Source organism: Lupinus angustifolius, chromosome LG07, assembly GCF_001865875.1.
Source record: "Lupinus angustifolius cultivar Tanjil chromosome LG07, LupAngTanjil_v1.0, whole genome shotgun sequence".
Lineage (NCBI taxonomy): Eukaryota > Viridiplantae > Streptophyta > Magnoliopsida > Fabales > Fabaceae > Lupinus > Lupinus angustifolius.
In genome coordinates this window covers 3,099,629-3,160,576 of record NC_032015.1, presented here as the reverse complement: position 1 = coordinate 3,160,576, position 60,948 = coordinate 3,099,629, and the positions used below count along the sequence as shown (strand labels likewise).

Here is a 60,948-nt window from a genome sequence, read left to right as displayed (position 1 = left end):
AATATAATTTATTAAAAAAATTACAAGCTTATTATTTTTGAACAAAGAGGAAAAAGTAATAAATTTTCTATATAGGATACTATGAAATAACCAACAAAATAATGATAGCTTAAATTAAGGACGAATAGGAGTATTTTTTAAAATTTCAAAAAAATAATTACGAAATAAAATATATTCTCTAGTAAAATGAAGAGAGCATGATCTTATTAAAATCTGCTATCTGTCAACGGCACTAGCCCATTCCAAGTAGAATATTTCAATTCATGTTTAGAATACTGCACATGTCCAGAAATTTTCGTATCGCAAAACATCTGCACAAATATGTGTATGACGTAAGCATAAAGTGTTAACAAAATGTTTAAAAACATTGTATATATAACTCAATGGTATTTCTTATAACTAATATTATATTTAATAAACTAATCTCTTTAATCAATGAGGAAAAATGTTTTCACTAACATTGTATGAACTTTGTATAATATTGAACTATTATTCATCATTTATTTTTAATAATTATTGACTATTTAAAAAATAATACAAATAAAATATGAAGTGCATAATTTTTTCACTAATGTCATATATAAAATATACCATTAATGAATAACTCATATCTCAATGGTTTAAATAAAGAAATAAGATGTGTATACACATAGTGAGTATAAAAATGAATATATCAGTTTTAAAGGAAGTGGTTCCGTGATGAATAAAGAAGTGCGTTTGTACAGTCCAGCTGGAAATACCGTCAGCAAAAGCAAAAAACGAGACATAACAGTACCCTACGCTTTCCTTGTTCTTCAATTCTAATCAATACTCAGACTGCATACAACTTAATGAATACTTATGGGCCGGTACTGTTGTTTGGAACGATCACATTTTTTTTAAGTGTGCTGCTTTGTACCAACATATAAAATTATTAATTTATATGTTTTATCAAATTATTATTGTTATTTTTACCAACGCAATTGGTAATACTTAATTCTTCGAGTTTAAGTCTTCTGGATGAAAAAAATGGCCGCTGTAAAAGTTAGTCTCATGATTGCATCCGGTGCGAGGATTAGAACAAAAAACAATTATGATTGTTTTTATACCATGCCATTGCCAGTTTTTATATTCACTTATTCGTTGCTAAATTTTATTCTTCCCAAAAAATGAGGATAATAATATAATTAATAAATGGGTAATTATATTATTAAATGGATAATAATATAAATTTATTTATTTTAAACTTTGAAAATGATAATTAAATAGAAATAAAAACTTTCTTAAAACAGCAATATAAAAAGTAAATGAAGTAGATATATACTGGATAGTGCATTTAAGAAATAAAAATTTATATTCAAATATAATGATTACTTCCTTGTGCAGTTGTACATTGATAGCAAAACTAGCAATGGCGTGTGCTGATGCGAGTGCGTTGGTGGTTGTTCTGCAGTTGTGTTGGGTAGAAATGTGGAATTGATATTGTCTACTAATTTGTGGTTTGATTTTTAGATAAGTTTTAAAAATATTAAATTTAGATTGTTTAAATAATATTACTCTCTCCAATCAATGTATTTGACTATTTGAGTGTTTCAAATTAGTGTTAGAGCATTGTTTTTCAACTTAATAATATGTCAGATTGTTTTCAGATTCTTTTGTAGTGTTTATTTCTCTTCCCAGGTGTAACTCTGTAAGTATGGAAGGCTAGTCCTTATCTCAAATAATTCCTTATGGGTTTTGTGGACATGAAAATTTCCTTAGAATAATAAATTTAAAAAATGTAAATTAGCATTTGAAAAAATAGGGCAAACATTTTTAATATATTAAATATCTATTTTCCAGTACAAAGTCAGTGTTTTCATTTTATTAATATATATGACTTTTTTGAGTTTTTGAAACAATATATTAAATGAAATTATCAAATATCTTTAATTACTCAAATAATTTGAGTATAATAAAAGTAAATAATTTAGTTTTTATATTTTAATTTTGATAGGAGTGGATAATAATATAATATTAATGTTGATAGGACAATAGTACTCTCGAGTAACATTTGTAATGAAAGTTATCCATTGCTATAGGCTACAACACTGACACGGTAGTGGGTGCCCACTGGAGCTACTCGATCAGAGAGATTGATTGAATAAACAGTTTTGTCCAGCTGTCACGGTAACGGCACGTTTTATATTGAAGAGAGTGAGTAACCTTATGTATAATCCATACTAGTAGCTTATGTGGCACTCTCTTAGTTCGGTGATGTGTACATAAGGGGCTTCCATTACAAGTCACAAGCCAGTTGTAATAATCCTAATTGAAATTCAATTTTTTTTGTCTATAAAATCCAACGATATTCCAACGAGGCTCTTCACACTACACTAGAGTGACTCATAATAGAAGCTTCACTCTGTTCTCTTTTTCTTTCTCAGTCTTCTTTCTCTGCACTATTGCAACTGATTAAAATGTCTAAGGTTTCTGGGTTTTTGAGGTTGTTTGTGTGTCTTGTTTTGTTGGGGGTGGCTATGGCTGTGTCTTCCAAGTTTGATCAACTTTTTCAATCTACCTGGGCTTCTGATCATTTAGTTCATCAAGGAGATTTCCTCAAACTCAAACTTGATAATCATTCCGGTAAAACAATCGTTTTCTTTTCTCTATAACTCTCAAATTAACCATGTTTTTCCACCATCATTTTCTTTTTAGCTAAAGCTTATTAGTCCAATCCTTCCACCATTTTTTAATTTCACTAACCCATTCAGTATGATATTATTAACTTATTTTTATCTTTAGTTTGATTCTCTGTAGTCGATAAAATAATAGAATGGTGTTTCTTCTATCAGCTGTTTATTTGTGCGGAGTACTCCATTTATCATATTTGACACCATACTTATATTCTTATTATTATATTTAGTATCTTCCTTTTTTGTGTACATGCTCTGAAATAAATTTAATTAAAAATCAACACAACATTATATTTATGATTAATCTTGGTTCTTTTTTATCAATCAATGATGACTTGGATGGACACTTCAGGGGCTGCTTTTGGATCGAAAAGCAAATATATGTTTGGAAAAGTGACCATACAGCTTAAGCTTGTGGAAGGTGACTCTGCTGGGACAGTTACTGCTTTCTATGTAAGTGAACAAAATGATTACTAGTCCTTATATTACAAGCATAGGTCACTAGCTAGTAAATTTAGAATTGCATCCTTTTGAATTTCTTAATCAGTGTCATATTAAAGTATTAAACCCATAAATAAAAAATCAACCATACTTTATAAAGCAATTAAGTTCAATGCATCTAACCTTGACCAAGTGTAAGATAGTATAGTACCCCGGAATGACGTCAAGTAATCAAGTCCAATTAATACATGCATTTATTACCTTTATCATTAATTTCCAGCCCACGAAACAACAGTATAGTACTTGATTAAATTTAATTGGGGGGACCTTCATTTTCACTATGATCAACCTTTGTCATTATTCTGCTGTTGAATTGACTATATACATATATATTTGTTTCAATTATTGAGGAATCTGGTAAATGAATCTAACGTTGGTGATTAAATTGTGTGATGTAATAGATGTCATCGGACGGTCCAACTCATAATGAGTTTGATTTTGAGTTCTTGGGCAACACCACTGGAGAACCTTACTCTGTACAAACCAACGTGTATGTAAATGGTGTGGGCAATAGAGAGCAGAGACTAGACCTATGGTTTGATCCCACCAGGGACTTTCACTCATACTCCATCTTTTGGAACCAACGTCAAGTCGTGTAAGCACCTCATTCTCCTTGTTAATTAACATATATTGCATATTTGCATTAAACTAAAGAAGCTAAAGTTACTTTTTTGTTTAACTTTTGAGTTCATATAAAAACTTAAACTAGTGAAGTTCAATAATAAAAGTTGAGGAAATTAAGAATGGGAATCTGCTACTGTGGCTCTGAAAAGTTGTGAACAAAACATGAAATTGACCTGCTTTTACCACTGGTGGTTGAGCTATCATAAGCTTGGATCATTGTGTCTCCGATGGGTCACGCAAAAATAAAACCATGAGAAAAAGCAGATGGAATCTTTGGATAATGAATGTCATTACCATAGACTGTGCATAATACATTACTACAGACAGGTCAATTTCCTCTTTCTAGCAATTGGTTTTGGACACGCAATCTAGCATAATCATAATTTCTAATATGAAAATTCTAAATAATTCTAGAAATCCTGAAGTACTAAATAAATAAATCAAATTTCTATTAGGAAATTTCTAAATAATACTATATATGTTATATTACTTTTTTTGTTGATGACTTTAAATTTAGGTTGTGATTTTAGTTGTACAATTTTTTATATGATCAGATTTCTAATAGATGAGACACCAATTCGAGTGCATACAAATATGGAACACAAGGGAATTCCTTATCCCAAGGACCAACCAATGGGGGTATATAGTTCTATATGGAATGCAGATGATTGGGCTACACAGGGAGGTCGTGTGAAAACAGATTGGAGCCATGCACCATTCTTTGCTACATATAAGTCCTTTGAAATCAAAGCCTGTGAGTGCCTTGTATCTGTGGCTGCAATTGAAAACTCCAAGAGGTGTAGCAGCAGTGTTGATAGGAAATATTGGTGGGATGAGCCTACATTGTCTGTGCTCAACTTGCACCAGATCCACCAACTTATGTGGGTTAGGGCCAAACATATGGTTTATGACTATTGCTCTGACACTGCTAGATTCCCAGTTACACCAGCTGAGTGTGTTCATCACCATCACCAGTGAAGGAAGGGTTATAGCTTCTGAGGGAAGTAGTGGAAATAAGGGAAGTAATGGAAATAGGGTGGGTGAGAAAACTATGAATGATGTGAACTATTGGAAAATTATGAGTGATGTGAACAAGTTATGGAACATGTTCTTCATGTTTCACCATTGTAATATATTGCCATAGCATAATGTGAAATATTTTTCTTCTTGTAAATTGTTGTTTAATTAGTTTATTTCCGAAGAACTGTGAAATCTTGGATAGAACAGAACAAGTGGGTCATGTTTAATGGTGAAATCTACAGAACTAGTCCCTAGAGTAGGCACTTTGATAGAGGTGAATTTAATAGTGATTGGATATGATACTAGTTTTCTTGAGACAGTGAGTGTGTCTCGCTTTCAACGAGGACTATTCCACATTCGCATCTACATGGCAGTGGGCACCACAAGCTCACGGGTTGGATAGTGATTTCCTCGTGGGATTTATAAATTAAATGGAAAATATAATTCCAATTACACGGCTTCATTCACATTATCGAATTTCATCACTGTTTACTAACAAATGTCACTACTTGGATCAGCTTCAGAACTTTAATTTGCATATTTAAGTTTACACCCATCATGGAACTTAATTTAATGGCAGCGGGTAATTCTCCCTTCATGTTTGGAGTGAGAAGTTTGTGTTCTATAATAATTCCATCTAATATAGCTTCTTTTGAGAATATACATTATTTCATGCTAAAAATAACACTTCTCCGTTGCTAGGGTTTTATAACATTGTTTGCATAATTTAAAACATTGCTTAGATCATCCTTAAGAGAGTAACTTTTTATAGCAACAGACAGCTCCTAGGCGTGTAATGAAATTCAATTTTGCCGATGTTCAATATCATTTTTATTTATTTTACCGGGTAAAATCCAAAACACTCCTTGAACTTTATTCTATTAAAAAACATCATTAACATTCTTAGACTGAGGTTTGGGTGCAAATTGCTCTAAACATTAAAAAAATAGAAAACATGCAAGTGATGGGTTTTTCATTTTTATTTTTTTAATAGACAAACTTTTTATGGGGAGGAGATAAATCGATGTTTGGACCTAGCTAGGTGCTTATCATTTTTGTTCCTTAGACTCTGGTAACTTAAATTATTTAACTACTAAGAATAGTTCTTTACTTTTGAATAAAAAATTAATCTATTTTGAGTGCGTAATTGTTTCTCCCAATAAATATTATTCCTAGAAATTGAATCTTTAACTTTTTGTTTATCCTATTAATCTAAAAGACTTACATCACTAGACTAATGTCATGTTATTACATGAGTTTTTTCTTTTGTTTTTTCATGTTTTGATGTTGAAGAAAATGATTGTCAAAATAGCAAAATAATAATAATACAAACTAAAAGGCTAGTTAGATCATGTGAGAAGCACTTGCACGTTTTCCGTTAATGCTGTTTGTAGATATAGAAAATTTGCACCCAAACTTGGGTTTAGGAGTTTTGTTACATATTTTAAAAGTTTACTGAGTAAATTACAGTAATTAAATTATAATGTGTTTTTGGATTTCTTCCCATTCTATATGCAAATAGTTTTTGTTTGAAACAAAGTAAACGTTTGATGATGAGGGGAGTGAGTGGAGCAGAATTGGACCCTGCTATGGAAGAAAAGCAAATAATTAAACAAATAGAAGCTAGCATTGTGGACCAAAAGAATTAAAGAATCAAGGGCATAGACTGAACTAGCTATGTGGGGTAATGTTTTCATATCATGTAACCATTTTTCTTTGGTGGGGACGATCTTTACTGAAATTTACTGAATTTTCAGTAGCAAGATACCTAACTGTGTGAGAAATTCCTGGATAGACTGTTTTATCGTTTCTGTGGTTATTTTTTGTCTGAGATAAGGTAAGTTTCACTTTTCAACAAAAGAAGAGAGGCCACACAGTTAGATGCATGAACAAATTGAAAGCAAACACGTATTAGATATTTATAACAGTGCCATTTATAAAAGGATTCTACAATTCTAATCTATAATCACGTGATCACCTATTTTTAGTGGTGTCCCTTTTCTATTACAATTAATCATGTGTTGACATATGAATAAAAGAATTTAAAAAAAAATAAAAAGTATTAAAGATAATATTATGATTGGTTTAGGACAGAAAACGAGACACCATTCGGGATATGTGATCTCCATCACACTTTGAGAGTATTCTTTTGTAAGGAATATATGATATTAATGAAAAAGGGGCACACTTATCATGTAAGTGATATCTTTTTTAATGCAGAACTTTATATATTTGTTAGAAAATTAAAAAATTTCCTGGTTAAACGTAACATTATCATGTTCAAATCCTTCCTTTCCAATTTAGGAACAAGGACATTATCATGGTCCTTGTGGGGTACCTTTAAATAACATGTATAGACAAAGATGTGAAACATGTGCTGCAATTAGTGTGGTTGACTCAACAATTTTAATAATTCATTTGATTAATACCTTGATGGGCCCTTGGAACGTTTGATTTTCAGAGGGTGGAGGCTTGAAAGGTGATGATGGATTCACCCGTTTTGAAAGGGGCGGTTATCGAATGGGGATCACCTGTCCAAAATCAGTGTGTCCCCATATCCTAAGTCAATAGGATTTTTCCAAGTAATGCACATATGTTACTTTAAGTTTTTAAATTTTTCTTTTTTAATAAAGTGTCAATTTTTTATTGGACCGAGACAGGAAAATGGACAGGAATAGGGACAGGAACGGGGACAGGAACGGGGACAGGTGATCTGTGTCCCTTATGGACCATCTTCCATGAGGGATGAGAGAAAATGATTAAGGGACAGGAGCCACACCCAATGAGTAGTAGGAGAGGATTCTATAATGTGCAAATTTAGATCAAATTTTGATATAAATTTATTAATTAAGTGTAATGACCTTTATAACCACTAATCATATCATCTAAATTAATGTACTTTAACCAAAATGTAGACACCCAATTGAGCCCATATATGGTTTTCAATGTCATGATAAGTTTTTTAAGTGGTTTTTTTTTTTTGTCTATTATCATCAATAACAAAATAGTTAAGTTAGGCTTGAAAGGTTATCTAAGATGAGTATGCAGTATATTTAATTGAACCAGGATTAGGTCGGGTTTAAAGGCTGATCCGATCGCTATTTAATGTCAGGTTAGCTTCTGATCTAGTGCCGAGTCCGGGATCAAAAAGGTGATCCAACTAATATTTAGAGTAGATAAGGATAAACTTTAACCCGTCCCAACCTGACCCATGCTCACCATAGTGTTTAATATGCATGAACTTTTTACTGTTACTATATCTTATGGCACAGCTGATGCTTAGCTAATAAAGCTCTTGGGTTTCCACCAAATACACTCAAAGCCTCTTAGTTAGTTCCTCAAGTATGTGAATCACTAAAACATAAGAGCTGCCAGAGTGTAAATTGGATTCATATTCTCATCCAAAAGAATATTGCTAGCTCTTAAATCCCAGTGGATAATACTAAGTTGAGAATCTTCATGCACATAAAGTAGCCTCCGAACTATTTCTACTAATATCATGTACCTCCTTGAGGGTACTTAAACTAAACAGATGAGAATCAACACCTTTCTTATCTTCTACGTGAAGATTATCTGCCAATATAACATATTGTTTTCTTCATATAAATGGCTTCAGATTTTCTTATAATTTTAAGTACTGATGAAGTATTTTATAGTGCTAGTGTTGCTTCACTGCAAACAAATAGAGGTAGTTATATAAAATAAAAATGTCAGATAATCACAACACAAAATCAAAACTCACTGACTATATATTACCAGATTTTCTTTTCTTTAATTTTTCCCATAATAAGCAACCACCAATAGTAAGGATGGAGATTACTTGTGTTCAATGGTGTTCAATTCTCTATCCCAAGTCAATTATATATTAATACGTGGATAAAAATAAAAATTTTAAAAACAAAAAATAATAAAATATAGAACTCTGGGTGACTTAAGATATGAAGTGAGACACCATTTGGGACAAGTGATCTTCATCTCCAATGGTAAAGATCCGTATTGAACCAACAGGTACAGGGGTCACCACAATAACAATTTTTTGCCAGTGCTTTCATTCCTGCACAAGCAAAAAGTGATAAGATGGGTTTTTCATGTCTTATTATATTTGTACAATAAAGGACTCAGCTTATTACAGCAATATCTAGTCATTAAAAGTGACACTACTTTCTTATGCACTGTGCCATAGCATAAATGTTCTGCATATTTGTTGTAGCCAGTGCTTCCTGTGGCTAAATTTGAAGAACTTGAAGCAGCCTTTGGGGTAAGGTTTTGCAACAAACTTCACAATTTTAAGAACTTGTATTTTGTGTATTGATTAGCATTATTTTTCGATTTTTTCTGCCACCAAAGATAAAGGCTGGTTGGAATACTTTAAAAAAAAATTAAATTAAAGGTAGCTTCCTTCTCGTTAGGACATAGTTGCTTGATTTTACTTGCAGCAGTTTTCGTAAGCTTCACAAAAGATTTGAAAACCAATTTAATGAAACTTTGAACACTAGGGAGGAAATTGTGACGTTTAAATTTGTTCATAAGTTGGCTATGAATGTAATTAGTAGCAGTATTACAGATTTACAGTTACACAAAGGATTTAAAGGAGGATCACCTTGTGCCTCTGTGGCTCGGTGTAAGGGTAAAACTTCAGTAGAGAGAAAAGAAATGTTAGATGCAGAGAATTTAAAGCAAAAGATACCATCATGTGACTTGGAAGCTAGTTATAACTCGAAGCAAAAATGTTAATTAATGTATTACAACTAAGAACACTTAAGTGTATGTAGTTCACGGTCAAATTTTAAGGCTGGACTTTCAGGTAGATGGGTAAGACAGTGCACTTTGTGCAACAAAAATTAAGACTCAATTCACACCCTGTATGTCTGGTTTATTTAGATTTGATCATCACACTCTATTTTTTATGCCTGGTTCATTTAGATTTGATCGTTACAGTCTATTTAGCCTGTCCATGATTTTTAACAGGATTGATATTTGGTATTCTATGATCCAAAGGACAAACATAAATGAATCCACGGATCTAAGATTAAGCAACAAAATTGCTCCCAAAGACTCAACCAACCACAGAAAATAAACTGATAGCAAAACCTTTAAAACGGATAAACATACAAACATTTAACCAAACACCCAGCCCAACTCTTTGACAGACAAGGATATAAAACTGAAAAAAATATCATGATTTACTAGTATAACCAAGGTTTTAAATTACGGTTATAGGACTATTGTAGGAAAATACAGCTACAATCATGAAGACTGCCAAAACCATCAAGTTGCGGCCTTAACTGCGACCGCTGATCCATCTTTAAGACCTCGAGTATAACAAATGGTGTGAGAAAATTAGAAATGATGAGATAATAACTGCGACAACAACCCCATGACGACGAGAACCGCTGCAGCATCCAAGCAATGTGAAGAGGCAACCGGTTGAGGCTGTGGAGAAATAGCATCATAACTAGTTGGAGGAAGAGGAATAGGTTTATCATTAACAAAGGGTTTCGACTCATATCTCAGTCTACAAATCTCACTATAAACTTTAACCCCAACTTGCCCTTTACCACAATCTGGATGTGCAAAAAAAGCCACTGATTGAGTAAGACATTCCTTGCAAGCCAAGCGAGATAGGTCTCTACTACACTGAGCCAAACCATATGCTGTGTGAAAATCATCAATCTCTGATTTTCCAGATGCATACATTCTTGGATTCAACACAGCTTCCTCAGTTACTTTGCTAAGAAAATCTTGGATCCTTTGACTAAGCAGAATGGAAATATTTGGTTCACCCATATTCACATTTTCAGAGGACTTCATACATAACATATCATTGTTCAATGTTTCACCGAAAAAGTCTTGGTTTGAGTACCTTAAAGTGCAATTTTCTTGCATAATCATGGCCCCTTTATTATATGGACAGAATGTGAGTATGTCACTGCTTGCATTAACAACACAGTTCTTACAATCTGTTGGTGAGAGGTCACCACGGCAAAGAGCTAGCCCTTGTGTTCTGTTTTCGCCTTCGCCTTTTGAAGCCATGGTGAAACCATTGGTTGGAGCTTCATTGATGAGGTAACTGAAAAGCTCTTTAAGGTTTGTTTCATAAGGGTCGTTGTTGGTGGTATAGTTTCCAGATTGTGAACACGTATGCAAAAGGTTCTCTCCTGAAACAGTATAGTGGAAGAGGCTCAATGCTAATAAAAGGAGTGAAAAGAACTTGAACATAGCCATTTGCTTTATATTTTAGCTATGGTTTTCAATTCAATTTCTGCAGAGTGGAGTGGTGCAGTTCAAATTTATAGGCAAAGTAGTACAATGAAAACATATTTTGATGCTATTTCATAGAATCAAAAGTAGCCACCAATCCTGAGTTTGAGTTTTCTTTATTAATGTGCAGTTACATGACATCTTAATTTCGCCTAACTTCCCTAGCTTTTGATGAGCAGCATAGCTTAAGAGGATTATTAATTTACTTAGCCAGTATTGGACCGTCCCACCGAAATTTTCTGTCATAAAATATGTTTTTTGTTATAAATAATCTAGTGGGTAGAAATCTTGGAATTCCAAGTAATCTGGATTCAAGTAAGCTCTTACTTTCCGGATGATTAATCCTTTTTACTAATCACATAACCGTAAGTATAAGGTCCTCAATAACATATTAATATGGCCCTTGGTAGACTACATTAGATGAAAAGAATCAGCCTTGGTCAAATACTCAAGCAACTATCACTTTTTAACACACAAGCTAGGAGAATATAATCAAACATTGCATTTTCTTGTATACGAATTGCCCATCACAGATTCTTGCATCTCATTGATTATGCAATGTGTAAGCCTTGCATACTGCAAGAGTAAGTACAGATGACTTTTAAGCCGACTTCCTCTCATATATTTATCTCTTCTAATGAAAAAGTGACAATGAATTAAAAAAAACATGAAATTATATTTTTATATTAGTTGTGATAAGATAATTGATCGTTAATATGAAAACATATTTGTTTTGTGACAAAGGATCCTCTTTCTACTAGTAATGTTTAGAGTGTAAGCTGCTGAAATTTTCACACTCCTGATTTCTTGTAAACATGCTTTAAAGGTTTATTCAAATAAATATTCAATATTTTAAATTCACAAATCACACATTCACACTGAGGCAGAATATAAAGCGTGATGTTAGCCCAACCCCTATGAAATTAAAATATAAAAAGATACATTGAAAAACCAAATCCAAACTTTTTGGAAGTATTAAACACGTCTTTTTTCCAATACAATGTTACTTTTTTGAGCTCTTTATATTCAGCCGTAAGCGTTTGAATTTAACATTAAAAAAAGTAAAATAATAAGATATAAATATGACTCCTTCAATTGTTGTATAATTTTTACGAAAATTTACGTTCCATATTTAACAAAATTTAAAAACAAATATGACTCATTCTATAAAAACAAATATATACTACAATATATTGGTAATTCAACTCAAACTCCTTACATCATCAAAAGAATGCATTTGAAACCAAATTAATGTGTACATATAAGCTGATAAATCCATCATAGTTTATAATGAATTACCTCAACAGTTAACTGATTTTTTTTGTTGGGAATAATCAAATGTATCTCTTTTACAGTTTATCAAAATTGATTTATAGAAGCACGGAATTTTCAACAAAAAATGTTTACTGGTAAACCTGTTTTCATATTCTAACAAAAGAGAAACAACTGAACCCAACATGGGGTATAGATATGGATATTTACAATATTTTTGGATTTAAAACATTCTTCACACCGGACATATGATTTCGATATACATTTGAGAGAGAGAAAACTCCCAGATAAATAAATATCAAATTTAAATGAAAGCAATATTTTTATTAATGATATTTCTTGAACAAATTAAATAACCATAACAAGTTTTAATATGTTAAGATATTAATATAAGTAGAGGTTTCAAAACGGATCCTCAAACTCAACTTTAATATTATATTTATCCTTTTCAATGACAAATTTATTCTTGTTATAAAAAAATTATATTTTTGCTATTAAAAAATAAAAGAAGAAACATGCATGTAATTTGTCTCTCTGTTAAATGAGCTATCAAAATAGTGGCTGTTCCTTTGCATTTTATATATAATAAGTCAATAAATATATTATCATATATGGTAGTCAAAACTTGAGACGTATGAGTATTCTTTTAAATGATCAACAACGTAGGAGCTAGTAGGCACCCAGAAAAGAAAACAACAGCATAGGAATTAGCAAAAAGCATAACCATGCACACTAGTATCCAAATTATTACACTCTTAAAGTAGAAGAAGCATATCCATGCATGAAACTGAACACTGCTACCTGCTAGTGCCCTTACTCACTGTATCATAGCATAATAATAGGTTAAAAAAAGAGTGATAGTAACCCAATAACAACGGGTACCCTATACTCCAAGCCATGTGCTGAACTTTCAGGAGCAGGATAGGGAGACATTGCATTAGGACCAGGGTAAGGAGCATAAGCAGGAGTAGTAGAAAAGTTTACATCATTAAGAAAAGGGTAAATCTCATATCTCACTCTGCAATTCCCACTATATACACTCACTCCATCTTTCTCATCACCACATTCTCTAAGATAAGAAAGTGATTTTGTAAGGCATTTATTGCAATTAGTAAGTGATAAGTCTTCACTGCACTGTGCATAACCATACACTGTGCCATACATATCAATATCCAATTTTCCAGCCTTGTAAAATTTTGGCTGTAGTAAAGCTTCTATAGAAATTTTGCTGAGAAACTCTTGTGTCTTTTGACCAAACTCAGGTATAACACCATTCACATTCTTTTCGGAAGTCGTGCATAACATGACATTGTTCAACGTTTGGCCAAGGAAGTTATTGTTTGAGTACCTTACAGTGCAAGCTTCATGCACAGTTATAGCACCTTTATTGTGAGGGCACTCATTGACTATGCCATTGCTTGCCAGGAAGACACAGTTCTCACAATCTGTTGAAGAGAGATCGCCTCGGCAAAGAGCAAGGCCATGTGTTTGGTTTAGGCCTTCACCCTGTGAACCCATGGCAAAGCCAGTAGATGGAGCTTCATTGTTTAGGTAACTCAGAAGAGCTGTTAGGCTTGTTTCATAAGGGTCATTGGTGGAATAATTTGCAGATACTGAACAAATATGCATGAGCTCATGTCCTGAAACAGTGTGGTGAAAGAGAGTGAAGATTAATAAAAGAAGTTGAAAGAACTTGGGGGAAGCCATGTGTTTGATTATGGTTTTCAATTGAAGGTTGAAGAAAGCGGTGCCACTATATATAGGAGTATAGGACTAGTTGTTAGGATTAAAACTGAGAATATTTGTTTTGTATATGGATGTATGGTTATAAGCTATAACTTATAACCTTATTTCCCTTAATTTTCTTACCGTATGAGAGCATCATGGTTTTAAGAGAAATAAATTGCATAGCCGGCAAGGGACAGAATATGATTGACTGATTTTGTTTAGCTTTTGTTTTTGTTCTCCACTTTATTTTTACATTCTCAAAGAAGCAAAAATCCATGGATAAAACCAAAAGCAATCATTTCTACTTCCCTTCTAATTTCACTTAATAACACCCTCGTCAACTAAGTGACCATTGGTGCATTATATTTGATAACTAAAACCAGCATTCAGTCACAGCCAACATTGACTTATGGACAATCACCAATAATAGAAGGCTGTTGGTCTAATTATATATATATTCAACTAGAAGATGAGCCTCGACACAATAGTAAGGTTGTCTATCTTGTGTGTTAGAGGTGATCAGTTCAAATCATAAAAACACTTTTGACAGTAAAATTGCATACATCTATTCCCTTCGGATCCCTCTAGGTAGAAGTCGTGGAAGCACTTTATAAGTAATCAACTAGCCATAGAAACTAACATGACTTGTTTCTTTGGGTAGTTTACATAAATCTAATGAATGGAGTGCAGTACTGCAGAGAGCTTTATGTGCTGCACTAATCAGCTACAAGTGCCTGTCTCTCTACAAATTAGATGTAACAGAACGTTATAGACACTGTACCCAAAAAACGACTAGAAACAAATTATGCTATACAAAGCAAACAAAAAAAATAATCATTTACAATCTTGTTAGTATTGACCTTTAGACCTTTTAACTCTTTGTCCCGACTCCTAAACATTCTGAGGGAGTAAGGATTTATAACATCACAAGTGGAACAAAATAAAAAGTTGGGAGATGGAGTAAACCAACCAGCAGAATGTAAAGGTAGTTAGAATTTCAGACTTAACAGTGATATATAGAAGTGTCAACTGTATCAGCATTATGAAAAAGTGGAGAAGCAGAACCATCAATGTCATAAGTCAGAATCTCCTTTTCCTACGTAATTACTTATTGGTGATTTGTTTGAGTCGTTATTGGAAAGTGTAGATTAAAGTCCAGTAGTAAATGAATTAAGACCACCTTTTGGTACAGTAGACATATAACACCTCATGTAATATTTATAGCATGCATCAGGTGTGTAATACTGAGTTCTGCAGGAAGGGAAGATAAACTAGGTAAGGAAGGAAAAAAAGAGTTTTAGCTTTTGGAATCATGCTTTGGGCAAAGGGCTAACTTAACTGTATGGAAAATTACTCCTTATTTGGTACAAGGATCATATTATCATTTTAAATTCGAAATTGTTTTTTTATAAGTAGTCTTATAGAGAATTTGTCTACCTAATAGACCAAATAATTTTTATCTAGTTTGTTTTAATAAAAAAAATACTATAATGTTTTAGTATCAGGAGATGATGTCACTTGTATAGCCTTCCTTCCTAGGTTTTCCTTACACAAATTCTGACCTTTTCCTCCTCCCTACTATTCCGTACATGGAAGAGCCCACAAAAATCTGTAATAATGTTTTCTCAAAGAAGAATACATTCTTCATTCAAGAACACTCCCAGAAGCAAACAAGACAAGAACATTCTTAAATCCATAAGAACAAAAAATTACACCACTATGAGTGCTCTAAGTAATGCACAAAAATAAGAATTCATCTCTCACTATTTATAAGTCACATTTTGAAAAGATTTCCCCCTAAATACAAGTTAGTTTATAATATCTAGATAGCATTAAATAAATTATCTTTCCCTATTTATAAGTTATTCACCAAAACAAATGCATTTATCCTCTGGACCATGGGAGAGAACAATGATAGCATGAAGGTGGTGGTGGTGAACGGCGGGGTGGGTCTTTGATAAGGCTAGATATGGTGAGGGAGGTGGGGATAGGGTACTGGTGATGGATGGGTTTGGGGTAGGGACTAGGGAGGGAGTTTCACAAAAAATAATCCATACATTAGAAAGAGTTTGGTGCATTGAATAACTTCTTTAATGCATAAAAATACTGAACTTTGCACTTAAAAATACTTGTAGCACACTGTTCAATGTTTATTGATGGAAAAAACTATTCAGCAAGCAAATTGTTATATATACTACAAATTTTACAGAACTTTCAGACCATTCCTTGGTTAGAATGTAGCATGCATTGACACATAGTCGCATCATTAGGATCAAATTCCATAGTAGCAAACAATTGGTCCTTGGCTGAGAGGTTACCTCACTCTTAAAACAACTTGACCTCCCAGTGATTTTGTTCATCAGGAGTAGACGCAAATAAAATGTAATGCTATGTACATCTGTAGGGAAATTCACCATTCGAAAAGCACATCTAAGTTGTGAGAGTTTGGTCACTTGCCACTAGAATGAAAACCTGCTCAAGAGTATGATCACCACCAAGATCATTTGGTCATCTTCAAGTACATGCTGTTCTACGAAGAGGACAAGGATCTTCCTCTACTGCAATAAAAAGGGAAAAGCAAGCTTAATTAAGAATATTTTCACTTCAGAAATGTAAATTGAGAAACATATAACTTGATTCCTATGACGATATTCCTTGTTGAATGATATAATAAAACTTATGAAACTCTGTTCCAGAAGTGATCATAATTAAGAATAGCAGGATGTTGAAAAATCTAAGATCAGCCTATAAAAAGAAGCATCTACCTCACGGAAGCTTCAACATGGGACCAAACTCCTCCAGCCATTCACACTCATGAAAAAATCAAAGCTTTTGAGGGAGGCAACTCCCTAAAAGAATGCTACAATCGCATGGCGATCAGTTCATTCATTCCACACTGTCTGATATGAATACTGATTGACTCATTAGAAGATGGCAAAACATTGCAGCACTGACGACGAGGAGCTTTCATCTGTAACAAAGCCCAAAAAGGCAACATAAAGTCGGATAACTAGAATTACAATGCAGACATGACAAAACAGAACACAATGATGAAATATTTCAAACCAACCGTTTCTAAAATTAGTTTAGTAATACCTGTTGAATATTAGGCTCTAGCTTCGTTGAAAAAACTATTATCCGCTTCAGCTGTTTTAGAGGATATGATTCAAGACAGTTTTCAACATCATGCCTAGCGTAACTGCTCCAAATACCCCTTTCATCAGATGTAACACTTTTGAAGAAAAAAACTGAAGGTCTTTTACAAGGATCTCTATGATAGTCTCTTGTGTTAAACATAAAATTGGCATCAACTTTACTACCCCTCTTCCATGGAACAAAAGTTTTCTGTAGTGAAAGGAGATCTGGCAGAAGTTCGTTGCCTTGATAAAGCTGGATAGCAAAACCCCAAGAAACTGAGAAAGTCAAAGAATTGGATTGATCGTAGCAGACAGTTTGCTGCAAGATCCTGGCAGGATCGACGTTTGCAGCAGCCATGAGATATTCCAAAGCTCGTGTTTTGTTCATGTTAGGGAAGAGAGGCTCCACCACATCCAAGTGATGAAGGGACAACAAAGGAGATAATGGATGTGCAGCCAGTAACCCAAACAAATTCCCCCGCATATCTAACTGGTGAAAAAATAGTTAAATGAGTTAGTATTTCCATAGAATATGTTGCTTAACTTTGATGAGATACAGGCTTGAATCGAAAAATAAAGAACGCTCCACATTCCAAAATTAAGGAAACCAAGTAATCAGAATTAAAATCACAACATCATACCCAGACAATGCCTGTGATATTTGTTTGAAAAGCTGAAGAATAAAATAAGTTAAAATATCAAGCCAAATCAATACCACCCCTTGCATACCTCAAATGTACTTGACACAAAAGTATTATTTACTGTTGTACTAATAGTGAGTACATATTACGCAGACAAGCACCGAATGCAACCAGCAGCAAAGTTGAACATGTAAGTTGTCATTTTTATAATTCAAAACAGCTCTTCTATCTACATATATTTTCCAACATCCTAGTATGAATAGTTATCAATGGCAATGAGTTATAATCTATGAGCAGTTCAGCACATTGCAACACCATAGCAGAAAGAATAACCACATCTCAAAGAAAGTGGCCGAACATCACCCAGATGTGTGAGAGAGCAAGAGCTTCATGAAGTCTTCTACGCAGTCCACCTAAGACTACCTTAAGGCCTGCTTATGGTGAAAAACTCCAAACTTGGTTGTGAGTGAAGTTTAACAGCAGGGAGTAGTGAAAGACATAAAAACTTTGGGGGGTTCGCTTCTTACTCAGATTTCAATACCCTCCTCATTTTCCATCTTCCCCTTCTTCACCTACTCAAACAAGCAGTGGAACAAAAGAGAGTGGAAAGCAACCCATATTGAGTATTTGACTACATAATCACTGAACCTATCAACTCAACATTTAAGCAGTGTTAACATAGTTTTTTGTTTTCTTCCCTTGGTTTTCACCTTTTTAGTGGAATCAAAATGTCCCACGATATAACTCTGATAAGTTCTATTGACTCGTACCTTCTGTCCCTTTCTAACATGTCTACCAAATACATCTCACCACCAGTTATGGGCACAAATATCGAGTTAATTGTTGGTCATTTCAACACCAGTAACAGGGACTAGTAATTGAACCCAACAACGCACATGGATAAGAATCAAAGTTAACATATTAAAATCACCACAAGTTACCATTATTGATTAAGGTAAAGTGGTAAACAGTAGAGGGGAACAATGACCATGGAAAGAAAGAATATATCATGAAAAAATACAATAAATCCCATACAAATCAACACAATTATTACATTTTAAGGAACTTGTTTTTAATGAGATGAATAGATGGAAAATAAACAAGAATTATTACCTGATGAAACCCAGGTTCATGTGTTAATCCAACACCAAGTTCAGCAACACAAGAATAAATCCTAGAATCACTACCATACAAATGGCCATATCGTTTCAAACATGAATCCAAAACCCTACTCAAAACCCTACCAAGCGAGTGACTGATAGCAAATCCTCCACCCCCAAACGCCATCTCAAAACTGTACTTCACATTCTGATCGTAGCTCTCCGAATTTCTCCCTACGTATAACCATTGATCGTGATCGTATTTCGATAGAACCTTCACTACGTTTTCCACGAAAAACACAGTGTCATCGTCACCGAACACGAACCACCGCACGTCCGATTCGTTGCGATCCACCGCTTCCTTGACGACACGCGCGACGCGGATCGCGGAGCGGAGACCGCCGCGGAAGGTGTATGGGAAGCCGGAGGTGTCACCGGATATGATCACCGGCGGGAGGGAAGAGAAAGAAGTGTTGTTTAGAGGGGGAGAGTCGAGGAAGGCAACGGCGCGTGTGTTATTGGGAGAGTACCAGAGACGGAGATATGGGTGGCGGCGGGGCCAGGAGAGAGAGGAGGAGGCGATAGCGAAGAGAATATGACGGCGCGTGGTGGGGGTGAAGGAGGACAAGCGCGTGGTTGTTGGGGTGGTGATGGGGTTTAAAGGGACAAAGGATGGGGCCCACAGGAGTAGAAGAAGATAGAGGTTGAGGAGAAGGGAAAGGATGAAAACGAATGATTTGAATGAAAGAGTGAAAGAGAAAAATGATGTTGTTGAGTTTCTGAGAGAGCTTGAACTGTGAGAAGGAGGCATTGGCATCTCTAAATCTGAGTTTGAGTCTGAGAGAGGTAACAAGCTACTAGGTTCTTTTTTTCTTCGGTGAAACATGTTCTTAATTGTTGGGTTTTATATAGAAAAACGGATCAGTTTGATTTTAGTTAACGTAAGAGGAACATAGAGTTAATGATGTAAGCAGCCATAATGAACTGGCACGGTTACTCAGGTATTTTCTGTTGGTGGTCCTTCGTAGGAATCCTTTTTTGTTGAGTTATGAACATGGAACTCCACTTCTTCATGTTCCTAGAAAGAAGCGTGTGTTGCTCTTTCAACCTTGGACTGTTTCTTACAAGTTACTGCTTTACATGTTGGGATTGTGCCTTAGAGAATATGTTGTCCCACATTTTTTGTGCCCTATATAAGTTTTATTCAAAGGTGTAATACCTATTTTTATAATCAATCAAAACAGTAATAATAGTTAGAGTGTAATTTTAAGAGAAAAAGATTTATACACTATCACTTTTTCATTTTAATTCAATATTAAATTTTCATAAAAAATAATTCAAATGAATGGTAGATGATAATCTGGTTATATATAAATATTTATATTATCAATACATATATTACTCTCTAATTACAGTTATTTTAATTTAATTTTAGACAATGATTAGTTGTATACTTGTATAGAATATACATGTGACTATGTATAAGTTTTATTGTATGACAAAATATAATAGAACATTTATGTATCTAATATTTCTTTCACTTAACTTCCATCATGTTATTTTCCATATTTTGGTCAATTCACTCAATTTAGAGGTGACAAATAAATTTGTTCCCCATTACATCAATCAATGTTGGGTTTATTCAAGTGTGAAGTCTCACATTGGATATGCATAGAGGAGTGAAAAAGTTTATAAGAAGGAAAGTACATTTTAAGGAACTTGTTTTTAATGAGATGAATAGATGGAAAATAAACAAGAATTATTACCTGATGAAACCCAGGTTCATGTGTTAATCCAACACCAAGTTCAGCAACACAAGAATAAATCCTAGAATCACTACCATACAAATGGCCATATCGTTTCAAACATGAATCCAAAACCCTACTCAAAACCCTACCAAGCGAGTGACTGATAGCAAATCCTCCACCCCCAAACGCCATCTCAAAACTGTACTTCACATTCTGATCGTAGCTCTCCGAATTTCTCCCTACGTATAACCATTGATCGTGATCGTATTTCGATAGAACCTTCACTACGTTTTCCACGAAAAACACAGTGTCATCGTCACCGAACACGAACCACCGCACGTCCGATTCGTTGCGATCCACCGCTTCCTTGACGACACGCGCGACGCGGATCGCGGAGCGGAGACCGCCGCGGAAGGTGTATGGGAAGCCGGAGGTGTCACCGGATATGATCACCGGCGGGAGGGAAGAGAAAGAAGTGTTGTTTAGAGGGGGAGAGTCGAGGAAGGCAACGGCGCGTGTGTTATTGGGAGAGTACCAGAGACGGAGATATGGGTGGCGGCGGGGCCAGGAGAGAGAGGAGGAGGCGATAGCGAAGAGAATATGACGGCGCGTGGTGGGGGTGAAGGAGGACAAGCGCGTGGTTGTTGGGGTGGTGATGGGGTTTAAAGGGACAAAGGATGGGGCCCACAGGAGTAGAAGAAGATAGAGGTTGAGGAGAAGGGAAAGGATGAAAACGAATGATTTGAATGAAAGAGTGAAAGAGAAAAATGATGTTGTTGAGTTTCTGAGAGAGCTTGAACTGTGAGAAGGAGGCATTGGCATCTCTAAATCTGAGTTTGAGTCTGAGAGAGGTAACAAGCTACTAGGTTCTTTTTTTCTTCGGTGAAACATGTTCTTAATTGTTGGGTTTTATATAGAAAAACGGATCAGTTTGATTTTAGTTAACGTAAGAGGAACATAGAGTTAATGATGTAAGCAGCCATAATGAACTGGCACGGTTACTCAGGTATTTTCTGTTGGTGGTCCTTCGTAGGAATCCTTTTTTGTTGAGTTATGAACATGGAACTCCACTTCTTCATGTTCCTAGAAAGAAGCGTGTGTTGCTCTTTCAACCTTGGACTGTTTCTTACAAGTTACTGCTTTACATGTTGGGATTGTGCCTTAGAGAATATGTTGTCCCACATTTTTTGTGCCCTATATAAGTTTTATTCAAAGGTGTAATACCTATTTTTATAATCAATCAAAACAGTAATAATAGTTAGAGTGTAATTTTAAGAGAAAAAGATTTATACACTATCACTTTTTCATTTTAATTCAATATTAAATTTTCATAAAAAATAATTCAAATGAATGGTAGATGATAATCTGGTTATATATAAATATTTATATTATCAATACATATATTACTCTCTAATTACAGTTATTTTAATTTAATTTTAGACAATGATTAGTTGTATACTTGTATAGAATATACATGTGACTATGTATAAGTTTTATTGTATGACAAAATATAATAGAACATTTATGTATCTAATATTTCTTTCACTTAACTTCCATCATGTTATTTTCCATATTTTGGTCAATTCACTCAATTTAGAGGTGACAAATAAATTTGTTCCCCATTACATCAATCAATGTTGGGTTTATTCAAGTGTGAAGTCTCACATTGGATATGCATAGAGGAGTGAAAAAGTTTATAAGAAGGAAAGGTCCATGAAACTAATGTCTTAAGGTTTTGGTTCAAGACGTGGTGTCTCACTTGTGACTTTTCATTCTTCCCATACCCATGTAGCAATGGAACTCCCCGGTTGTTGGAGGCTCCCCGGTCGCAGTATGGTCCAACAAGTGGTATTAGAGCCGATGGTTCAGCTGAGCATGGTGCTGGGCATGGTGGACTTAAGAGGGAACGGACCGGAAAGTGTGTGGTACCCACACTTGTGGGAAGATTGTTGGGTTTATTTAAGTGTAAAGTCTCACATTGGATATACGAGGATGATTTAAAGATGTATGTAGTTGTTTAATTTAGATGTATGTAGTTGTTTAATTTATTGAGTAAACTAACATTCACCAATTTTCACCACACCTACCAAACATCATCAAACTCTACATTATTATTAGTTCTAGCTCCCATACCATTGATCTTAAACTATTGGCAATAGGCTCTCCACCATTAACTTTGAGAGTATGAATCATTTCTAGTGCTAGAGAAATAAATATTATAAAAATAAAGGAAATAATAATATGGTAATATATTTTTATTATCACCTCTAACATTTTTAGCCATCTCATAATCATCATCCTCAACCTAGCTAACAACCAAGTTGTTAAGATAAGACAAAAACCTACTATAAATTTTAAAAATACTTTTTTTTGAGTAGATGGGGCCATACAAAAAAATTGTGGATGGTTTGGATGGATCATGTTTTGTTTTTAACCTATCTATTCTTATTGAGCTCAAAATGTATGGAAACTCCAAAGTTAACCTATTAAATTATATTCAAAGTAGATAATCAATATCTATGGTATCATAATATGGGTATATTCAAAGTATATATATTTCTTTGTAATTATGATTCCTTTAATTATGTATATTAGAGCATCCATAATGGTACAACAATTTAAATCAAAATCATCTTCAATAATGTAACTATATTTTTATTCTTAAATTGACTCCACAAATCTACCCTATATTTATCTTCTTCTTCATTTTTATTTTATATTGATTTCTTCTCTCTCTTCTATCATTTTTTCATTTATTAATGCTATTTCAACTATAAGAATGATGCCTATTTTATTCATTGTTGCAAAATAAGCATAAGAACGGTTCTTCTCCAATGGTGAAATTGGAAGAAGAACATTTTTATTTGATTATGAACTTAGTTTTTTTTACCACTAATTATTTTTTCATAACATTCATGTCATCCCTTTGGGCTTTGTTTGGGAGTTAGGAGGGAAAGGAAAGGAGAGGGATGAGAGGGTAAAGAGGAGGGAGGAAAGGAAGGAGAAGGGATGACAAATCCAACTAAACCCCTCTCTTGTTTGGGAGTGTGGAATTTAGATTGAAGGGGATGGAGGGTTAATAAAATACAAAAATACTATTTTATTCCTCTTCCTCCTTTAAAAAATCAATAGTATGTTATGTATTATATGTTATAGAATAATATTAATAAGGATAGTTAGGTAATTTGGCTTATTTTTCTCCCAAAACACCCCAATTTGGGGGAACTAGGTATTTTGGCATTTGGAGGGTTTGAGGGGGTTTGAAAAATCCTTCAAAACCCTCCCCTCTCCTCCACTAAACTCCCAAACAAGAGAATCCCTCTCCTAAACTCTCCCCTTCCTTCCTTCCCCCTCCAAAATGGTACTTCCAAACACACCCCTAGAGTCATGCCAATGTGGTCCATCCTTTCATTTTATCTTTTCAGCTTAATTAGGCTTTTCAAACTTCAATCGATTCGGTCACGAGTCTTCAATCTCCCGAACATGAATTCTCCTCCTCTCGTAACTTTACCAAATCAAAAACAAATATTAATATTCTATCTGTTCAATAAATTTGATTACATCATTTCCAATATGAATGACATATCATATTGAAATTGAAGTCTCAGAGTTCACAACATTATTCTTCCAAAGCCACACAAAAAAGAAGAAAAAGAAACCAAACAAATCATTTTCCTTAACTCCCCTTCATTTTCTCTTAACAAGTGATACTCGTGAGTACATGCTTGAAGGATATTAATCTCACACATGTTTTAAATCACAACGCTTCTTACCATAAGAAAAATGTTGACTTTACCATAAAAAAATTCATTTTTAACGCAAATACAATGTTTCTATCATAACAAATGTGTAAAAAACGTGGTGAGAAAATCAGGGCTGTATAGTTTCACATCTTCATTTTTCAACCGTACACATGGACTAATTTATCATCCTCAATAGTAATTTGTGGAGAAGGACATATTTTGTTTTCACCATAAGTTTTCTACCATACAACACAAAAATGGAATAAAAAACAACATAGGTTTTCCACCAGACACTATCACTATTTTTCTCTTATATAAAACAACCCAAGTTATCTACCTATACCAAATCAATCAAATCGAAAAAGTTTCAATTTCTCGTGGTCATATGCAACAACACATTTGAAGATTGGTCATTGGTGGATCACAATCCTTGAATCATTGGTAGAGCTTAAATCTTAACAATAGTTTTAGCCTTCTTTTCAACTAGTGGAGTCACAAATTTCCCCTTCTTCTCCTATTACAAAAATTGGCATTTATTGGCATTATTGAAAAAGGACAAATGGGGTACAGTTAGAAACACTAGTGATCATTACTTGATATACAGTAGCACTATTGTACTTGTCCAAAAGAATATGACCACAGAAACTATGTGGTGATTCAACAATAGAATTGCTATAAAGGCCTTTTATTCAGCTACCAAGCTGCACTTTTTTATCTACAAAGCTTAATTAGTTACCAAATTATAGAAATTCTCAAAATGTGCAAAGGGGCAGAAAAGGTGGCTCCAACAAATGGTTCAGGTTCAGCATTTTGTGAGTTGTGTGGGTTGAAAGCTTCATTGTATTGCCAAGCTGATAATGCATATTTGTGTAGAAAATGTGACAAATTGGTTCACAAAGCCAATTTTTTGGCCCTTAGACACATACGGTGCTTTTTGTGCAACACATGTCAGAACCTTACAAGAAGATATCTCATTAGAGCATCATTGGAGGTTGTTCTTCCAGCAACCATAAACTTGGCTGCATTGAACCTTCCTAACAACAATACCCACATAAATTGTCAAAGAATGCAAAAGAGTTATTTCAAGTTTCTCTAGTTTCAATCTTTCTCCTTTCACGATCTTCTTTTCTGGTTTTGTTCCTGGTTGGTAGATATAGAGCTTAGTGAACATCATCTTAGATAAGGAAGTAGTAAAAAATTTCTCAGTATCAAAATTCAAAGAAAAAAGTTGCCAATACAGCAGCTGAGCCATGTTTTAGATTTCTTTAAACTTGAAGAACATGTTGTTAATTATAAATTAAATGAAATATACAATATACAATATCTATTGTTATTGATGATAATATATGGTAGCTAGCAGATATAATTAAATATTACGTATGCCAAGTGTAGTTCATGACATATCATACTGCAAGATTACATGTGCTCACAAAACAACTTAAGTATAAGGCAAATTAACTTGATGTGAACTAATTAAGCATTCGATTAACTTCCATGGTTCCAAATATTGTCTCACAAACATAAAGTGATTCTAAAATACAAGGCAACATTAAACATCAACTTAGACTTCTAACCTTTCCTTTTCTCTATTTTGATTTTATTTTATATGTTCATGATAAAAATTCAAAAATTCAGCTCATTTTAATTAATTGGAAAGTGAAATCATTAATGACTTATTTATATATGAAAAAAAGAAAACTTATAAACTAAGCAATTAATACAAATCTAACTAACTAGTTATTAATTTTCTAACCACCAATCATCTTCTAAAATAATCTCTAAAATTGATTTTTTAGAGGTTATTTTAGAAGATGATTGGTGGTTAGGAAGTTAGTAATTAGTTACTTAGATTTGTATTAATTGCTTGAAAATTATCTATATTGAAATCATCATTATTCATTCCTAGATGCTAAGACTCCTAAGTTTATGTATATATCAATTTGATTTTTGAAAAAAAATTAAAGATAAAAATTCAAGTTAGCATTAAAAAATTGTGAATGTAAGGGAAAAGTAAAAAAAGATAGGTTATAAATTTTTTAAGATAAACTAATTTGACTCACATATTATATTTTTGATCTATTTTGAGTTTTAAATTTTTTTGAAGAATTAATATATATATTGATTCTAAATTTTGGCCAAAGATGTAGGTAAAACTTCTTATAAGATTTTCTACCAACTTAAAGTGATGATAATTAATTTCTTTGGAATTACGAATATATTTTACAATGGGGTAAGAAATTTATGAATGATTTGATTTGTGAGATGGAAGGTAAAAAATAACCAACTCTTATTATACATCTTTAACCAACTCTTGCATTAAAATAACTTAAAAATATATTTTAAAGTGATTTGATTCAATCACATCAAATGAAAAGGATACTGGAAAAGATATTTATTATCCACGGTTCATATTTTTTCCGATTTAAATTGATTGATTTTAAGATCGGAAATGGAGTGGGAATCTTTTTAAACACGCTTGAAGTGACAAATTGCAATAACACTTATATCTTTCCAAATCACGTTTGATTGCGATACTCGAACACTTTCTTCATATTCCTCAATTTCACCATTTCCACAATTTAATTTTTGCACCTTAGGCTCAGATCCTCTCATTCTTCTCTTCTCAATTCGATCAGGTTCGCTTTCTACTTTCTTTCCTTTCCTTTGAACCTTATTTCTTTTCTCTTATGCATTTTATTCCAGGTATTTCGAGGTGATTATTTTGTGTTTGTTCTATGAATCAGTCGTTCTGGTTCTACAACGGTGATTCTGCTAGCTTCGTTTGAATTCCCGTATTGTGTTCTTAGAACAAGTTTTCCGATTCAGTAAATGCTAGTATGTTGCTATTCTTGGTTTTGCTGAAGCTGTTGAAATTTGCGTTTTGTGAGTTGTGGCTTACTACTATATATGATTTGATTTGTTAGAACTAAGCGAATGCGAATTGAGACCAGAGTCTCATGCATGAAAGTTTTGTTGCAATTCTTATCCACTCCTAAAGTACTAGAGTTAGCAGCAGAGATTTAATCTAGATTTTATAGTTATCCACTTATACCATTCATGTATTAATATTATGATTTTACTGGACTGGTTGCATAAGGATTTTCCCTTAATTTGTCTGTTTTGCTAGCTCATTATCAAGACGAGAGGGAAATCTGAACATTTGATAAACACTCAGGTATTTCAAAATTTGTTTGGGAGTGGATATTTTACCCTTTTTGGAAAATTTACGTGGTGTGAGGTCATGTATAATAAACTTAACTAGACAAGGCCTATTCTTCAGTTGATTCATTTTGTTTTATCCTTTTAGGTGATTTATTCATTCTCCTTTAGTAAATTTGTGATGAAATTACCAGCCAAAGAAACTCAAAAAGTTAACACGATAAAATTGATCTCCTTACTTAATTGAAATGGGGTTGTATTCAATATAGATATTTTTTGTCCTTTAAACTTTTTCAGCTTGATAGATTCTTATGCATTTGATTAGGTGCAACTACAACAGTATATTTGTTTGCCTTCCCATCCATGTTTGGAGGTCTTGCGAGTCCTAATAGCAGCCTGCACTTGAGGAAGTCTGGAAGCAGACCTGTTATCTATGATCTCAGTAACTTCCTTTATAAGCATACGTCCTATTTTAACTTTTGCATATATGCATCTTCTATCAACAGATCTTATAATAGTGCAATTTCCAGGTGCAAAAGAGGTAGAAAATGGTATTGATGTTGGTTTTTTGCATCTGGGTGCGGCAAATAATTTGAAGGGTTCCACATTACCAATAATGTCACTGCAATAATGCCATCACCTATGCTGTTATGGAGTTTCAAGGTCTTATTTATTTTTTGGGAAGCATTAGGAACTGTTGAAATTACCGGCTTTAGTTACGCAATGAGAAAAATGAATGATCAAAAATAGTAAATTGTATTTGATGATGTGATGATATTTGATTATATGATACAAAAGACATATTACTAGTCCCTATTTATACTAATATTGGACTCCTAATTAAATAAGGAGACAAATCATAAAAGATAAAATAAAGTAACTTCAATCCTTAGATATCTTCTAAGACACTCTAAACAAATCTAAGATATAATCATCATAATATGAGGTATTCTCTCTAATTTATGTATCATCTATAATATAATTTAATATATTTAAGATACTTTCATATGTTCTAATAGTTTCTTGAAAATTTCCTTCTCGAATTTATTGACAGTGTTACTTAAGCAAGCACAAAAGTTTTGGACTTGTCATGGAATAGTTTCATTTCACTCTTGTGGAGTTGCCATTGTATTGGTTATTTTGTAGAGAAAAATATGCAGTTGGTTGATTATTTGTTTACCTTCATTCAAATCCTTCTTTTGGATTGCCTTACATTATTTTAATTATGAATGCAATTTAACTTTAGACCTATTGTGTGGCTTGTACTGCTTTCCCTCCTTTTTTCTTCTGTTCCGGTTCTTCTACCTTTCCAAAATTAATCGAGAGGAATGAACAGGTACTATTGTTCCTTGTCTGGGGCTTCATCTGTTGCAAGGTCAGCCACATTTTCTCCATGCAACATTTTGTTGAACTCTGAGATGCTTATAGTTAATGAATTCAAGGAAGTATTCCCTTAAAATAAGGATTATCATATTTCTGCAATCTTATTGGTTGAATATCAAAATTGCAGATTGGATGGGGTTCTGTCATGAGAATGAGTGCAGACAAGAGGGATTTATTTCTCTACGAGGCATTTTTGTATTATAATCCTCTTCTTCTTGCGGTTAGTTCTTCTTCTCTTTCTCCGGTACAGGGTCTCTCTGTGCACATGTGAGTGTACCTGTTTGCATCTGGAGTCAAGGAGGTTAACATACTTGTCAAAAAAAGTTTCTTTTGAATTCTTCATTAAATCAATGCATTTCATGGCATTTTTATATTTCAGACCTTGATGGTTTGGCTTTGGGGACTCAACCTATGGTTTTTTGCTCATGGTAGTGTCAATTATGCAAAGATATTTGATCTCGATCAAAATCATCTGACTCACCGAGAAATCTGGAAGGTAACAACTATTGCCCTGGTTGCATAAGGATTTTCCCTTAATTTGTCTGTTTTGCTAGCTCATTATCAAGACGAGAGGGAAATCTGAACATTTGATAAACACTCAGGTATTTCAAAATTTGTTTGGGAGTGGATATTTTACCCTTTTTGGAAAATTTACGTGGTGTGAGGTCATGTATAATAAACTTAACTAGACAAGGCCTATTCTTCAGTTGATTCATTTTGTTTTATCCTTTTAGGTGATTTATTCATTCTCCTTTAGTAAATTTGTGATGAAATTACCAGCCAAAGAAACTCAAAAAGTTAACACGATAAAATTGATCTCCTTACTTAATTGAAATGGGGTTGTATTCAATATAGATATTTTTTGTCCTTTAAACTTTTTCAGCTTGATAGATTCTTATGCATTTGATTAGGTGCAACTACAACAGTATATTTGTTTGCCTTCCCATCCATGTTTGGAGGTCTTGCGAGTCCTAATAGCAGCCTGCACTTGAGGAAGTCTGGAAGCAGACCTGTTATCTATGATCTCAGTAACTTCCTTTATAAGCATACGTCCTATTTTAACTTTTGCATATATGCATCTTCTATCAACAGATCTTATAATAGTGCAATTTCCAGGTGCAAAAGAGGTAGAAAATGGTATTGATGTTGGTTTTTTGCATCTGGGTGCGGCAAATAATTTGAAGGGTTCCACATTACCAATAATGTCACTGCAATAATGCCATCACCTATGCTGTTATGGAGTTTCAAGGTCTTATTTATTTTTTGGGAAGCATTAGGAACTGTTGAAATTACCGGCTTTAGTTACGCAATGAGAAAAATGAATGATCAAAAATAGTAAATTGTATTTGATGATGTGATGATATTTGATTATATGATACAAAAGACATATTACTAGTCCCTATTTATACTAATATTGGACTCCTAATTAAATAAGGAGACAAATCATAAAAGATAAAATAAAGTAACTTCAATCCTTAGATATCTTCTAAGACACTCTAAACAAATCTAAGATATAATCATCATAATATGAGGTATTCTCTCTAATTTATGTATCATCTATAATATAATTTAATATATTTAAGATACTTTCATATGTTCTAATAGTTTCTTGAAAATTTCCTTCTCGAATTTATTGACAGTGTTACTTAAGCAAGCACAAAAGTTTTGGACTTGTCATGGAATAGTTTCATTTCACTCTTGTGGAGTTGCCATTGTATTGGTTATTTTGTAGAGAAAAATATGCAGTTGGTTGATTATTTGTTTACCTTCATTCAAATCCTTCTTTTGGATTGCCTTACATTATTTTAATTATGAATGCAATTTAACTTTAGACCTATTGTGTGGCTTGTACTGCTTTCCCTCCTTTTTTCTTCTGTTCCGGTTCTTCTACCTTTCCAAAATTAATCGAGAGGAATGAACAGGTACTATTGTTCCTTGTCTGGGGCTTCATCTGTTGCAAGGTCAGCCACATTTTCTCCATGCAACATTTTGTTGAACTCTGAGATGCTTATAGTTAATGAATTCAAGGAAGTATTCCCTTAAAATAAGGATTATCATATTTCTGCAATCTTATTGGTTGAATATCAAAATTGCAGATTGGATGGGGTTCTGTCATGAGAATGAGTGCAGACAAGAGGGATTTATTTCTCTACGAGGCATTTTTGTATTATAATCCTCTTCTTCTTGCGGTTAGTTCTTCTTCTCTTTCTCCGGTACAGGGTCTCTCTGTGCACATGTGAGTGTACCTGTTTGCATCTGGAGTCAAGGAGGTTAACATACTTGTCAAAAAAAGTTTCTTTTGAATTCTTCATTAAATCAATGCATTTCATGGCATTTTTATATTTCAGACCTTGATGGTTTGGCTTTGGGGACTCAACCTATGGTTTTTTGCTCATGGTAGTGTCAATTATGCAAAGATATTTGATCTCGATCAAAATCATCTGACTCACCGAGAAATCTGGAAGGTAACAACTATTGCCACTCTGCTCAAGGGTTAGGTTTGCTTAAGAATGAAGTTGCACTTGTATTCTTGTCACTCTGTTTTTTGTTTGGCCTTAGGGTTAGGTCTGCTTAAGAATGAAGTTGCACTTGTATTCTTGTCACTCTGTTTTTTGTTTGGCCTTAGGGTTAGGTCTGCTTAAGAATGAAGTTGCACTTGTATTCTTGTCACTCTGTTTTTTGTTTGGCCTTAGGGTTAGGTCTGCTTAAGAATGAAGTTGCACTTGTATTCTTGTCACTCTGTTTTTTGTTTGGCCTTAAATAAACATTGAGCAGAATCTTAATTTTATAGATAAATAAGAAAGCAAAACAAAATCTTGCAGGGTAACTGACCTGGAATGGAACCATTATTCCTTGTCTTTTTACAAAACAAAGGAATCCTAATTCATGTGGACAATAGATAGGAACAGAATGATTATTCCACATATTAAATCTGCTCACAGTGATTTTGTTTTTAGAAGCTTGTTATTTCTACTTTGGTTGTCTGTGATTTCGTCATTAATTACTGTTATTATATTATTAAAGTAGAACATAAAAAATTCATGGATTTCTTCCCACCCTTTTCCCTTTTCTTCAATTTTTTTGACACTTCTGTTTCCTCCACTTTCTAAACATTTCTTGACCTATTTTTTGTTTCATTTTTATGTTCATTGCAGTGGGCCACATGGATGACAATTATTGTTCCAACCAGTATGACAGTGTATCTTTATCTTTATTCTCATGGAGAAGTCCCTTATGCTGCATCACAACCAGTGTAATAGATGCATCTGATCTTCTTAGCTATTGTATACCCTTTTGTTTGCTTGGTTATCCCTTTTTCATTTTAGTACTCCATTATTGTCTTTCCTATCAGTATGCAATTTGATTGTATGTTTGTTTATTGATGATGATTAATGTTCAGCGAAAGACAATAACAATTAGTTTTGATGGATTGGGAATGATTACTTAGGTAGCAGGCTGCTTTTTTCTCACCAATGTGTGATTTTATTGATAATCATGTAGTGTATATAAAGTACACTTCTGTCATTTCCATAGTATCTCTACTTAGAGTGTCCTGAAGAAGGTATCTCAATAGTTTAGCTTTCAGTATTTCTATGGTGGCCAAAGTTCAAATCACATTGGTGTGGGTCTAAGAGGGGAATGGATTACCCTCCTGCCCTTCCTGAAATTCTGTAGCCTGAAATATGATGCACCAAAAAAATATACTTAAGGTGTGATAGGGTCAATTGCTGAATGTGATACCATTAATATTTGGCATCTCCTTTTGTTTTTCTTGTGGTAGGACTTGTAGGGAGAACAATTATTGTTTTTTCTTATTAAGCTTCAAAGTGAATAATTTTAATTCAAATTCCTACCGATTTTTACTGCACAAATTTCTTAATTTGGGATCATTATTGGTTGAAAGGCAGTGCATGCTTGTCTGAATCACCTAAGTTGTTTGGTGTCAAAGCATAAACAAGATATTCAACGTACATTTGCCTATGTTCTTTATGGTTCACCAGTGAAAAATGAAACATTTTCATACAGAGGAAAACTACTGCATCTTATTTTGTTACTTTACCCATATATTTTTGCTGGTTATTTATTTTTGTTTTGTGCTTCTTTTTGGTTTGTTATAATTATGTTGAATTTGACTTGTATTCTTCTGCAGGTTGTCTTGTATGCTGCTGTTGTAATGGTTTTGATATTCCCATTTGACATCTTTCACTTGTCCTCTCGGTTTTACTTCTTAAGGACACTTTGGCGTATTGTCTTCCCATTACAGGCAAGTTTGCTCTTAGTTTTATATATTATGTTATTTATGTTTGTAAATTCCTCCTGTGTCACTTTTGAAATGGAAGACATGGTTCATCAATTTCAGGGCTTTATATTTATGCCATGAGCAAGCAGATGATATAAGCATGAAGATAAAATACTAGATTCATATTTCATGTATGACTTATGTTTATTGTCTGGGTTGATTGGTTGAGTGTCCAGCAAAGTTTCGCAAGCATGCATACAACATCCTCTCCCCTGGGAAGCCATTACAAAAGCATGTGACTGGTGTCACCGAGACATCGACTCACTGCAGTAAATGGGATGCTGCAATGCATATGCTCGTATACATTCTGCTCTAATTGTAATGAAGAGAGGAGAGAAGTGGACAATTTTCTGAATCATAAGTGATTAATTGATAATAACGAACGACCTTTGTTGCCTTTTTCAGGATGGTACCATCAATTGATGAAACCGTTTGAGTACACAACACACTATTACTTGCAGAAATAAATCCCTTGACGAGGCACTGTGTTAACCTTTTCGAATATCTTTCCTTGAAAATAGCTGGGAGTTATTGCATATGTACAATGCTAAACTTATGATACTTAGATGAGAATTATTCATATTCTTTATTTACGAATGTTCTTAAGGCTTTATATTTGGGGTTGAGCCTTACCCTTGATTCATTATTTCCCTTACCAACATATACTTTGAGTAATTTGTTGGAACTGTGTTTCAATTGAACCTGACTTTTTTATCTTCATGAAACAGGTAATATCATTCTCTGATTTTTTCTTGGCAGATATTTTAACTTCCATGGCAAAGGTTTGCTTCCTCACCTGTAATGTTATCTTTGTCTAGAAAAACTGTGTCCTCTTTGATGTTAATCTTTATGATAAAAGATAAATAAACTTAATTAATTATTTTTGTAGATATGTAAGTATTTACTTGTACATATTGCATTATTGAAGATACAGAGGTCTAACACCAACAGTCTGATACACATAACCTGAGAGTTTACAGTTGACATAATATGTTTATCTAAAATTTGTCTATTAATAATGCGCTATCAATGTATTTTGATTAAGATTATCCATTTTATGCAGGTCTTTTCTGATTTGGAGCGTTCAGTATGTAGAATGGTCCACCAACAGGTTTGATTCTGAAAATTGAAGTTCATGTATTCTATTGTGCTGAATCTGAATAGAATTATCAACATTGATGATATTGCTGCCCTGTTACATCCTTCCTGGCTCCTACTGAGTGCAAATCTTTTGTTTACTATTTGTTGCCCATGATTTTCATGTTACTTCCTCATCTTGTATTATCATTAGACATCATGCTATCTTACTGTGAAGACCCAAAACCAACTTATGGTCAAATATTTTAGTGTTTGTCGTTACCTAATCAAGAAAAGAGGGCGGAATCTTGTTAGTGATAAAATCTATTCCTTGGCCTACATCAAACGTCTAACTTTTAGGATGATTGGTTTTAGACATAGTATTAGGGCCTTTTTGATTAAATGGCTAGGGATCCTCATTGCCCCCTCTCTTGTAATCAATTTAAGCTTCAACACAAGGTTCCTCTGCTGTCCCCAACCTTCAGCCATAAAGAGATTTCATGTGATACGAAATGTTATAGATAAAGCCTACTCTTTGGTTTGTACCTATGAACTTAAGTTGCTATAATGACTGGATCCTTTGCAATACAATTATGTAGATGGCAGGCTTGATGTAGCAGAAGGTTAAGCTTTGGAGTAGGATAAAAATTTCAAGATCACCTATTCTTAAACTCCCTTTTTGACTAAAGTCCTGAAGGAACAAAAATCAGAGTCTATAGAGAAACATAACTGTGATGATTTTTTTAAAGCAAGTGATTTTTTAAAAGCAAGTGTTCTCTATTACCCGGATGTAATTAAATGTTCCGACCTTTAAAGATCAGAAATAAGACGGCCAAATACTGGTATGTCTTGTGGAGGTGAAGAAGTCTAATTTGCCGTTGCAATCATCTTTCTTTAACCTGTTTAGTCAATTTAAAAACTTTCTAGATGCATTAAATTTGCAATTATTGGTGTGCTGTTTATGGAAACTCCCTTGACTGTTTGGTTTCCTTTATTCTTAAGGAGAGTAGCCTAATGCCTTCTATTCTCTATTGCGATTTATCTTATTTATTGACAATTAGACTTGTGGACTTCTGTGTATCTGGTTCTTTGTTACAACAAATGCTTTTATAAATATATGTAGGTTGCCACAATTGCTTGGTTGGAAGCTGATTCTGTTTGTGGCAGTCACTCTATTGCAATCCCCTTAGCTCTAGTTTTGCCTTACCTTTTCCGTTTAAATCAATGTTTTCGACAGTACAAAGATACGGGGGAGAAAACTGCTCTTTTGAATGGTTAGAGCTCTTGGTTACTCAAAATATCATTTTCCTTTTCAAAGCTTTTATTGTGTTAGTTATCAAGTAAAAAATCCATGTTTATGGAACATATTTCATTCACTAGCCTATAAACTATCATTGTCAATAGGGCATACATAATTTGAGAATCTAGTGCATGCTTCCATTTATTGTTTTTGGAGATTGCTCTGCTAGCTTATTTTGAAGCAAATATGATATCTGGACTAGCCTTATTGGTTCAATGCAAGTACTACATATTGCTGATCGTAGTTCATAGTATAAAACAAAAAAATTGTGTAGTTTTCGTGATATGCGGCTAGATGTAGAATTCTTATGATATTAGGCAGTTGTTCTGTGTTTTGAAAATTAAAGTATTACAAATTACGAAATGAGATAAGAATATAAGATAAAAATCAATGTTAATGCCTAACTACTCTCGCAATACTTTTTTAACCTTGAGCTGTTTGTGAGAGGGATATTTCAAGAATTTTCATCAATTCATTATTAGATTGTATAAGAGTAATTTTCATTTAATGGTATCGGAACTATTTGAATTGCACACTTCCTTTTGATGTTGGCGTTGTGATTTTGTTTATAATTTGAATTGTTAATACTTTTGATGTGTTTTAACTGATTGCTTTTATATCATAATCATATTTTTAAAACAGATGTAAGTTCTTTTTTACTGCTTTGTAATCACTAATCAGTACACTTTTTTGCTTATGGTTTCAGCATTAAAATACTCCACAGCCGTGCCGGTGATTTTTCTTTCTGCTCTCAAGTATCATGTCGTCCCTGAAAGGTGGACAAACTTATATAGGCCTCTCTGGCTTATGTCAGCTGTTGTGAACTCATTATACTCTTTCTACTGGGATGTGGCCCGAGATTGGGACTTGAGGTATCTAAAATGCTTTATCCTTAATATCTCTGGAACTTGTCTTCTTTCTGACTGCAGAAATATGGATCCCATTGGTCAAAGAGAAGTTATTTTATATCATGGCCAAATACCTTTAAAAATGAAAGAAGTTGCTTTTTATGTTCTCAAAGCACTTTTAGTTTGTGCCACATCAGGACCAATCAAGCCTAAACTAGTGGATTAGGTCCAAGTTCCTTTTGGTTTAGGTTTACATGCTTGGGGTTTGAATTCATGTAGCAACTACATTTTTAATTTTTCTGTAGACAAGTAAGGTTTTTATTGCAACTTCCTTCTTTTACATTTAATCAGACTCCTGACCCCTGATCATGTGATTTGGTGGTCCCAGTTGTTTGCATGAAGTAGGAATGGCAATGGGGCAGATCTAGGTTAGGTTAGTGCTTACCCAAATCCGAATTAAGTGGGTTGAAAACAATGCTCATCCCCGAACCTGACGGGAATCCGTCCGAAACTTATATTTCTATATATAGGTCCTATATATATCTCAAATTTCTATATATATATATGTCTAATTTTGTAATTTTATATACTCAATCGGGTTCCAGGCGAGTTTGGGATAGGGTATCAGTTGTACCGAATCCAAAAGTTGAACTCGGGTAAAACCCAAACCCAATCACATTGGGTTTTCCCATATAATTCGGGGTTGGGTTAGGATGGGTACCTATGAATTCGGTTTTCATTGTCATCCCTAGCATTAAGTAATGTAGAAGCTGTGGGGTTAAATGTTTACAACTCATCTAAATGCAAGCCTAATGACATTTTTCAAGCCATTTTAGATGGTGCTGCAATTCTAGCTATACAGGGCATAAAAGGATATGCTCCGTTTGTTAGATTTGTATTAAAAAAAGTTATTTAGATCCAAATATTGTGTAAATATTTCTTTCTCTTTTGCCAGTGGCTTCACTCGAATATTCATGTTCAGCAAGCCGCATGTGCTTTCACATCTGTTACATGGGAGGAGCTGGGTAAGAATTCATACATGCTAATAGGTTAAATTTCTCAGCCCCCTCCAACAACTAAGATATCAAGTGTCCCTAGCTTAGCTCTTTGCCTGTAAATGAGTTATAAAAATCTGTAGAATGCATCAAAATTTAGCTTAGCCTATATCTAGACAAACCTCTCATGTTTTTTTTGTGCATAATCTTATTTGTGATTTTAACAGCTTTGATGAATATGTAAAATCCCACTTTTAAAAACATAATGGAAATAATGGTATAGAACCAAAATAGCAGACCATATTAACAGTGAGTGTGTCCTAAAGCAGTTTATGTATACAACTGAGATTGCAGGTTTACTTTTGGGTGATTGGGAGCAATCTGGTTTTGCGTTGCACATGGACATACAAGTTGTCTGCACATCTTCGCCATAATCACCTCACTGTGTTCACAATTGCTTCCTTGGAGATCTTCCGCCGCTTCCAGTGGATCTTTTTCCGTATAGAAAATGAGTGGAACAAGATGAATCCCGAAACACACATACAACTCTCTGCAGGTGACATACCAAACGAGGAAGTCCAATTGCTTCAATCCAATAACCACAATGTATAGGCTACAGAACAGCATGATTGATGCCTTGACAGCATCATTTGAGGTATATTTTGGAAAACTTTGATGGAAGAGGTTCTCCATTCCACTTTGTCATTTCAATGGCTTTTTTCATTGAATATAAAATGTCATTCTTTATTCACAGAAATGATAGTTTATTCCATGTAAGCCGCTGGGATGCACCAAGTGGTGAGATATTTGTATATTTTATGAGTTTGTAAGTTCAAATTTCATAGCTTTAAATGTACCAGAGTAGTTTATTCATTGATTACACTGTTCATTTAGTGTACCTCTATGAGAAATATTATCAACACATTCAGTGAATTGTAGGTGGAATCTATTAAGGTTGACTGTAACGCATTCTTCTGTCTGTTAAACAAGACTAGCAGATACCTAATGAGAGGTAAAAACAATTCTGGATAAAATTAAAAGAAAAAGGAGAGCAATGGGAGGAGAAAAGACAAAAGTTAAAATTATTAAGAGATGTTGTACCCACAAAAATAAGTCAATTATTTTTACACTAATGAGCTGCCTAATTTTTATAAAACACTAAATAAATTATTATTTTTCAACAAGTGGTTAATACTTAATAGTTCTAACTGTCTAATTATTCACTCTCTAACCTGGATTTGAAAGCTTATTACAAGTAATCAACAATTTTTTTCCTCCAAACAGTTCAAATAATTGAGTAATCTTGTACGAAAGAGGAAACAATATTACGGAAAGGTTCACAGAAATTACAGACAACAAATGTGAGGACTTTAATTCCCTTAAACATAAACATTGTTTTAAATTTACATGTGAACATATGTCCATGAAATTTCAAACATGTTTTAATTTGTAATTTCAAAATAACTTATCTTTATTAGTATTTAAAATTAAAGGACAAGGATCAGTTTATCCATAAATAGTGATAAAATACAGAACTGACAAATTGCAAAATAACTTATTTCTTTAATAGAAAATAGTGATAAAATATATAACTAATGTGACAATGTCTGGATAGGTTTGAGTTTTTTTTGTTTTTGTTTTTAAATGTAGGCTTGAGCTTTATAAAACCAAAAGGAATGATGTGTTTTTATCTTTTAATGGCCAATCTCAGGCTGATGTGAAAATTTACTTCCATAAAAAAGAAAAGCAAAATTATATATTTACTGAGAACAGGTAGATTAATTTATAAAGAGATAATTTTTTTGTTACCCCAATATAGGTCACTTCGTACCTCATAGAATTAAAGTCTGTTCGTGTTTTGCAATTGGGAACTACATTTGATTTTAGGTGATGAAAGAAAGAAGGTGCTAGAATTTGAGTTGGTCTCAGATCTTTTCTCTCTGCTCTTCTCCGATCCCAATTTCAATTTAAATTTCAATTCCATGGCGGATATCTCGAAAGAAGAACTGTTCCAGGTCATCAAACGCCTCACTCTAAAGATTTCAAATCTCTTCTCCATTTCTCCACACAACCTTGTTCGTATCTTTCTCCCTCGACCTCATTCATAACCACTTTCATTTTTTTTTTCTCTTTTTCTCAATTCCCCTTTCTAAAGTTTGTTTTTTACCCTTAATTTCCATGCTAATGCAATTATTTTTCAAATTTTAGTTGGTTGGGGGATAGTAATTCTCAATTCAAACCCTGAATTAAAAAAAAAACATTAATTAATTAATTTTGAGTTTGTTTGTTAAATAAATTAAAATTCAACTGAATGTTCAGTGGAAAATACCAAAGATGTTACTCTTTTTGTTATAACAAAATATATTACTTTGATACAGTTGAGAGGTTACGTTTTTTTCTTCTCAAGTTTTGTTGTGCAAATAGAGAATGGGACTTTTTGTATTGCACAAAACATGTTATTCTATTCCAAATCTTTTGTATCATGAGATGTTAGAAGCAATAGCAATGTAGAGGTTTTATATATGTTTTTGTGTGCCTACTGCCTAATAATTCATCGTTTTTTAGTTGGAGCATGTATCTCATTTTTTGTCTAACATGTGTGTAATATGAAGCAATTACTGCCATCTTAGGATGGTTAAACTTTTGTGATCCTCATTCTGTTCAACTTGGTATTAGAATTCACAATCTATTGGGGCAGTTGTGGGTCTTGCCGTTGCGATTTTTTTCATCTGGAGGCTGTTGAGGTCACCTGGTGGAACTCAACACATGCAACGGAAACAGCAAGCTACTACTTCGGCTAGTCATGGGGTCAGTGCACAGACAAATGCCTCAGTAGCTCCTTCTGGAGTTCGTTCACCATTAGATGATTCAAGGGCGCAAAATGTAGTTGATGAGCTCTTTCAACCAGTCAAGGTAAATATCCTTGTCTTGGTTTGTTTGATTGCTTTTTGTATGATTGATTTACAATGCGTAGCTTACTTCTTCCGCTTATTTTACAGCCAACATTGGGCCAGATTGTTAGGCAGAGGTTGAGTGAAGGAAGAAAGGTAATTAAATATATCCTCCAGGCTCCAACTTCAGATATGCAGAGCAATATGCCCAGTTTTTCGTTGTCATACTCATTGTTAATGATGATTTTTTTATCTTTCCTTTTATTTGTTTCCTGCCTTTCATGTTAGACAAAGGCCTGGATTCAGGAAAGTGTTGGTGAGGAGAGACAAGTAAGGGCAGACCCAATTATTAGATAGAAGTAGCAGAATATGATTGAATTGTATGGGACAGTTAGCACTTAGCATCAGTGGATCAATTAGAGGTGATGTTAGCTGATTGTTATAGAAGAAAGGAGAAGGAAATAGACATTTTGTTTGCTTAGGTGGAAATTGGTAGGCTGTACATTGTATTCTTGTTCATTCCTAAGTTGATAGAGACTATGAGGTAATTAAGTTGATTACATGAGGAACATCTATTGTACAATTCAGAGTTGCTAGGTGTGATGCATTGGTATGGTCAATTTTTCCTGCCTTGCATTGCTGAATTTTACGCTGTTATGTGTCTAATGTAGGTAACTTGTCGTCTTCTTGGAGTTATCCTTGAGGAAAGTAGACCGGAGGAGCTTCAGGTGGTGAGATTGACTATTTTTTGTATTTTTGTTGAAGACATTAATGTGGACAAAGATATCAGCGTGGTTCATTCTGTTCTTGGCAGAAACGAGCAACTGTGAAGTCCTCTGTGCTGGAAGTACTGTTGGAAATAACAAAATTTTGTGATTTATATCTCATGGAACGAGTTCTGGATGATGAAAGTGAGGTGTGTCATTTGTCATGATATATCATATATCAATCATGTGTTAACTGTCTATGTGTACATGATGTTATACATAGCCGATCTTAAACCCAAATAAAAGGTGAAACTTGTGTTAGGTAGTCGATAGCCTTTGCCGAATATCTATGATATGGATCAACATTTCACATTATACACAGCTTGTTTTTATCATCTTCTGACTTAGTTGACTTTAATATCTTTTTATAATCAAGGATTCTGTTAAAATGAACTAAGATTGCTGCTTGAGGCGAAAACTCCTATTCTACGATTTTATGTATGTGGAACTGGTATGGTATCCCTTGTTGATGTCACATTAGGTATATGCAACACCAATCTAAGTTTATTATCTCTTCTCTTTGACCAGCTTATCCATCCCACTGTGCAGCATAGATGGCTAGCTTATTACTGTCCTGAAATTACTCATTTGAACTTGTTAATATTGTACATTTCTTACTGCTATTATTATTAGGTTTGAACTAAATTGCTTGCCAGCCTCCCTATTTTGCACTATTTTTATATATTGCATTTTTAAAGCTTATTATGTCTTCACCTTCTATATTATTATGCCTGCAGAAAAGAGTTCTTGTAGCATTAGAAGATGCCGGGGTATTCGCTTCAGGTGGTTTGGTTAAGGACAAGGTATGTGCAACATTACACACTTCTATTGTTTATAGAACTTAACTATCTTCTTGCTGTAGTGTTGCTGGGCATTTTGAGCTTTTGACTATTTTTTGTGCTTTATGAGGGCATTCTTTTATGTGTGTGATACAGTATTGATGGGCAGCATAAGAATATCTATTTAAATATATTCATAAATGTATCAACATTAGTTCTGACGATGAATTTGTATTTAACCCTTTTATATGAAGACATCTTGGTTGAAGATGGCCTAAATGATGTTTATGCTAATTTTAAGAGTACCTCTAGAGAGAATAATATTGTATATGGTTCTTTTCCAAAAGAACTTAATACAATTAGGAAGACCCAAAACAAATGTAATATATACTATTGTCTAGAAAACAAATGGCCTGTCAGAATGACCAGGGGTTCTAATTTTCCTGAAAGAAAAAAGGTGTCAGTGGTCTTTTGCTGCATGTTTGTAGTTCTGTTTATAAGAAGTCCTTGAAACCTGAAATTATGAAGTATTGTAGAAATGTCAAGAAAGCATAAGTCACATTGTATACTCACTAAACGATTCTGATTTGTTCCACGTCTGCCTTCTCTGTCATATGAATGTTGTAAATATCCACATGTTTGATAAACTATGTTTGCTGCATACTTTTCCCTCTTATTCTTGATAACTATTTTTCACCTACCCTTTTCTGTTATGTATATGCAGGTCCTTTTCTGTAGCACGGAGAATGGAAGGTCATCATTTGTGCGGCAATTGGAACCAGATTGGCATATTGACTCAAATCCTGAAGTTATCTCTCAGCTAGCTGTATGTTATTACATATTAATCTCACACTTACTCTGCAATTATCAAGTTCATGCTTTATATGATAGCCATGTTGCTACCTTTTGAGGATAAAATATTATAATATTTTTTTGGCTAATGATCTAACACTTATCATGATGCAGAGATTTATTAAGTATCAACTTCATGTCTCTCCTCTTAGAACAGAGAAAACTGCTGCTAATGTGTTCAATGCTCCATCCCTGGAACAGTTCTTTGGATCCGTGTGAAATTCAAACAACTAAAATGACATGTTACACATAAAACTTACACTAGTTTGTTTCTGTCTGCATCTTGGATTCTACCTCACCATGCATTTTTAGAAGCTTGTCTATAGTTTAATGGCTGCTCACCCAGGGTAGGTGAATGACTTGCTGTGTATCTGTATAATTCTTTGAGGAAGAAATGTCTTTCCTGTTTTTAGGCATTTGGTTAAAGTTGTGCATTTCCGTGACCACATCTATACTTTTTAGCTGGCAAGGTTGCAAATTTCATCACATGTTTGTATTTGATCATAAGTTACTATGATGTGCAATCATGGAGCTAACTAAATGAGGAAGTTATTGGTTCTTAATTCATTTGATTGTACGGCTACAGATTTTTGTCATCGAGGTAAGCCGATCCCACCTCGTGGGATAAAGACTTGGTGGTTGTTGTGTTAATTGGTCATCCTTAAGCTTTTGTATTCAAGTTTACCAGTTTGCAGTTTCTTTAGTAGTTTGCTTGATTTGGAGTTCACCAGTTTGAACCAATATTATTTGGCAATATTGTCTTTTTTAATTAATTTTTTTTTAAAATATACTTTATTGGTAGATAAAGTTAAAATTGTATGAAATAAGAGTAATGTTGTATATATCTAATGCTTATAGATCCTCTTATTTATAGGAAAGTAACATGTGTTACTTTCAACTTATATGGAGTTGGCTTATGTTAGTTCAAGTGATATATGTGACTTTTTATGGTTAATAGGATTTATAAGCTGATTTACTGGGATAATATTTTACAAACTAAAGTAATTATAATTATACAAAATAAACTAAGATGTGCATGTAAAACTAATTAGTAAATTTATTGATATATTCAAAATTAATTGAACATATATCAATCTTATAACTAATCATGACACGTAAAAATCCTTGATAATTATATAGAAGGATAAAAAATTTGGTTGTTGTCTTGAATAAGAAAAATACTTGTTATTTGTTTTTTCATACGACACTCCTCCTTTCCATGCAAATAATTATCAGGGCTAGAAGCTCTAACCCTTAGCCTTACACAAATAACGACATTGTTATTCGCTATCTTATTTGTATTTTTTGTGTTTCAATTTATCCCTCTCAAAATATCTTAAAACGTAAACAGGAGTCGTTATTGTTTCCTCCATGTGTGGAAACATGTCAAGCTGTTAGGGATTCATCACCGGTCAATAATGGGTCAAATCATGCTTTATTCATAAACACACCACATTAACACTTCTTAAGAAACTATTTACCTTAGATTGTGAAAGAGACCTATTTAATTACATTATATATTAATTTAATATATTTAAATTATTATATGTAACATTTGAATTTATATAATTTAATTTAATCGTAGGCATTAGATAAATTTATTTAAAAACAGATATATCAACCTGTTTTAACAAATTTATTAATCTATTTAAAGGACTTCAGCAAAATAAGTTTTTAAATTTGCTTGTATCTCGTTAAATTGTAAATAAATCTCTCACGACCTTAAAAAATTTAATAGACAATCTGCTCACTATTAACTTATTAATACTCATATTTGTCATTATAAATTTTCTACATCTATGGATATAATCACAAAAAAAGTAAAAGGATAAACTAGTATTTAATGATCAGAATCATGAATATAAGTGATAAAATCTATAATATTATAAAAATACTGAAAATGATTAATTTCACTGAGGATAAAAATAATTATTTCCTAACCTTTTTCTATCGATCATAAACTTGAGAAGAACGAAATGCGTAGAACTTTAAGCGTTGTGGTACGTCCAAATGTGATCTTCACAAATACGAAAGCGTCTCGCACTTTAACACATGACGTGTCCTCTTTCACCACCTTTTTCTTCTTACCTTCCCAATAATAAATATTAATTAATATAAAAAATCTTTAATCACACACCTCACATTTCTTCTTATTCTTCTTCAATTTCCTAGGAATATTTGGATTCTTATTTGTTAGTTCATTGTTCAATTTCATTTAGACATGGCCCTTCATATTAGCAGTGCTTGTTTTACTACACTTCTGGGTCACTCCAGAGTTAACAGAATTAGAGCAGAGGGTTCTTCTTCTTCTTCTTCTTCTGCTACTCTTAAGACAGTAGTGGAAGATAAGGTGAAGTTGGGTGGTTCTGATTTGAAGGTCTCACCGCTTGGAATTGGAGCTTGGTCTTGGGGTGATACCACTTACTGGAACAATTTTGATTGGAATGGTATTTTCTCTTTTCTTTATCATGGCTGTGAATTTCACTATTTCTCCAGAAAAAACAATTTTTAAAAAAAATATATTCATATGTTTATGTTAGAGCATTAAGCCCCACGCTTCTATGAGAAAAAGCCATTTATAGTAATTTGAGGCAATCCTCTCTTTATGGCCTAGCTTTTAAGAATTTAGGGTGAGCTAGCTTTGCCAAATTATTCTAACATGCTAATATCCTATCATGATATAGGAACCTACCTGATGAAAGTATTAAGTCCCACAATGCTTCATATGAGATCAATTATTCTAACAATTTTGTTTAATTAAATGCTACACCCCTCATCAACGAGACATTGGTCAACTGGTCTAGGTCCCACTAGATCCTCATGTATCGTATTAGGCTAAAGGTTACTTATGAGTCACACTTATTAGGAGGGACAGTCACATCCAAAAAGGATTAGTTCCTTAACCATAGGTGAATGATATTGTTGGTTATGCAAAAAAAACTCTACAACGCTCTTGTTTTAGAAAATTATAATACATAGAATGGTTTTGTAATTTGAAGTTTTGAACAACTTAAATTCAACAACTCCTCTTACAACAAATCAAATTATCTCTATTTCTCTTGTTTTTCATCGTTTATCTCTACTCACATCTAAAAACCAAAGGACACTTATAGCTGTTAGAATTTGGTTGTCAAAATAACGCTTACAATGTGGTGATTGAACTTGTCTTTTCAAATTCTACTCAAGGCTTCATTAGATGCTTTAATGTATAAAATGTGCAGATTTGAGATACATGTGACATTTCCTATATGATAATATATATCATGTTTAGAATTGGATGGAAGAATTTGTTAATGAAAAATGTGAGATTATAAGTATATTTACGTCTTCTTTATGTTCATTGTAGATAGGAAAGAAAAGGATGCTAAAAAGGCTTTTGATGCCAGCATCGATGGTGGCGTAACTTTTTTTGACACTGCTGAAGTTTATGGTTCTGGGGTGAGTGCATGTCTCATCATAACTTTATTTTTTAACTCTAAATTTATCAATCTAAATTTTTTTCTCCTTTTCAGCTCACTCTAGGAGCCGTAAATTCTGAGGTTCTTCTTGGAAGGTACACACTTAACATTTTTGTATGATTTTCGTATGCATTTTTTTTTGTAATAAAGGAAGGTTCACATTGGTGCTTCCATTTGTTTGTTATCCTAAGATTTATTAAGGAAAGAAAAGAAAAGGAGCCAGCTGTTGAGATTGAAGTTGCAACCAAGTTTGCTGCACTACCATGGAGATTGGGCCGTCAAAGTGTTCTATCTGCCCTTAAAGATTCCCTTTGTCGACTAGGACTGACTTCAGTGGATCTTTATCAGCTTCATTGGTCTGTATTTTATGAGCCTGCTGCTGTCAAATGATTTTCTTTATCCAATAACACTTTGTTGATAAAGTAATGTGCTGTTTTTTCAGGCCTGGAGTGTGGGGAAATGAAGGTTGTCAAGTGTTGTAGATCATTTCACTGAATCATTCATATAATATGGTTAATGGAATCATATGTTTATACATTATTTCACCTATGGATTACTTTTCAGGGTATATTGATGGTCTGGGTGATGCTGTTGAAAAGGGACTTGTGAAGGCTGTTGGTGTTTCAAACTATAGTGGTAATTAATTATGATTTTTAGTTTTGTTGAAGTCTTCCTAGAATTGAATTCTATGCAACACAGATGATTCACCTGTACCATAAAAATTGTGATGCCCTATTTCAACATTTACTATTTAACATCCATTATTCTATACATTAGAAAAGCGACTCCGTGAGGCTTATGAGAAGCTCAACAAGAGAGGTATTCCGTTGGCTTCAAACCAAGTAAATTACAGCCTCATCTATCGAGCCCCTGAGGAAAAAGGTGTAAAGGCTGCCTGTGATGAACTTGGGATTACGTTGATTGCATATTCACCCATTGCTCAAGGTGAACTCCTTTTTCATTGTTGACATGTTACCATATCTACTTCTATGTAATTTATTTTAATAAAATTCCACGCTAAATGTATCTGTCAAAACCACAGTTGGCATGACTAAGGAGCAATGTTTTTTATGCTGCACTCTAAGTATAGTTACTTAAAAATATAGTCTATCATTTTCTTTACTTCATCCTGAGCCAAGGAGGCCTCTGGTATGAAACATAGATACTTGATCTTTGATGCTTGAAAAATGCAATGCAACACCCTTCTAGATTTTTGTCTTGTCCGCACCTGAGTTTTGCATGAACTGAATTTTTAAATAAACACGTGTAGAGAGAATAGACTCGACTGCCACACTCAACTATAAACTAGAAGAGTTTACCTACTTAAAAAAACAATGTTTGTAAAACATATCGTAGTACCCAAACGTGATAATCATGTCCATAGTGATAGATTTTGATTCCGTGCAACGAAGTCTGTTCATACCATGTAATCTTAAGCAGGTGTTCTTACTGGAAAGTATACTCCTGATAAACCACCAAGTGGGCCTCGAAGCAGAATTTATACTCCAGAATTCCTAACAAGGGTAGGGCATTTCCAAAATTTTGAGATATATTAACTTATAGCCACATTACTTGCTTTCTCAATTGGTTATTTATTTTCCAGCTCCAACCTTTGCTGAACAAGCTCGCCAGAATAGGAGAGAAGTATGATAAAACATCTACACAGGTTTATACTGTTCCTTAATTCCATTATATTATAAGTTGAAGCATATTTGTATAACTTTTGTGTCAGCCACACTTTTTCAAACGACCATTTTTAGTGATTCCTTTCCTCACTTTTCCTCTGCGACTTTTGATTAAAACCAAATAATTTTCAGGTATCCTTGAACTGGCTGATAGCGCAAGGCAACGTTGTGCCGATTCCTGGAGCTAAGACTGCAGAGCAGGCTGCGGAATTCATAGGTGCACTTGGGTGGAGACTGGCTGATGAAGAGGTAGCTGAGCTGCGAAGTTTGGCTTCAGAAATTAGGCCTGTGGTTGGTTTTCCAGTGGAAAACCTCTGAAGTATAGTTGAGCAATGAGCACTAAACAATTATAGAATTTATATACACATCCAACATCCAACATATATCAACTGTAAAGTTAAGTAGCTCACCAAAAGGGAAAAGAAATTGCATCCCTAACAAATGATATATTTTTGTTCCTTTATGCCTTTCTTTTAGGATCCTCATTCAGGTTGTGATACAATATTTTTCCTTCTGATGATTTTTTATACCAAATCTGATACCTGTCAAGTGTTACTTATATTAAATTAGTAATGTGTCGTTTAACTGTGATGATACTTGACTTGTAAGAATTAAAAGTAGGTCATTTACAAAATGCAAGGCCTATGATGACGTCTCAGTTGTTGGGAGGAAAATGAAAAATGTCTTGGTCTAAAGACTAAAAATGGAAATCGTCAGTACAATTTAGGGTCTTTCTGAGTTGTTGGGTGGAAAATGACAAAATGTTTTGGTACTAGCAATAATATCCATTCTATAAGGAACTAGTCTCTTTTTGTGAGTGTGACTCTCCCTCTTAACTAGTATTGTTCTAGGAATATTTTTTGGTAATATCCTGACACTGGAGGTAATACTGTCTGAGTCGGAAACATTCACAGGTATGTGGAGTTAACTCAACTCGAATCCGAAACCTTTCTTAAGAGTAATCAAATATAATCAATACTCGTTGTTGGTTGTTCTAGGAATTGAATCATTAAAGATTTAATATAAAAATTATGAAAATAAAAACTTGGGTCATACAAATATTATATAAAAATGGTTATGGTTATGATTGTGATTAAAATTAGTTAATTAATATATTCACTTAACTGTAGAATAGTGTTATATGTTTAGGATATATGGAATGAGATTTTAGAAGCCCTAATGAAGGGATCAAATGAAGTTTACTATAATTTAGAGATACATCAAACTAAGAAAAATCATTGCACGAAATGAAAAGTTAATATTTTTAGATGTTTCGAAAAAAATATAATAAATGATAGAGAATTGTGATCTTATTAGATAAATCGGATAGAGTGTAATCAAAGTATATTGTTGTAAGTTTTTTAAAGCTCTTTTTATTATTTTAACCCTTTAAGAATAACTTGAGAGTAAAGGCAGGGTCCACAGTATTACGATACAGTGGAGTGGTGCATATGACTCAGCTGGTAACTCGTTTTCAACTCGCCCGAGTCACAGTTACTACAACTCCCTTCATTCACCGCTCCAATCCCAAACCCGCTTCATTCAAACTCTCTCCTCCTCTCTCCCAAACCCTCGCTTTCCCTCAATTCTCATCCAAAACCACCGCTCCCTCCGCCACCTTCCGCCGCACAATCCGCCCCGCCATGGACGCGCAACCGCAGGAATCCGCCACTCCTCCCGTCGAGAGCAAAGAGGACTTCATCCACGTCGACGATCTCAAGATGGAGAACCTGTCCGATAGCTTGGTCCGAATCGATAACGACAGCAGCAATGATGAACCATCGGAATCCGCGTCGGAAAATGAAGCTTCCGATCGCCTTCCAGTGACGCTCCCGGAGGAGCTTTCACGAAACGTGCTAGTTTTGTCGTGTGAGTCCTCCGCCGAGGGCGGCGTCTGCGACGTATACCTTGTCGGAACTGCTCATGTTTCTGAGGTAACAGTTTGTTGGATTTTGGTTGCATTAGACATTGTCAATTTGTCACTGCCTTCTTCAATCAGATCATGAAATTGTGGCTTTTATATTGCATCTGGTTTTTCTGCATTCGTTTCAATTGAAATTCGATTTTTGCCGTCTCCCCAGTCTTCTGTGTAGTAAATGCGTGTTTTGTTGGTTTCGAATGATTTAAAAGAGAAGATTCGCATTTTAGTCAGGTTAAGGTTTTGATTAAAAGCAGTTTTAATTTTTTAAATATGAAATTATGTAATCCAAACACACTCAATTCTAGTTGTTATACAGACAGTGAATTCACAGAGTTGGAAGTTGACATTTATATTCAACTGTGTTTCAGGAATCAAGCAGAGAAGTCCAAGCTATAGTCAATCATCTAAAACCAGAGGTGTTTCCCTTTCGAATTCAGTAACATTAAATTGATGGTTGATAATTCACGTGTTTAACAGTTTGCTTTTAATTTGTACTGCCTCTTTGTGTTGATTTTTTTATGATGAAACCATATGGTTGGCTATGGTTTGGCTGCAGGTTGTCTTCTTAGAATTATGCTCGAGTCGTGTGGCAGTGCTTACCCTTCAAAATCTCAAGGTTTCTACTGTTCAATTTTTGTAATTTTTTATCAGTTTCTTTGTAGGGATTTTCAGCCTCCCTTGATGATTGAAATGGTCTAGCTTTCTACTTAACTGTTGTTTATTATTACTCTTGCATAAAGACTAAAACAGTTATCTTTTCCTTTGGCAGTCACCTTATGGTTGCAATTGTTGTATATGTTTTATTCAACTGTAGGCATCTGCTGTAGTCAGAATCACATGAATCATAATTTGATTCATTTTGATTTCCCATTCATCAACACACATCATATAGAGTTTCGGTTTTATTTCCATAATCACATGCTGAAAGCTGAAATGCAGAATCTCAGGACATTAAGAGAGAGGATTAAAAAAGAAACCCCAATAAATAATGCACATAGAAAAGGAAATAAAAAAGTACTCTATGCCTAGTATTACAATATTATGTTAAAAGTACTTCTCGGGAAAAAAAATATTATGTCAAAAATATATTTAGTAGTTGGTAATTATGATTCATGATGTGGAAAATAGGCCTTCCTATTTGTAAAGTTATTCACGATTCGGTAACCATGGTAGCATCAACTAATGCCCCGGGATCCATCATTGCTTTGGTTCTTATAGTTTGTTTATTCTCGGCTTCATCCAGGTGCCCACTGCGGGAGAAATGATTGCAATGTTGAAGAAAAAGCATAACCTGTTTGAAGTACTTTACGGTTGGTTCCTTGCCAAGGTATGTTTCTCTGGTTGGAGTACTTTATCTCGGAGCAATATTAATGTTGTTGCTTAGTGACTAAGAGGTCACGAGTTCAAATCCTGGAAACAACATCTCTGTTTGTGAGGGTAAGGCTGCAGACATCTACCCTCTTTGGATCCCACTAGGTGGGAGCCTCGTGTACTGGGCACCCTTTTAATCTTTTATTCATTCTTATTCGGGTGTGCTGTATTTCTCACATGCTATGCTTCTTCTCCCTACTAATTTCTAACAGATTGCTAGTCAGCTTGAGGTCTTTCCTGGATCTGAGTTTCGAGTGGCATATGAAGAGGCTATGAAGTACGGTGGCAGGGTGATACTCGGTGATCGCCCCGTACAGGTTAGATTAGTTTTTTATTTCACTTTTATGAATGCTGGAAAGACTCATATCCCCTTTAAATTTAAAATATTATATTATAAAGAGTTGATATATATTAATCTCTTATTCCCAGAATATCGAGTAACTATGAAAACCCAAATCAATCCATCATGAATTGGTTTTCAATGGATTGAGTTTACTAAAACTAATCACGATCCATCAAAGTACACCACCTAGAAAGGTTTCAAACTATTATGATTATGTCGTCTTTACCTCAAATGCGGACAAATATGGAAAATGTGGCCATTGAATCACATATCCACAATGGCAAAACCTAACCCACATAAAGTTCCTTAAACACAGCATTCCATCATTCCTTCCTCTCCTCTGAGCTCTGTTGGTTATGTTTTCCAGTTACAGCTTCTATGTCTGTTCAGTCTTCATTCCACTTGCCACCACCATTTTGTCCTCCAAGCTCCGCTGGCTTCTATCTCTCTTTTCTTTGTGTTTCGGTGGTGGGATTTACTGATATAACCACTGGGTCACAACGTAGCATTCTTACTGTTGCCATGTGAGATATATGTTTTTTGAAGTCCTCAATTTTATAAAATGCTCACTAGAACATGCTTACAAGTTTAATGTAAATTCTTGCTTCTTTAATCATTGAAATATTAAAATGGTGCAATTTTGTAACATCTACCTTTCACTATTTACTATTTTATTATGTATTTTCAACTTGTTTTGCATTGTGTGGTTAAGCTTTAGAACTTTCTTGTTGCTGTATTTATGTATTTGATATTGATCAAGACAGGTTACGCTAAGAAGAACATGGAGTAAGATGCCACTTTGGCACAAGACAAAATTGGTGTACTCTTTACTTTTTCAAGCAGTTTTTTTGCCCAGCTCTGATGATCTGAATAAAATGGTAAATTTCATACTCCTCATACACTAGAGATGAGTGTGAATCGACCATGCTAGCGGTAAGTTCTTGTCAACGTCCTAACTTTGTTTTGCTTTCTTCAGCTGAAGGAAATGGATGACAGTGACATGCTAACTCTTGTTATTCAAGAGATGAGTAAGGAGTTTCCGACTTTAATGGAGACTGTTGTGCATGAACGTGATCAGTAAGTTCTGTTGCAGCTAATTCAATTTACATTTTCATTTATCCCATCTGTTAATTGTCACCTGCTTCCCTTATCATTTGTCAACCTTTATTATGTTACCCTTTAGATGAGGGATCCTGGATACAGCCTCTCCACTTGTGGGGATAAGGCTGTGTGTATCTACCCTCCCAAGACCCCACTATGTGGGAGCCTCATGTGTTGCGCTGCCCTTTTTTACTGGCCTTTTCTGCATGTGCTAGCCACCTAACCCTGAGGATCTGAATCCAAATACATTGGACATCTTACCTAGAGTTCCACTTTTGTTTCACAATGTAGGATATCGAAAATATTTTAATTAATCATAATATGGAGGATTTTTTTAAAATGTCATCTAGTAAAGCTTTTGGCTAATGAACGAGAGTGTTCTAGGAGGTTATGGGTCTTGGTTTTTGGAGGGTAATGGATGGAAGGGAAAAACTTGGGAGCCATGAAATATACTTGTCATATGACTCTCATTCTTCCCTCTCCCTTCCTTCCCCTCCAAAATTCAGTTCACAAATGGACCCTAAGTGAAATAGATTATCTACAAATGCAATGAGGCAACGAGCATTAGATCTTAGTCCCTAAGATCATGAGGAACAATGTTATCTAAAAACGTATTTTCATTATCTATGGCGGTGTACTATCTTTATCACTGAAGAACTTAGAGTGTTGTTGGCAGCACAGGTCAATTAATAGGTTAGTGCACTGTACATGTATTTAAAAAACTCATATTTCAGCTTGAAAAAATATACATAACCATAATTGTCTCGAGTAGCATCCTCTATCTTCTGGTGGTGTTGTGAATACTATTTTTACTCTGCAGCCTATAGTATGCCATTATTCCTTTTTTTATTGCTAGAAGGCCCTTGTAACTATTACAATCCTGTTACGAAAGGCCATGCCTTTGCTATCAGTAGAGACTGTTGTGATTTTATAGTTCAAAAGGCAGCATTAAGGTTGACTTACAAGGCCGCATTGAGGTTGACTCCACTCGTTTAATTGGCCTCTGCTTTGTCTGGAATGTCTATAGTTATGCATTTATACATTGTGTTACAGCCTACATAATATATATGTGATTTGTTTTATAATGTCTATCCAGGTATATGTCGTCTACATTATTAAAAGTGGCGAGTGAGAATAGCTTAGTTGTAGGGGTTGTTGGAAAGGGGCATCTACAAGGAATAAAGAAACATTGGAAGCAACCAATCGTGGTCAGTGAACATTTAGTCATTTCTATTTTATAATTGTAATAAATGCTGAATATTATCCTGTGTATATTTCAAAGCAAATTTAGTGGAATTAAGAAAAGGAAATTTGCACAAAAAACATTATCAGCTTCTCCCAGTTCTGAGTGGAGCTCAAACTACTTATTTTGCGATTTCTTTCCTTCCAAAATCATGGTTATTACTCTTTTATTACTCATAATCAGATTTTCTTACATCAATTTGCCTTACTGTTTGCAGATGAAGGATCTCATGACAGTTCCATCTCCCAAACCGGCTTTCTCTGCAATAAAAATATTTACATCTGTTGGTGTTGCCGTAGCTGGGGTGGCCATAATATCGGGCATATATATTTCATGCAAAAAATGAATGGCCATCTAGATATACTGTCATCCACAGGGACGAGAAAATAGGAACTGAATTGCATAACAGATTGGTCAAATATTTCTATCATAAACATTTTTTTCATGAACTGTCATCATCAACAAAGTTGGTGCATAAGCCATTTAATTTATAATTTTTATATCAAGAATTGCAATGCTTACCTAATTTCAAAAACTTGGGAGCTTATTACCCCCTTAATGTTTAAATCTTACCCTCAAGGATTGCAGATACCCCCAATTATAACTAGTATTTAAGCTGATAATACTGTTTTCATTCCACATTCCAGAGTGGTGTCTGCAATTAATTTGCAGAACATTGGTACGTTCAAAATTTTATATATGGCATTAAGGTGGAGAGAATAATTTCTTTATTTTACATCTGACTAGAAAGGAAAAGGCGTCTCTAAAGGGAGCAAATAACTGAGACTTTTGTGTACGTTATTCAATCGGAGTTGGTGTACACCTTTTGACACGTTTTGCCCCAATAGAAAAACTACGTTGATCTATAACACTTGTCATATATGGTAAAATAGAAAGAAGAATAACAGCCGCAGCATGCAACTTCACTCGATTTGGATATTTCAGTTTTTTTTGGTCAAGTGATGAGTCACTACTGCGCATATTGTATTGTGTGCGCCAGTGCACCTTTTACTTGAATTTTATGCTACCAGTTCAATGCACGTGATGTTCTGAGGGTAGGGGAAGGAAAGTAAACTTTCCACCCAAGTTTAGTTTGCTTGAGGAAGAAAATGATTACTTGAATTTTCTTTTAGTTCCTCTTCCTCTCCAAAATCCTCCATTATAAAATGGAGAAAAATGGATGGGGGCTTCTGATCTAAATCGCATGGCCTCATGCATATATTTAATTCTTCGAAAGTAGGCAATATGGACGTCTCTTCTCCATAACCACAGTTCCTCAACCAACACCAACAGTCCAACACCTTCAAATCGATAATAATAACGTGCTTTCTCGTTCCTTCAATTTTCGACTGATAACTTCATAATATTACTCTAATAAATGCCATGTTCGTTTATGTAGAAACTTAATAAAAAACAAACTTTACCATTCTATACGTCAATTAATATGTTATTATGATTCAATTGTTATTCTACTATACATGCCCTTCAATTCTCCGAGTCTACACCAGTGTCATCAAAAGCTAATAACTGCATTGTTAATGCCTTCCACTTTCTTGACACAATCAACAACCATTTTGATCCTTAAAGATAGAGGATGCAAATAGTGATGGATAAAATTTTCAATTACCATTATGGATGTAAATGGGGTTCGATTAGCTTCATCGTGCCTTCTTCTGACACCCCTTTCCTTTAGTTAGATCAGTATATGATCATCTATCAACTGTTATTCTATCATATCATTCTCCAATGTTCCGCTAGTGCCATCAAAAGCTAACAATTTCAAGTCTTTCCATTAAATAGCTTATTGGCTTGTTTGATCCACTTTATCCTAAATGCAATTCCACTTTTCCGCAACAATCAAAATTACGTGTACGGGGGGAGGGGGATTCATATTACTTTTTGACCTGCCATCACTTCTCTTCTTGTAATTCCACACCACTTCCACATCACTTCAAAGTAATTCTCAATGCTCTGGAATTCAATCAAAACCCACTCAACAACATAAATTCATCACTAGCAACAAATATAAGGTTGGAGGTGAAAATAGCTAGAAATGAGATGTAAAATTGAGTGTAAAAAATGAAAAAAATTGAATGAATAGTACAAATGTAGGTGGCGTTTCCAAGACCAAATGATATTGTAAAGAAACCATAAATCAGGATGACCACATCAAAAATATAGCGTCCGAGCCATTATCCAGGAGGAACATAATATCCCCCGGAATTGGTAATGGACGCAATCACATACTAATAATTCATTCAAATCAAGAACAATAAATAAAGTATTAATAATATATGCTCAGTGGAAGGAGAAGTCGTTAAAATATAGGCTCACGGCGCTACCTAATGGCAACGTCCACTGCCTAATAACACCATTGTGTTTTCGTCACATCATCGCAATCAATAAAATTCATACTTAATATTTAAAGATGAAAATTGAAACGAGAAACTACAAGAAAGGCTTCAGTGTGTGTAACAATCAGATCATTGATCGAAATCTCACTGAAATCCGCTAAGATAATTTATGTTATCATCATAAGCCAACAAAAAATATAAGATGGAGGAAGCGATTCAAACCCTAAAAGATTGATGAATTCTAATTTTCCGCAAAGAGAAGAATAAAGTGAAAAATTGGGGACTTGAAATGTGCTCAGACAGCCAAGGGTTTTGTAATCAACTTCTGAGTTAATTGCCCAGATCAGAAACTCTAGTCCACGAAAATTGCATCATCACCGCACAAATAAAGATTCAAACTTTAAATTTTTACAATAGAAAGAAAAAATTTAGGCAGAAACACAAGAAATGCAGATACCCCTTCTAGTAAAAAGACGATTTTCCAAAGCATACGAGAAAAGCACATTAGGAGATCTAAGAAAGACTGAGAGTACTAACAGGGTTTGATTTGATTAAATAGGCAGAGAAGGGTGAATTAGGGTTTAGAAGGTTTGTGTTTTTTGTTTGTGGCGGCGTTTATATGGGTTGATAGATTTAAACTCCTACTGCACCATTTTGACACTTTTTATAATCTGAAATTAACAATAATGTGTGTATGATAGATAAGATATAATTGGACTATTTAAGGGACTAATTCACATGTAGATTGCTTATGATAGGGCTTTAGTAATATATATATATATATAAATATATATATATGCCGAAGAACTCCCAACAACTTTAAAACAACCACACGACTCCGTAAAATAATAATAAAACGATGAGACATCAGAGTATGCGTAGAAAGCTCTCTTATTAGCAAATAATTTGTAAATAAAAATATGTCATTTTATTCATAAAAAAATTACAAAAAGGTAAACTAATGTTTATATATTATTTAGTTTTACTATATTAGATAGAAATATAGTTCTTTTGTGAAAGAGTATCTTGTTCATGATGTGTGTCGCTACCCCGATTTCATGGGTGCGACGAGAAATATGCAATTAAATACAATGATGAAAGTATAGAAATATAGTTCGGAAGTCAGTTACAGATGATGAAAGTATTAGGCACATCATACCACCTTATAAAAACAGTACATAGATTAGATTAGTTATGTGGATATTTATTCAAAACATTAACATTATCATCACATTTATTAAAACAAAATAAAGAAAGACAAAAACATTTTTTTATTTTTTTGTGCCTGACAGGGAAATAACCGCTCATACGTATCTCTAGTTGCAATAGAGAAATCAAGGCTACCTAGTTCTTTTAGAAAAAATATTGATTGATTAATATTTTATTTATTTATTTTTAAATAATAGGATAAGATAACCCGACTGATCCCATATTGCACTACTTTTCTTTGATTTAGTTAAGTTATTTTGAAAATGTCAATTCAAAGTAACGCGGCAGGGCACAAGTTTCATAGTGCACTACATCTTATTGCTTTAATTTTGAAAATGTCAATTTAAAGTAAAGCGACATGGCACAAGTCCCATAGTGCACTACCTCTTATTGCTTTAATTTTGAAATTGTCAATTTAAGGTAACGCGATAATGACATAAGTCTCATAGTGCACTACCTCTTATTGATTTAATTAAGTTATTTTGAGAATGCTAATTTAGGGTAACGCCACCACCGGGCTCAAGTCCTATAGTGTACGGTAACGCAACAGAGCACAAGTTCCATAGTGTACTACCCCAATAACCTTATTACCTTATTGGTTTAGTTTAATTTTGAAAATGTCAACTTAAAGTAACGCGATAGAGCACAAGTCCCATAGTGCACTACCGCTCATTGATAATTTAATTAAGTTATTTCTGAGAATGTCAATTTAGGATAACGCGACAGAGCACAGGTCTCATATTGCACTATCCCTTATTGATTTAATTTTAAAAATGTCAATTCAAGGTAACGCGACACGATACAAGTCACATAGTGCGCTACCTCTCACTAATTTAATTTAATTAAGTTAATTTTTAGAATGTAAAGTTAGGGTAACGCGACATGAGACAAGTCTCATAGTGCACTACCCCTTATTGAATGAATTTTGAAAATATCAATTTCAGGTAACGCAACCGGGTACAAGTCCAATAGTGCACCACCTCTCATTGATTTAATTTAATTAAGTTATTTTTGAGAATATCAATTTAGGGTAACGCGACAGAACACAAGTCTCATAGTGCACTACCCCTTATTGATTTAATTTTTGAAAATGTCAATTTAAGGTAACGCAACTGGGTACAAGTCTCATAGTGCACTACCTCTCATTGATTTAATTAAGAAAAAAATTTTATATTGCATTTCCATGTATATATAAACATTATTATTGATTTGAGAAAGAAAATAAATAAATAGCACGCATAAATAAATAAATAACAGAATAAAAAATCAATTAAATAAATAAAAAACTAAATAAAGTAAAATAAAATAAACAAAAAAACTAAAGAAACCTAGCTTAGAATAAATAAAATTGGGGGTAGGGTTAGGGTTTTGAAATTGGTTTGGGAACTTTAGAGTGAAATGATTTGGGGTTTAGGGTTTAATTAATTTAGGAACTAGGTTTTAAAATTAAATTGGAACTATGGTAAAATCAATTTGAGGATTTAAGGTAAAATTAATTTGGGAATTTAGGATAACAATGTGAGAACCCATTCCAGCCACTGCCTGGGCTCCTGGACCGTTGTCGAACTAGGTGTTTTCTTTCTTGTATTAATACAATTGAATTATGAAAAAACAAAAACAATTCTTCTAAATCGGTATCTACACTTAGACTAAAATACGAGGGGCCAATACCAATTAGTTCGAATAACTTGTAATCTAATTTCAATCATGCTTTTATTCATGAAAAAATTAAATTCGAGTAACTTTAAGTGATTAAAACATATCTCCAAACACCCTAATTCCATGGTTTATATTTTCTTTGGATGATTCATCAAACTGCCGGTATATGGAACCGATTATATGCACGTTATATAACTATTCTTTTGTAGTTGATTAGAGTGATCAAACCGGAGGTACAAACAATGATTCTTTATTGATATCTGAATTGAGGTTGACTTGGACATGCCAATAAAGATACCTGAAATAGTTCTCTAACGATCAAGTCACTATGAGACTAAAAAAAGTAGAGCTCAGGAGCAATACGTAAAAAGTAATTAGAGAATAATAATGACAAATAATCCTTCCTATGAGAACTTCCATATTTATAATGGTTGAGATGGATGACGTAGTTAGTGGGTACTATTGGCATGATCAACCATTCTAGACGATTAGGTGCTGCTTTTCCAGTGTCAGGTGGATTTGGCAGGTCCGTTCTCTATGTATAGTTGACTTACAGTCTGTTGCAAATCTAGTAGCCTATTTTAGGCATGTATTTGTCGTGTTGGCGGGAGGGTATAGTCTCAACCCCGATCTAATATGCTCAACCAAAGGTGATGAGTCTATTCAAGCCCCTCAACTAGTCACGCCTAGTTCTTGGTCGGCTGAGAGATAGCAAAATTATCTATTATGTTGATATAACATGCCTCAAACCCCATTGGTTGAGCATCTTGAGCTGGAAGATCAAGAGATTATTCTTTTTTAAATCTGGATATCCCACTTGCTCCTTATATTGTTCAAATGCATAAGTTGCCATTCTAACACAGAAATAATTGTAGGGTAAATCTTGGCCCATACTAATTAGTTTGAACTTTAAATTAGTACATTTTGTGGAATTAAAAATACATTGAGATATTCTTGTATAGTTGTACAATACATAATTACACTTAGATGACAACACCAAATCAAACAAGTTCTACAAAACTATAAAAGTATCATCTCTCTGATCCAAATTAGAGTTGATCCTTATTGCAGATTAATGAAGAAGAAGCTACAGAGTTGTTGTAGTGTCGTATGCTGTCATTGGAACTCCATTGTTTTGTTGTTTATTTTGAATAACCTTTACGTGTGTAGTCACCTTAGTTAGAATAGTCACATTTTTGTGAGAACCGGACACTTGAGATATAGCATCATTTAAATCAAGATATCTTCCTTTCATGGACAAAAAAACATTTCATGTCCAAGTCTTCATAGGTAGCATTCTTAGTGTTAGTGTAGGTTTAAATTGCTCATACAATTATGCTATTTTTATATATTAATTCCCACACCAATAATATCCTCAAAATTAATATACCAAGGGGGATTCAAAATCGTCCCACCATGAGGTTTAGTAATTGGAAGTGACCAAAATTTCAACAAAGTATGAAGATTCAAATTAAAGAAAATAGAATGTCAATTATGGTGTCCCACTGACTTCAAAATCCACAATAATGGTATCCCACTATGCAAACCATTTTTGCTAATTTTGCTTAAAAGGGTCAGCTGCAGTTACATTGGTTGCTAGTTGTGAATATCCAATTTTGTCCGGCCCAAAAATACTTAAAAAAACTAAATTTTCAATAAATATTTTTGACACAAATTTCATCAACTCAAATATATATTTTATGTGAATCCGATTAGATTCCATGAATGACTTTTGTTAGAAAAGGAGTAATCAAATCAAATAAATGAATTCATTAACACTTAATGAATTTTATTTAAATTGATTCCAAAGAAAATTATTTCCAA

The 60,948-nt window shown here is 33.9% G+C and overlaps 7 protein-coding genes, 1 long non-coding RNA gene and 1 pseudogene across 14 annotated transcripts; 6 read left to right on the top strand and 3 right to left on the bottom strand.

Annotated features, from left to right (window-relative positions):
- On the top strand, nucleotides 2,335–4,959 carry LOC109351790 (xyloglucan endotransglucosylase/hydrolase protein 9-like). Of its 3 annotated transcripts, XR_002108280.1 has the most exons (6): nucleotides 2,335–2,404; nucleotides 2,438–2,604; nucleotides 3,007–3,107; nucleotides 3,557–3,750; nucleotides 4,334–4,815; nucleotides 4,870–4,955. XR_002108280.1 is itself a non-coding variant. In XM_019593415.1 (4 exons), exons 1-4 carry the CDS (start codon nucleotides 2,439–2,441, stop codon nucleotides 4,755–4,757), a joined length of 885 nt encoding a protein of 294 aa, XP_019448960.1. In that variant the 5' UTR covers nucleotides 2,341–2,438; the 3' UTR covers nucleotides 4,758–4,959. The 3 variants fall into 3 exon arrangements, 1 of the variants encoding a protein (XP_019448960.1); XR_002108279.1 differs by having other exon boundaries at nucleotides 2,341–2,604; XM_019593415.1 differs by having other exon boundaries at nucleotides 2,341–2,604; nucleotides 4,334–4,959.
- LOC109353074 (cysteine-rich repeat secretory protein 38-like) lies at nucleotides 10,084–11,230 on the bottom strand. Its single transcript, XM_019595257.1, has one exon. It carries the CDS (start codon nucleotides 11,022–11,024, stop codon nucleotides 10,140–10,142), a length of 885 nt encoding a protein of 294 aa, XP_019450802.1. The 5' UTR covers nucleotides 11,025–11,230; the 3' UTR covers nucleotides 10,084–10,139.
- LOC109353059 (cysteine-rich repeat secretory protein 38-like) lies at nucleotides 12,931–14,337 on the bottom strand. Its single transcript, XM_019595243.1, has one exon. The coding sequence runs from the start codon at nucleotides 14,037–14,039 to the stop codon at nucleotides 13,176–13,178; it is 864 nt and encodes a 287-aa protein (XP_019450788.1). The 5' UTR covers nucleotides 14,040–14,337; the 3' UTR covers nucleotides 12,931–13,175.
- Nucleotides 16,187–21,783, bottom strand: LOC109351788. 3 transcript variants are annotated; one of them, XM_019593413.1, is made up of 4 exons: nucleotides 20,705–21,783; nucleotides 17,157–17,687; nucleotides 16,826–17,031; nucleotides 16,187–16,618 (listed from the first exon to the last, which is right to left on the bottom strand). In XM_019593413.1, the coding sequence occupies exons 1-3, from the start codon at nucleotides 21,575–21,577 to the stop codon at nucleotides 16,921–16,923; spliced, it is 1,515 nt and encodes a 504-aa protein (XP_019448958.1). In that variant the 5' UTR covers nucleotides 21,578–21,783; the 3' UTR covers nucleotides 16,187–16,618; nucleotides 16,826–16,920. The 3 variants fall into 3 exon arrangements, with proteins under 3 accessions (XP_019448958.1, XP_019448959.1, XP_019448957.1); XM_019593414.1 differs by lacking the exon at nucleotides 20,705–21,783 and adding an exon at nucleotides 18,952–20,029 and having other exon boundaries at nucleotides 16,187–16,615; XM_019593412.1 differs by lacking the exon at nucleotides 20,705–21,783 and adding an exon at nucleotides 18,952–20,028.
- LOC109352471 lies at nucleotides 27,084–28,905 on the top strand. Its single transcript, XR_002108362.1, has 3 exons — nucleotides 27,084–27,604; nucleotides 27,914–28,052; nucleotides 28,119–28,905. It is a non-coding gene; the product is annotated as an uncharacterized LOC109352471 (long non-coding RNA).
- Nucleotides 29,483–38,444, top strand: LOC109352470 (annotated as a pseudogene).
- Nucleotides 39,312–43,343, top strand: LOC109351787 (peroxisome biogenesis protein 22-like). 2 transcript variants are annotated; one of them, XM_019593410.1, is made up of 8 exons: nucleotides 39,312–39,566; nucleotides 40,168–40,404; nucleotides 40,491–40,538; nucleotides 41,054–41,113; nucleotides 41,197–41,298; nucleotides 41,887–41,952; nucleotides 42,653–42,754; nucleotides 42,895–43,343. In XM_019593410.1, the coding sequence occupies exons 1-8, from the start codon at nucleotides 39,474–39,476 to the stop codon at nucleotides 42,997–42,999; spliced, it is 813 nt and encodes a 270-aa protein (XP_019448955.1). In that variant the 5' UTR covers nucleotides 39,312–39,473; the 3' UTR covers nucleotides 43,000–43,343. The 2 variants fall into 2 exon arrangements, with proteins under 2 accessions (XP_019448955.1, XP_019448956.1); XM_019593411.1 differs by having other exon boundaries at nucleotides 39,313–39,566; nucleotides 41,054–41,110.
- LOC109351786 (uncharacterized oxidoreductase At1g06690, chloroplastic) lies at nucleotides 44,876–48,462 on the top strand. Its single transcript, XM_019593409.1, has 10 exons — nucleotides 44,876–45,227; nucleotides 46,127–46,218; nucleotides 46,293–46,333; nucleotides 46,430–46,594; nucleotides 46,681–46,703; nucleotides 46,803–46,874; nucleotides 47,016–47,183; nucleotides 47,679–47,761; nucleotides 47,842–47,904; nucleotides 48,056–48,462. The coding sequence occupies exons 1-10, from the start codon at nucleotides 45,002–45,004 to the stop codon at nucleotides 48,239–48,241; spliced, it is 1,119 nt and encodes a 372-aa protein (XP_019448954.1). The 5' UTR covers nucleotides 44,876–45,001; the 3' UTR covers nucleotides 48,242–48,462.
- LOC109351785 (traB domain-containing protein-like) lies at nucleotides 49,313–54,402 on the top strand. Of its 2 annotated transcripts, XM_019593408.1 has the most exons (10): nucleotides 49,313–49,857; nucleotides 50,213–50,260; nucleotides 50,401–50,460; nucleotides 51,088–51,171; nucleotides 51,428–51,532; nucleotides 52,323–52,436; nucleotides 52,535–52,635; nucleotides 53,756–53,785; nucleotides 53,843–53,867; nucleotides 54,120–54,402. In XM_019593408.1, the coding sequence occupies exons 1-10, from the start codon at nucleotides 49,375–49,377 to the stop codon at nucleotides 54,246–54,248; spliced, it is 1,179 nt and encodes a 392-aa protein (XP_019448953.1). In that variant the 5' UTR covers nucleotides 49,313–49,374; the 3' UTR covers nucleotides 54,249–54,402. The 2 variants fall into 2 exon arrangements, with proteins under 2 accessions (XP_019448953.1, XP_019448952.1); XM_019593407.1 differs by having other exon boundaries at nucleotides 49,314–49,857; nucleotides 53,756–53,867.

Bases quoted from the DNA above. Each gene is read 5' to 3' on its own strand.
- LOC109353059 (XM_019595243.1), bottom strand. From the start codon at position 14,039: ATGGCTTCCCCCAAGTTCTTTCAACTTCTTTTATTAATCTTCACTCTC.
- LOC109351787 (XM_019593410.1), top strand. From the start codon at position 39,474: ATGGCGGATATCTCGAAAGAAGAACTGTTCCAGGTCATCAAACGCCTC. The intron at 40,405-40,490 runs GTAAATATCCTT...CTTATTTTACAG, and splicing joins AGCTCTTTCAACCAGTCAAG to CCAACATTGGGCCAGATTGT. The intron at 40,539-41,053 runs GTAATTAAATAT...TGTCTAATGTAG, and splicing joins GGTTGAGTGAAGGAAGAAAG to GTAACTTGTCGTCTTCTTGG.
- LOC109353074 (XM_019595257.1), bottom strand. From the start codon at position 11,024: ATGGCTATGTTCAAGTTCTTTTCACTCCTTTTATTAGCATTGAGCCTC.
- LOC109351788 (XM_019593413.1), bottom strand. From the start codon at position 21,577: ATGTTTCACCGAAGAAAAAAAGAACCTAGTAGCTTGTTACCTCTCTCA. The intron at 17,688-20,704 runs GTAATAATTCTT...TTTTTTCACCAG, and splicing joins ATGAACCTGGGTTTCATCAG to TTAGATATGCGGGGGAATTT. The intron at 17,032-17,156 runs GTATTACTAAAC...GCTTTGTTACAG, and splicing joins TAGAGCCTAATATTCAACAG to ATGAAAGCTCCTCGTCGTCA.
- LOC109351786 (XM_019593409.1), top strand. From the start codon at position 45,002: ATGGCCCTTCATATTAGCAGTGCTTGTTTTACTACACTTCTGGGTCAC. The intron at 46,875-47,015 runs GTAATTAATTAT...TCTATACATTAG, and splicing joins TGGTGTTTCAAACTATAGTG to AAAAGCGACTCCGTGAGGCT. The intron at 47,762-47,841 runs GTAGGGCATTTC...TTTATTTTCCAG, and splicing joins CTCCAGAATTCCTAACAAGG to CTCCAACCTTTGCTGAACAA.
- LOC109351785 (XM_019593407.1), top strand. From the start codon at position 49,375: ATGACTCAGCTGGTAACTCGTTTTCAACTCGCCCGAGTCACAGTTACT. The intron at 50,461-51,087 runs GTTTCTACTGTT...GGCTTCATCCAG, and splicing joins TTACCCTTCAAAATCTCAAG to GTGCCCACTGCGGGAGAAAT. The intron at 51,533-52,322 runs GTTAGATTAGTT...TGATCAAGACAG, and splicing joins TCGGTGATCGCCCCGTACAG to GTTACGCTAAGAAGAACATG.
- LOC109351790 (XM_019593415.1), top strand. From the start codon at position 2,439: ATGTCTAAGGTTTCTGGGTTTTTGAGGTTGTTTGTGTGTCTTGTTTTG. The intron at 2,605-3,006 runs GTAAAACAATCG...TGGACACTTCAG, and splicing joins CAAACTTGATAATCATTCCG to GGGCTGCTTTTGGATCGAAA. The intron at 3,108-3,556 runs GTAAGTGAACAA...GTGATGTAATAG, and splicing joins GGACAGTTACTGCTTTCTAT to ATGTCATCGGACGGTCCAAC.